Below are 60,950 nucleotides of genomic sequence, written 5' to 3' on the forward strand. Positions count from 1 at the left end.
CCATCCAGCCTCTTGGAGGACTTGCGCCTGAGTTTGAACTTTGCACCTAACCCCATCTTGCCATCGATGTTTGTAACGCTACTGCCACTGGTGAGTTCTGCCTCACACAGCTCCTGTCCCTGCTGATCCTGCTCTTGGTACTGCCGATGCCCCTGCTGCTGCTGGTGGTCAGTTTCAAGCTTTGAAACTGATGACCGCGTAGCGTTAACGACGTTGACAGCTGAGCTGTCTCCCGAAATGTCATGCCCTGTTTTTTGTTGTAGTTGTTGTTGTTGCTGTTGACTTGTGGCAATGGCCGCGGTGGCTGCTGCTGTCGCTGGTGGCGGGTCATTCCAGCGCTGAAGTTGACTATCGGTGTTACTGCGGCCGAAACGGGGCAATGATGCCTTCTTCGTTTCTAGCGTGACATCTGCATCATAATACCGACCGCGTAGACCCGTCAGATCACCTTGCTGACGGTCCGGCTGCTGCTGCTGCTCATGCAGCTGAGAGTGGCGTCTGCTGCCGCTCAGGAACGCCACGAAACGATCTTTTCTGCTGCGTCTGCGGACTGCGGGGAAGTTAGTGGCCTGCTGCAACCCTGACAAGCCAAAACCTTTGCTTGGCGAAGTCGGGGCGGACAATGTGGCCATATTGTTTCAAGTTCAACTGCTAAATCACTTGCCCTGGTGAAATGTAATCACTTGCCCTGGTGAAATGTAATCACGACTGACCCGACTCGGGTAAACACTGTGCTACAGACTACGGTACTGCGTCTGACATGGAAATGTTTAGCTTCATACTCCCCGAATAGACACATGCATGCGCGGGTACATGGCCGGGATTGGTCAGAAAACATCCAAGTAACACACTGACAGGGTCTTCTTGCATTGGCAGACGCAGTCAGACTCAGGCCAGGGCGAAAGCAAGGAGGTCACTATTGTACGCACCTCACCCACTGCTCCCACACGCACTTTCTGCCACAATGACAATGAAATCGCCAGGCCTTGGCTTAGGGCTTATGCCTAACTGGTGAAAGATGAATCCAAGTCTTTGCTGATCTACTTGCGGCACCGTAACAGCTGCTGTATGCAAAGAATGAAAGATTTCGAAAGGAAGTGCACGGCCACCACTACATGATTGTAGTGACCAGCACCACCACGGCACCAGATAGCGTATCAGCGCCGTTACCTGGAATGTTAGTACATGATGCCTAGTAATAATACTAGTACTAGTATAGATCTACACCATGGTATACACTGCTGGCTGTCTCAGTGTCTGTACTGTAGTATTTGGGACAGCCCCCCCCCCGGGCTATATCCGTTCTCTACGAACTCGCACAGCCCGTCACTGTGACTCAGTCAGTATCACCACTGTGGTTAGTTATAGATTGCAGTGCAGGCATGCAGCAGGTACCATCAGGTCCACCACCATCACCGACGATTCTTCCTTTCTGCAGGTAGGAGGAGTAGATGCTACGTTCAGTGTTTGTATGGATGGTAGCCTTGAACTTTGAAGGAAAACTAAGCACCGACCATGGCAGAGCTAGGGATGTGCTACTGCAACCGTGCAACCGTGCTTGCTGCTGGCAACACTGCCAACACTCAACAGTGTGGAAACAGAGTCGGAGACGAGAAGCTATCCACAGCACACTAAGAACATCATGTCAGTTGTTATTGGTGATTTGTATGGTGTAAGTCACTTGCATCAGTAACACTGCATTGAACATACATGTACATGTATACGCATCGCTCACGCTAACACACTTGCAAGTGCAGCACTAACACTTAAAGTAACGTTAGTTGTGAATCCTTGGCTGGTACTGCATTGGCATTCGCGCCCTGCCACTGAGTCTGTCCTCTTTGACTTTGGACACGAATGATGTATTTTAGCGGTAGGACATGCAACAGCAGTCACTGGCGTGTACAGATAAAGAGTTGTCCCCAGTCATGGCGTGACTGCAAGCAACGGCTTACTAGATCCTAGGCTTCCATTGGACGCACTAGTCGTGCTTTTCTAGTCTAGTAGGTACTGGCAGCGGATGTGCATACGATGAAATGGTCACCTCTCTCCCGTCTAATAGCCTCCAGTCATGTGGCGGAAGTGTACAAATCGTCGCACACAGTGCAGTCGGCCAGTAGGCGCGCCGTCGCCTGTAACAGGTCACAGCGTCGCCTTTCCACCACCTCCACCACCAGCAGCAGAAGCAGCAGCACCGGTCACGTCCTTCCAGTAGCAATACTAACCAGTTACCAGGTCCTCCATACTGCACACTTAGCTCACTAGTGCTGGTCAGTGATCTACGGAGACGGGAGAGTACTGCGGGCGACTGTGTGCTTGTGCCAACCACAGAGCTAGAGTTACTGCTGCATGCCTACATTTGGTAGGCTATGCACTGAACCAGACACGCAGCTACTGCCTCCTCTCTGCTCAGTCAAGTAGAAAGTGCAATATGTATGTGCGTTCGTGTGTTGGACAGTATTAATTAATGTACATTATTGACTGTAATGTGTCACCAAGACTAGTAGATCTACTCGAACTCTTGATGTCACCTCTGCCGCTGGTGTGAATACTCGCTACATGCACTGAGTAGTGAGTACGACGTAGATCTACTGAGGACTCGTTGAACAAGCATCTGAGCTGAGCCTGTAGCTACTACACTGTAGCTAGCCTTGTACTAGTTGTAGCCTGCTGTAGTACTAGTAGCTGGAGAGGATTACTACGGCTGCTAAAGCTGGTGATGCAATTGCCGGTATCCGCTTTAAAAAGCCTGTCGATCGTCTTCGAGATCGGCGCTGGATTCACTTGCTCACTTCCGTTGTTAGGTGGACGCATAAGAACTTAGGTAACTTAGGTTAGGTATGAACTGTTGCAGTGTTGGCAGCATACACACGCCAGCCTACTCCGCGTAGACTTTGTTTTCCAACGCGCGAGCCAAATAACACGAGCTGAACTTTCTCTTTTATTCATACACACACGCACGCGAGCGAGCGCGCGCACACACACACATACACCACACACACACACACACTCTCTCTCTCTCTCTCTCTCCTCCTCCCCTGTATGTAGGCTACGTCTGTATCCACGTACGTACATGTATACACGTCCTCGCTGCCGCTACCAGAGTACTAGCACTAAAGTAGCAGTTGTGCTTGTTCTCTCTGAGCAGCATGGAGTTCATGGTTAAGAAGGAGCTGAGAGCAAAGGTGATGAGGGTTTGGAGGAGTGCCGTGTTTTCTGATAGGTTTGACCACAACAGGAACAAATTACAACGAATTACACACACTTAAGCTACACGGCACTGCCACTCAGCTCTATCAGAGAGACGTATTGAATCATGTGGCTGGCCACCGCCTCACAACTTCACAAGTGTAGCCTGGGGCTATTCCCATTGTAAGGCCAGCAGCTGCCTATGAGACCGGTGATCCTATTGATCGTTCATGTTTTAGACCAATTACATGTACTCAGCCACTACAATGTAGAGTAGTAGAGGAATAGAGAACATTGCAACGTGGAAACGTCTACTGATCCCGTCACTCGTGACATTCAGACCACGATGCTTCATAATACGATACAAGAGCAATGGTTGTAACTTGAAAGACGGAAGAGCATTCATCTTGGGCACCAAGAAGACCTTAATTTAAGGGTCTGTTGGGAATCACGGCCCAAGTAAAATAATAATACAATACAATACAAGAAGATGCATAGACTCAATCTCCGGACAGCTAGCTGTTTCGACCCACTTACGTAGTTATAGTTAACACTATTATTACAAACAAGGCCGGTCCAGGAAGCTCGAGGTAGAGTGCTTAATGTACGAATGTACAGAGCAGTATACACACACAACAGAGGCGAAAGGCTGTGTTAGCGTGAAACTTTAAGTTACAGCTAACACAGCCTTTCGCCTCTGTTGTGTGTGTAACACTATTATTATTATTATTATTATTATGTACTCTTGTTGCCATTGATAGCAACAACTACGTGTACAAGTATTAGTGTACATGTTCAAATTGCCACCTTGCACCTGAGTACGACTTTCCGCGTGATGTACATGAAGGGGGTTTGAAACACCCTTAGCCTGCACATACATGTACATGTAGCACCTCTCAGGCCCCAAATTGGTATTTTGTTCTTGCCTTCCGATCACTGCATCCACCTGTGTGAGTATTCATTTGGGCCAGCTGGGCAAGGTTGTTGTCATTGTATTTATTTTAAATTGGTAAGCCAAACGGGCAGAACTGCCCAATGAAAAGGTGACGAATGCAGTAGTCGGAAGGTAAGAACGAACAGCTATTGGAGTGGTGCAACACAGCTAAAGGTATTTCAAGCCATCTACATTTATATTCATTTGTATAAGCCTGACTTGTTGTCTTGGCGGTAGTCAACACTTCTGATATGGATGTGAATCACACCTTTTCGTAACATTTGGTTGTTTTCCCCTTTCCTTTCTCTCCCCTGTGTTTCACGCATCTTTAGAGTACATGTACTGTTAATTGTTATGAACTGAATTTAGAAGTATCGAGTTCGGTTGTAATAATGTTAGTAGACCGTGATGTTGGTTGCTCCTACATGGAGCTCACGATTCCTGCCTTGTTGAACTTGACACTTGACTGACTCACGGCCGCCATCCGGAGCATACCACGGGACACCGTCCTATGTCGTCATGGTGGCTGTGCCAGTGGGGTGCTCCCAGCTCAGCCGAAAGACCGCCACGCACTGCAGAAAGAGAGAAAAGGGGAGGGGGGGGGGGGGAGAGGAAACAGTGGAGAGACATGAAAAGAAAAGAGGAAAGGAAAAGGTATCATCAACATAGCATGAAAACAAACGTCGAGGAGACAATAAACGTAAAATGGCAATGAATAAAGCAAAATAATTGTTATGAGTCTGACTGCACAATTTGCTTTATTCATAGCCTGTAAAGGGTAGGGATGGGTTTGCTCCCACACTGGAGTTCGCGCTATTCCGCCGACGACTTGACACTTGACTGACTCACGACTGCCATCCAGAGAACACGAGAAGTCCATCGAACCTTCGACTGTCACTCCGCAAGCCTGCAAGAAAGCATCACTCCCTGCTCAATACACAGTGTTTCGGAGAATTCACCCCTCATCAGTTTATTTTTTATTTATTTTTCTAAAAAACACAGCCCTACTAATAATCAGGGAAAGTTGAGGGTCCTCTACGTCTGTTCTCACCGTCCAGGAGCGATAACTGACTCACGCTGCTATCTGGTGTTCACGAGGTGTTTGTCGCGCTAGAAACGGAGTGTCTCTGTAAGTTTGTATCCCTGGTGATGTTTGTGCCTGGACAGCACTATATAAGTGGTGCTCTTCAGGCACAATCTTCCTCAGCCTACTCAAGCTCAACTGATGAGGGGTGAATTCCCCGAAACACTGTGTATTGAGCAGGGAGTGGTGCTTTCTTGCAGGCTTGCCGAGTCGAAGGTTAGATGGACTTCTCGTGTTCTCTGGATGGCAGTCGTGAGTCAGTCAAGTGTCAAGTCGTCGGCGGAATAGCGCGAGCTCCAGTGGGAGCAAACCCATTCCTAAACAAAATCATCGTCGAAGTCGCAACCTCTATTTCGTACTGTAAAGTGTATAGAATATAATCATCCAGTCTAGTATCCGCGTCCAGTATTTACCATAATAAGAATCTGCGGCAATTGAAATTAATTAAATTAAATGAGTTCTCACATGCGATCAACCTGGGCCTCGGCAACAACCAGTTCAGCATACCCTGGACGCGCCGATCGCTCGCAGAAAAGACCTCTTGTCAGTCTTGAACCCCGCAAAAACATAATACATGGTCGCAACGGAGCAAGTGACAGACGGCACCGGATGTAGGATATCACATGGGAGTACTGCTCCTTCCTCCTCTCGGCTCTCAGAGACGCGATTCGGCGACACTATAGTGCTGTAGCTGCTTTTCCCATGCCACCACTCGCCAACAGCACAACCAGCACGAACATCACATACACCACCTCTCTCACACTCTCTCTTCATAGCATCTTCTCTTTTCTTTTTTCACGACGTCGGTAGACAGTGGTGTGTGTTGCAGATCGGTTGGATCGTGCGTGACCGTGAGGATTAAACAACCAAATGTCAAGTAAAGTACGCTCAAACCGACTGCCCCACAAACTACTGACCGCGATATCAAGCCGTGCATGCTCCTCCACAATGGCTGACTTGTATTATCATCCTCTCCCCGGTGAGTGGCTGCAGGAGTGCCGGGCTCAATGGAAACATTGTGACAAGTCTCTTGAAGGAGAGAGGCTGTCACATCCCGGATCTCGTTATGGTGGCCCGATGATAATAGTAAAACCACCAAGGGGGCTTGACAAGGCATGGTCGTCGATACCGTTCTCCCTGAACATATCATTATATCAAGCGGTTGCAGTAAAGTGCTACTCTGGACACTGGGGATCGTACGGTCGGTCACCAGGGCACTGGATATGGCTTGTAGAGTGGAATAGCCTGGGAAGTCGGCTACCAATAATTGTAGATCTTTGTGTCTTAGGATGATGTGAAGTATGTGCTGTGTGGCGAGCCGGGAGGCGTTCAGTTCTGCCAAATGCTCCCATTCTAAGCAGGCACTGTCCTTCTCTGTCTGTCCCGTCTCATCTCAACCGAGCTTCCTTTTGCTGAGAGTTCAAGATGTATGATGTCCACTAGTACAATACATGTACTACGGTAATGATTGTGATTTTTATTATAATAATCAAGAGTACATAGCGGGTTATGTACTCTTGATAATATGAGTATCGAGTGGAAAGGGCGACTAGTATTTACATGTAGTAAGTAGAGGCTTTGACTTCACAGTACACGTGAGACGCAGTCAGATTGAGTTCTCCGCATCCGTAGCAACGCCACCACCCTCGAGGAGCAAGGCGCTGACTCAGTGCAGCTCCTAAAGGGGTGGTAGACCCACCACCAAAGACAAGTGGTCAAACTGAAAATCCCAATTGCTGCATTCATGTTTCCCTCGTTCCAGGCCACAAGTAAGTTCTCAATTAACGCGTTTAGAAAATCCTTATGAATATTTAGGGAATCCTTTCGAGTTTCTATGTCCTGATAAAGAGAGCGTAATACGTCAAACAGATAGGAACAACTGATCTTGTCTGTATAGAATACTGCAATAGTAATATCATTGAGAGAAATACTCGATGGAAGTCGAAGGCTTGCGGACAGAGTCTCAGAACAGTCATAAACCTACCCTAACGGCACTTCCAATGCGGATTACAAAAATGGGAAATTGAAAACATCTAATGTGCATTACAAAAGCATGTCCAGTGTCGGTAAAGTATGCGTGTAGTGTGGTGTTTTCCGCGTGTCACACGGTTGTTGTTTCGTACTGTTGCACTGTTGTCACGTTGCAGCGCAGTGGTGGTAGGGGTGAGAATGTGTTGGAATGAGCATAAATACGTATACTCAGTGACTACATAGAAATCGCCACATCATTCACAGATCTAGCTAGCTACCATTTCAGCAGTACAGAAAGCCCACAATGAGATCTCACAACCGTCCTGCACGCCGGCTGCTGCTTCTTGATGGAGCTGCACTACATACCAGCCAAATAAGGAAATATCACATACTAGGCAGGATCAATGACGTCAATTTGAAGGAAAGTGAGAAAGGAGGCTAGTTCGAAATGAACAGAAGGACGGACAAGACGAAACAGAAATGAACACGTACTCGTACCCCGCACCGCGAGCCACCACTGATCAGATAAGTCTGATTACAAGAAGTTGATCATGAACGCCACAGCGAGCACTGAAAAGACGCTGACCGATAGTCGTGTTGCACTGCTGCGACCATCAATGACCATCTGCAGTTCTTTACAGCAGTTGCTGGCAGTAGCGTTGTAATTGCACGCCTTCCACTGTTGGGCAGCGTACGGCAGAACAAAACAGCAAGCCATACCATCATCGACATGTGCCAGGTGTTCAGCGTTGAGCAGCACTGATCCTTTGTCGATGGTATTCATAGGCTCCTGTCTCTTATTGCGGTTCTTTACAGTGTCCTTGATCTTGTTGAAGATGTTCTTAACAAAGTCGGTAATGGACGAGTCTGCCTTGCACTCCATCAACTCGGTGCTGTCCTCTGACCAAGCGGCCTCGAAGGTATTAGTTCCTCCTTTCGTCATCCAGTTGACCGTGAGCGGCATCATGGAGGAGTTATCGCTGGACACGCACTGCGACATGTTCACTCCACACGGAACGTTCACGTTGTGTTTCTCGGCATGATCGTACATATCATGGTCACCATCCAATTTTTTATCGTGTTGTTGGTCGCCTCCATCTTCGCGTTGATGCGCATTTGATGCATGTGCATTGACAAACGCCAGCTGCAACAGCAGCAAAGAAAGGACTGAGACGGCTAAACGGTTCATTCTCTCTTCGTCTTGGTTTTGCTTACAACTTTCAATTCAGCACAAGAACAAACTAACAAACTGCCCTCGGCTGCAACAACTTGAAACAATGCTGGTCCTCAGTTCTACCCTCTGCTTTTCTCGCAGTCCCTTATCAATATGAGCAGCTTGTTGACCGATGTTGCCTGGACGGGCAGTACTTGACCAGTTCTTAGCTTCCTAACGCCTGAGTGCGTTCGTAGCCGGCAACGCTCGGCTCTCGTAAGCGATGGGTATAGAAGTGGCACCCGGCTTACAACGCGCAAGCGCTTTTGCCAGTGTGCATGATATCACTCCGTTCCAACTTGTGAAGGTGTGTATGATCCGTCCAAGCTTTGCCGCAGTGGCCGCAGTGTGCGCGCGTGTGTGTGTGTGCGCGCGTGCGCGCGCGCGCGCGTGTGTGTGTGTGCATTACTGTCAATGTCACCAGTCCTTCGTCTCTTAGTCCGTACGACCTTAGACGACTTATTCATATAATTCAGTAGGTCTGTTGTATTTGTTTGGCCTTCGGTCACGCGGGGGGATATGGGCCCTGAGTTAGTTATTGATACATCTACATGGCAATTGGGTACTGTAGTACATGGCTACATGGTCACGGGGGTATGTCCAGTGCAAGTAGTTGCGGCGATGCTTGACAGACTCAGAACATCCGACATCACATAATGTACGTGTCATGATTGTGACGCCGATTATCACGGGCACATGGCACCTCCTGTTCTGCGCTCGTGACGTCATGTACTCAACCCTGGTGTATATATACGTATAGCCGTCCGGCTGAGCCTGATTATGTATCTAAACTATTGTTTGCATGACACAATGTCATTATGGACTAGTACTGTACAGTCTGTAGTAGTAGTTCTGATTCTCAGATCTGTGATTGTACATGTATGTAGACATTGTAGTAACTGTGCTGCACATGGCAATAAAATAACGCTTAGCGTCAAGTCTTGTACCGTGACACCGTTCGCGCCTGTCTGTCTGACTCTGAGTGTCTGAGTGTCTGTCTCAGTGTCTGAGCTGTGCTGCAGCAACTCAAAGTAAGGCCACTAAGGGCCTAACTCTAAGACTAAGGGTCAGCAAGAAGTAAGACAAAACTGTTAGTGTAGTTGAACTGCATCACAGTGAGTTGCATGGATGCGATCAGCAGCCTGATGGTCATAACTTACTGACTCACAACCATGGCAGCTCTGGATACGCTTGCCTACTCACGGGTGATGTGCGTTGCGACAAGTCATTACGCTGCCAGAATACCGTAGTCTATGCAGTGGAGAAACCGTTACATGTGCAATACTCAACAGAATCTGAAGCGAACTTTGCGAAGGCACTGAAGCGCTCCTCCTATCCTCGTTGCCCTACCCGCTCGCCTGAACCCTTTGTCTCACAATCACATTCGATCAACGAGTTACGTGTTCAACGCCGCTATGGATCGTCTTGCTGAACTATCCTGTTGACTGTGTCACCATGGCGATCGTATACCATGTGATCGCGTTCACATTTCTGCCAACACCACAACGGCACTGGGCCATAGTCCATATGCATGATGTAGTCAGAGAGAGGGGTTCCGGGGAGTTAACACGGCCTAGCCATGGATCCATGGAAGCATCAAGACGGAGCACATGACCATAACTTCATAAGTGCTTCCTGTCCGCCAGCTCGTGACCGTTGTTGACCTGTGTGCGTGTGTGCGTGCGTGTGTGGTGTGTGTGTCTGTCTGCTCGATCCTAGGATCCTCTTGCCCTGGCCATGGTGGGCCACTGTCATACTAGCAGTAGAATACTGTGCAATGGCCGTCACCAGATGGTAGTACTCATATGCCTACTATTGCCTGGTCATAATCCTATCGATGATCCCTATTCCGCCGATGGGATATGCCATGACGACGACCCCGATGAGGTGCTTATCTAAAGAGTATCCTGACACTGCGTTGAATTGCTGCGAGTCAAAGTGCTGAAACGGCGGCGCACTACCGTGACCTTGGTACGATAGTTGGTTGCTGTGCCTCTTTTAGCCTTTGTTAGTTCGGCGACGTAGGTACAGCTGAGCAGGTGTTGTTGTACGAGCGGCAACGCCACAGCTTAGCGTAGCAAACATCTTAATACTAGTGTCAGATGGTCCTGTTTGATACTGCTGTGCCGCCGCGGAACAGTTGAAGACGAAGAATGCAGCATTATCACAGCAACATAGACCAGAGACGGTCTACGACATAACAATGGCGTATATTAATAATTTAGCCCGAATACGAACTGTCGGAACAGGTGTAGATAATGATTGCTTGATACGGCATCACGTGATAATGTTCCAAAAATGGAGAACTGAAAGGAATTCATACGCTATGCAGATGCCGCTGAGCCCGCCAACAGTGCCTCCCACCCCCTGCATGCATTTTGCCAGAGCAGAGGTTTACAGAGCTAGAGGGTCGCTGCTGTGATTCCTACTACATGTAGTTCGTGTGCGCGTCATGAAAACACAGCATTCGAGGAATGAAAACACAGCATTCGAGGAATGAGAACACGCGGTTAATGTTCCTTTGTGGAAGAGCCAAACCTTAGCTTAGGCTTAGAGAGAGGCTTCCGTCGCTTGTTTGTGGTTCAACTCTCACCTGGTAACCTGATCAGTTTAGTGCTGCTAACAGTGTTGCTCGAGACGCTGCTGCCACTCAGCCGGATGAATCCTGCTGTAGTTATTTCAACTTATTAATTTTGTCAGAAGACTATCGGTCGAAACCGGGTGGTCGGGATGAGCATTTGACGCCTTCACCGCGGCTGCCAAACAATACTGTGAGCTGTAGCGGCCAGCGTCGTAGCTTACTGCAGCCCGCACGTACATGTACATGAACTACTAGGCTAATCTTTCAAGTGACGTTTCCTTTTCTACCTGGACGCCTCCTTGTTTTCCTTTTTCTCTCTGTAGCTCCTCTCTTGTACCTTCTTGCTATTGTTCACTTAAATGTGGGGCTTTGAATAAAACAAGTAATTAGTTGACTACATAAACTACACTAAGCTAGGACGGAGCAAATCATTGAGTACTGCCACTGGTACCTGTGCCCCAATGTCTGGAATAGTGGGAACTGGGAAAGGCAATAAGCGGCCACGGGACATGGTGATGACATAGGTTGCTAGTTATAAAGGAGAATAGGGGTAGCAGAAATTGGCCAGCAGGGGTACTGGGGAAACCATCACAGCATATGTGCATCTGATGTGTATAATGAGATTTGCACGTAGACGGTCTCAGACTGCAGTAATTTATGAACGAAGCATTCAAAAGGCTGTCGCGTTACATGGAGCATGTGCAAGAATAGATTGCCATTGGGAGGAAAAGCCAAAGGTGTATTTCAACTTGTCATTCAAATTTCATGCGGTAAACGTATGCATATTTGAGTGTGGCATGAGTGACTGGTGTGGACATGGGCAGGATATATCCCTGTGTGGCAACAAACACATAACCCTGTTGCATTGCTTTCTGACGCGATGTTTCACTAGCCAGTGTCCATAGATCTTTCCTAGCCTCATTCCAGTAAAGATCCACAGCTGCGAGACCGTTTTGTTTTGTTGGGTATGCATAACACTCGGTACGCACTACCCCATAGCCATGGCTGGTGTAGTTTGACGTGTTATAGACCATAGCACTATCGCCAATGCCACTATTGTAAATTAGAGATAGGGGAATCATGTCAGTGTGGGTGTTGTGAGCGTTGCAAAAACCTTCATGTCCAATGTCGATGAAATGATCAGCGCTGGATGTGTAGATTCGACAGCCTCGCGTTGCACATGGTGCAGTATCATTGATGACACTGCTCCAGTAGCTATCCAGTTGTGCTAGTGTGCTTGGCATGTGGACAGTGATCCATAGGCCACTAGCATTCAGAATATATTCCAAATGACCTGAGTGGCCCAACAGTGTCACACCAACTAGAGTCTTCGCAAGAGTTGTATTCCTGACGAAGGCAAGACAAACACCCATGGCCACTGGATTGCTGGCGTTGACCTCATTCAGTGCGCTGAAGGAGCCGTCACTATCAGCCAGGATTTCACTTGCATACATATATGTGCCATTTGGTGTAGCCATGACAAAATGGCGGCGACTGGTGCCAAACTCCGGTTGACTGGTGAAGTCGTGTGGCCACTGTTCTCTGGTCCCCTCGATAGACTCACCGTTGATTGCCATCCAATCAGCAACTTCGTTTAGCACAGCAATACCGGCATCCGGCCAGAGACCATCAGGACCGGGCCCGAGGTTAAGCAGGTAGTTGCCACCTTTGGCTGTGATAGTGATTAGGTTCTTGATGACATACTGTGCTGTGTGATATGATACTGTAGGGCTGTATGCCCATGGCCCAATGGCCAGGGTATCAGGAACTTCGAAATGCACACCCGCTGTCATCATGGACATGTCCATAATACTGTTGGCCAAGGAAACCTGCTTATCAGGGGTCTCCAGATAATCCTCCCAGCCTCCATGACCCCGTATCTGCATCACTACTTCTGGGTTAACCTCGCGGAATAGACGCCCCACCGACTCCACTCGTGTGTCTAATGAATTGAGCTCCTCCGAACAGTCGATCCATACAATGTCTGGGGAGTATTGTGTGGCAAGTTCGCTCAGTTGACCCAGTAGGTACTTCAGGTAGTTCTTCCACCGCTCTGGGTCACTTGCTGGTAGGTGTGTAGTTGGGCCTACATACTGGCCCAAGAGCAGTCAATGCATTCGGCTGCCAATAGTCATCGCTGTTCCACGTGCTCGGGCAGAAATATGCACCAACTCGCAGACCCTGATCACGGAATGCCTTTACAAGCATACCGAAAATGTCTTTCTTATACGGTGTATTCAGAATGTTATACGTGGATAGGTTGCTATGGAAGTTGGCAAATCCATCACAATGCTCCGTAGTGAACACCAAGTATTTAAATCCTACCGCCTTGGCATACTTGGCCATTGCCTCTGCATCGAATTCACTGGGATTGAAGGATTGGGCAAGATCTGCATATTGCTGACGATGCTGCTGCAGCTCCTCAACTGTTTTGATAGTAACTGTTGACGGACCTTTAGTCTGTACGGTGCATGGTAGTTGCTTGCAGACTAGAGGAAATCCAATCTCTGTGCCCCACTGCGACACAGGCCCCCAGGTGATAAACAAGCCGAACTTGGCTTCCCGAAACCAACTCGTATTGCTAGGAAAGAAGAAGGGAGATTGGCTCGCCGCGCACACGAGGCTTGTATCGGTGTGCAGCAGCAACATCAAGCTAACGAAAGGTAAAATCCCAGCCAATCTAGCCGCAACGCCCACAACTCCATTGCCCGTCGTGTTTCTTCGCATTTTCCTAGTCACAGAATTCCTACTCGCGAGTAACTCTAAAGATAATCTACAGTAATCAGGTGTCGCTTTTAAAAGTAAGTTGAAGTATTAGTTATGGCTTCTGAACACCAATGCCATTGGCCAAGCGATAGCGATGGATTGAATGGAGAAGGACAGAACCAGCGGCACTTTATCAAGTGGTACTGGGTGAGCCTGGGACTTTCGCCAGTTTCGGACAGCAAGAGTGGACAGATCTACCACGGCATGTGTCAGAACGATCCACCCCGCTGTGTCGCTGCTTTGCCTGCCGGCCACACGATCACGGTGTAGATACACAACTCCCCCCGGATCATCATCATAATTATTCTGTACTGTAGGTCTACTACCAGATCGGCGGTGCCGTTGATCGATTCGCGACTCGTACGATCTGATCTGGTGATGCACCTAGCCGGCATCCAAGGAGATTGTAGTGGTTGGTTGGTTGGTTGGTTTTTATTTCACTTCGCACATTCAAACGGGATGACGACCCAATAAAATGACGGCGAAGGCTTAGCCTAGAAGTGGCTATGGAAGAACATAGTAAAAGCTATGGAAGCACATTTAGAAAAGCGATCCTGTCAGCTTTTCTATTATTGTGTTCACATGGCAGAAAAAACGACACCGCTATGCTACGTAAGTTTCTACGTAAGGTGCTCGGTACTTCACTTAGGCTACGTAAGTTTCTACGTAAGGTGCTCGGTATTAGATCTACCAACGCGTGGTAGCCGCATGCTGTGCACGTGCACGGCAGACATTGTGTTGCATGCAGTGCAGTCCGTTTTCGGATGTGCATGCGCGAGGAACTTCCTTCTTTGGAACTGCTTCTTGCATGAGCTGTTTCGGATATTTCGTGTCCTGGCTTATTTCGCTTCGGCTCTGCTGAGACCTCTTTTCACGGAATATTACTCAATGACAGGTGAGTTGACCAGTTCCCTTTGATTCATTTGCTTGTGTTGACTCTTTCATTTACGAAAAGTGGGCTGATTTTAGGTGGAATACAATAAAATTAATAATGGAAAAGCTGACAGGATCTCGTTTCTATACTATTAACTTTTCTGCTGTCGAGGCCTCCTTTTACGGGATACTCAATGACAGGTGATCTCTGAATTGACCAGCTTCCTTCGATTCATTTGCTTATGCTCACCCTTTCATTTACGGAAACGTGTGCTGTTGTTATTCGGATTTAGATCCATTCGTATCTCTTTGCCCTTGCCAACAGTGTGCGAAGAACGCGAGTTCACCTTCTTGACGGTAAGGCTTATGTTGCTGCTGAGGCTTAGATGTGTTGTCGAAATACTCATGTTCATTGTACATTGGTAGTACGTTACAAGTAAGGCACTGGTCATGATTACTTCCGGCATTCCGTGCTCCGATCATAGGGTAGAATCTGAATCAGTGGCATAGCATCGTTGGCAGTTCCCAATCTGGAGGGAAAGGTTCAAGGACGCATTGGCCGAGTATTAGTATGCAAATTAAATTCGCATATCAGGGAAAATCTCCATTATGGAGAGGTTCATGCATTCAGTGACTTGTTTGCTTCATACGAAACAAGCCAATGGGTGCAGTCTCGTGAAAATCTCGTACGATCGGATTTGTTTACTCGAGTCTGGGCTGTTTGATTTGTGAGTAGCGCCGAGATTGCACTGCCCCAAATAAAGTTGCGTGCCGGTAGAGCAAGAATTACGATCTGCAATCTGTTTGTAGTACCTGCAAGAATGTGCTGTACATGTATCGTATTTTCTCTGTTGTTGTTTCAGTTGCCGTCATGATGTTGCTAAAGAAAGGTTCAGTGACTCATTTCTTTCATAAAAGACTAGTCAATGGTTTGGTCTGGCTTCGAATCTTTCGCTGTAGAAGAAATCTATTCGTGTCTCTATTGGAGAAATAATTGTATTCACTCGTTATAAAATAGGGTTAAGACAAACTCACAGAGCAAATGCCATCGGTCCCTTGATGTTCGTCCTAAAGAGGTTTGACTGGATATCATTCATACTCCCCCAAAGTCGTGTAACATATTATTATTATGGAGTGCCTTGTTTATCTCTCAGTACCTCCAACCATATATCCTTGCCCCTTACATTGTATATCCTCAGGATCAGTGTAGTTGTTGGAACGAGGTGTCGAACTCAGCAATGTATATGTTTACATTTTAATACATGTTTATTGTTCCCACTTTGCTGTGTTGTTTTAGACAATCGTGGACTTGTAACACTTTGAAGTCATTGAACCGCTTCCAAAAGTTTTATCGACATCAACAGGATTACGATTTCACTACAATATGATGCTGGATGACCTTATCACGACAACCCATGACTACAATTATAAACACAGAATCAACAAAAACATCTGCGGCACGCACCTTGTTACAATTCTCAAGTAAATCTGATTTAGGGTGTGGACACCTGAATTTTCTGAAAGACAAGACAATTTATGACAGAGTCATGAAATTCTGCAACATCCACAGAATGACCTGCGTATATTAAAGTATCACCGCCACGACCCATATGATTCCCCTGCGGAAGAACATGAATACATGTATGCAAGACTAGTTCCATTTTCTGCAAGAAAAGGCTTGCACATCAATGCGTAATTGCGTATACTACGGTATTGAATTTGATATGATACACGTACATAGGGGCTCCCGTAAGAAGACCAGAGGTCTGTGGGAAACACCCTAGTAAAATAAAATAATAATAACATGTAGAGGCACTACATGTAGGCCATCATTTATTTGGGCATTCCATTGGTGACACAATTATATCCTTTAGCCAAAAAAACAAAAGAAATTATAGCAATAAAAACTGCTTTATGGCAGTTTTCTAAAAAAAGTTATTGTGTTCTAGTCCATGGACCCCGTCTAAAAAGTAAAAAATTAACGAAATGTGATAGCCGAAAATTACAATTTCACACAAAACCTCACAATAATCACACACAGAATGCGAGACGACCTTTTCCCCTCGTGGTCCTCTTTCATATGCATGTACTTGTACAAGTACAAGTGTCGGAATAAACAAGTGTTGAAAGTGTCGTGATTATTGTGAGGTTTTGTGTGAAATTGTAATTTTCGGCTATCACATTTCGTTAATTTTTTACTTTTTAGACGGGGTCCATGGACTAGAACACAATAACTTTTTTTAGAAAACTGCCATAAAGCAGTTTTTATTGCTATAATAGTAAGAGAATAGGATACTAATAACTGCGGGTAAACGGGGGGAGAGAGAGAATACGATGTATCTGTGATACTACGTGCGGGTTACTGAACTGCACGGGGAGGGAGAGCAGAGCAATCAGCAGCAACTCGAACTACTCCCTACAGGCGTATGGTACACATGATTGATTGATTGATTTTATTTTACTTCGCAAGTTCAAACGGGTTCCTGGCCCAGTTATATGAAAGCGAAGGATAGAATTTGCCAAAATCCTAATGAGCAACAGCATAGGCAATATTATCATAGAAGTGGAGTACTATGCGAGCGAGAATACTGAGAAGAAAGGAACATGTCAAAACCTGACGAAACACAACCTATTTCAGGCATACATAAGGAAGGCAGGCTAGCTTAAAATCTTGCAATCTGGATACGGTGCGCACCTCTCTAGGCAAACTGTTCCACAGCAATGCTCCTGCGGTGGCGAATCTCGTTTGGCCACACCGACTGCGAGCTGGCTGGCTGAGCAGACCATTGGCATGCTGATGGCGCGTACTTCTGCCGCTGCATGCTGCTGGTTTGAGAAGCTGGGCTAGAGCAAGGCTAGTGGAGTCATTTAGACAACGCCAGATGAAGATCAGGAGTTTTTGTTTGAAAAGTTCAGTGACGCGGTAAATCGAGTTGGCAGCCAGGAGGGGCTGCATCGCGGAACATGGCGGGCTGCCATCAATGCATCGGATCGCCCGGTTTTGCATGGCTTGCAGACGCTGAAGTTGGGTCACGCGGAGGGCTGCAGAGAAGCTGCAGGCACCATATAGCATATCCGGCATGACAATAGCCTTTACATATACCTTGCGCGAGCTGCGGGAGAGGCATCGACGGGCTCGCCACAAGGCGCCTATCTTCCTCGCAACTTTGGTCACTATGGCGCTGACGTGTACATCCCAACTCAGGCGGTTAGTGCCTACACTACCGGCTTGGCCCACGCAGGATCTACGCAAGATCTACGCAGGATCTACGGAGATGAGCCGCATGATGGTCACGGGATTGCGTGGAGATCCTAGATCCGTCCGGCCCACTGCCACTGGTACATGGTAGATCTACATGACTACAGACTACAACAACAGTACTCAGTCAGTTCGGACTTTTACACCATGCAGGTCTACCGCCGTACCGGTACGCGGTGCCACTAGTACCAGCGAGTCGTGCCATGAAATCCCACGACACCGCGGTTACCATGTTACGGGTTAGTGCGTGTGCAAGTCTACTAGATTTACACAGTAGTCATGGTAGTAGACCGAAACTCTAGATTGCTAGGACCCGTGTCAGCCGGCGGTACCGGTAATGTGGCAGTGGAATCTCGCCCAAAACTCCTTTCTTTCATTACACTTTACACTACAGCCAGTAGATAGTCACAGTTTGTTCTTGTGAGTTTCTAGGTGGATGACTGTAATCCCCGGCGTGTCTTCACGGCCATGCGACTATAATCCCCGATAAAGTAATTGATTGTTACCTCCCTTGACGACCACCACAATGGCTTCGGCCATCTGGCATTTTGTCTTCTTAGCGATTGCCGTAGCACATGTGAGAATTGCAGCGGGAATGGACGACCAGTCTCCATTCTACTTTCCAACAAACATCACCTGGTTCAAGGAGGCTAAATTCGGCTTGTTCATGCACTGGGGACCAGTATCCCAATGGGGAACGGAGATTTCTTTTCCCCTGGTCTGCAAAAAGCTGCCATGCACCGTGCAAACGAAAGGGCCGAACAGCACACAAATAACAACCATTGAAGAGCTGCAGCAGCACCGACAGAGCTACGCCGACCTGGCCAAGACGTTCAATCCGACAAAGTTTGATCCGGTAGCCATGGCCAAGTTGGCCAAGGCCGTGGGTTTCAAGTACCTTGTATTCACCGTGGAACATTGTGATGGCTTCGCTAATTACAATTCTAAAGTGTCGTCGTATAACATTCTCAATACTCCGTATAAACAAGATACGTATGCAATGTTGGTGAAGGCATTCAGAGCCGAAGGTCTGCGTGTGGGTGCATACTATTGTCCCAGCACGTGGAACAATGACGACTACTGGCAACCGAATGCTTTGACGGCACTTGGACCAGTCTGTAGACCCAACTACAAACCAGCTAGCGAGGATCCAGAGCGATGGGAGAACTATCTGAAATACCTCCTTGGTCAGCTGTCGGAAATTGCCTCCCAGTATGCACCAGATATTGTGTGGATTGATTGTTCGGAAGAACTGAATTCGCTGGATACCCGTGTGGAATCTGTTGGTCATCTGTTTCGCGAAGCCAACCCAGAGGTAGTGATGCAGATTCGAGGTGCAGGTGGCTGGGAAGATTACTTGGAAACAGGAGATAAACAAGTCACGCTGGTCGATGCCATTATGTCTGAACAAATGATGACCGCTGGTGTTCATTTCGAAATTCCTGACACATTGGCAAATGGCCCCTGGGCGTTCAGTCCAACAGTGTCTTATCAAACTCCACAGTCTGTAATTGGCAAGCTAGTCACTCTTAACTCCAAAGGCGGCAATTACCTGCTTAACCTCGGACCCGGTCCTGATGGTCTCTGGCCAGATGCCGGTATTGCTGTGCTCAACGAAGTTGCTGATTGGATGGCTATCAACAGTGAGTCTATCCAGGGGACAAGAGAACAATGGCCACACGACTTCACCAGTCTACCAGCCTACCTTCCCAGTCAGCGCCATTTTGTCATGGCAACGCCAAATGGTACGTATATGTACGCCACATCACTCACAGCCAACACCGGTGAGTCAATGTATAAACCGCTTGTCAGTCACGCGCGGGTGGGAAATGACCTAATTCCTTCACGCCAGCTTGATGTCTGCATGGCGTTTGTCCGCAACACCACGTTGAGAAAGAAATTAACGGAGGTAAGACTTCTTGGCAGTCCTTCAGACATTGACTACATTCTCAACGCCAGTGGCCTGTGGTTCTCTGTGGATCTACCAGTAACACTTGCCCAGCTCAATAGCTACTGGAGCTCTGGTCTGCAAGATACGGCACCATGCGCCACACGTGGTTGCCAGATCTACACACAGGACAAGTTTGTGGAGGTCGGTCAGGAGGGCTACTGCTTCGCAGGGCCCAGTGAGGGTATGGTTGCACTGTCGCTGATCTTCAACAGTGCTGCTGAGGATAATGCTATGGTCTATAACACATCTAACTACACCAGCCATGGCTATGGGGTAGTGCGTACCGAGTGTTATGCATACCCAACAAAACAAAACGGTCTCGCAGCTGTGGATCTTTACTGGAATGAGGCTAGGAAAGATCTATGGACACTGGCTAGTGAAACATCGCGTCAGAAAGCAATGCAACAAGGTTATGTGTTTGTTGCCACACAGGGATATATCCTGCCCATGTCCACACCAGTCACTCCTGCCACACTCAAATATGCATACGTTTACCGCATGAAATTTGAATAGCTTTTTAAAACAAAATTCGAATCTTGTTTTGACTTTGCCAGTTGCACGACGGAAACTTCAAAATCACATTTTCTGTGGCATGAACATGGTGCGATCACTTGTGCCTTTTTTGCGCTGACAATGGTTATCAGTGGGTCTCACTCAATTTCCCTGTTTGCTATTCCGCAGTTCTTTTTGTTTGATGATATAATTGGCAGGAACTGTGACATGTCTCCAATAAGAGCACTGGTCTGCCACTGGTTCTGCGGCCAAGTTCATCACCGTCTTGATCTTGTAACTTCACTTTGGCTTTTGCTTGATTATACCGTGATGCTCATGTACTGGTTGAATGAATGCGTGAATGCGTGCGTGAATACGGGTACACTGGTTGAGTACATGTATGTGAGAGTGTGTGTGGATAGGATACACTGGTTGAGGGACTGAGGGTGCGTGACTTGGACACTGGTTGCGTGTTTGTGAATACTGGTGTGTTGCAAACAAGCTGAAGCTGAAGCTCAGTACAGGAAATGTAATCATGTACACTCATATCTCTTTTATCCGGACCCGGTCGAAGTGATCACAGCCACCTCGATCTACCATACACCCTGTGCAAGAGTTCATAACCCCCTCTCCTCCCCCCCCCCCCCTGTGGTTACAGCTCACCGCTAGTGCTGCAAGGTCCACGGCTCGGGGGGGGGGGGAAGTCCGCCACCAGCTTTACGTAAGTATTTATTTCGCGGGTTTGGGCACAAATTTTACAGTTCTTTTGCGAGAAATGTGTCTAAATAAAAACCAGGGAGTGGTGAAATACCGGTATTTTACGACTCCTGGTCAAAACTTTTCACACGCACACGCCGCAATACTTGGGCCCGGACCCAGCACCCCCCCCCCCCCCCCCCCCCCCCCCCGAGCCGTGGACCTTGCAGCACTAGCGGTGAGCTGTACCCACAGGGGGGGGTTATGAACTCTTGCACAGGGTGTATGGTAGATCGAGGTGGCTGTGATCACTTCGACCGGGTCCGGATAAAAGACTCGGTGGAAACACCGGCCAATGTTATCGGGTGATTGCCAACTACGGCGATAAATAAAGAATTACAATTACACGTATTATTATTTGCCATGGCGACCCCCCCCCCCCCGGCCCCCCGAAGTTCACGTAACAGTCTCGTAGTTGTAATAAATGGCAGCAGCAGCAGCAGCACTACAATTTGTACAAAGCAGGGAGTAGTACAATACTGTAAAAGCAGAAATTTTCGGTGGTGTAATATGTTCGGTATTCGCCAAAATCGGCGGTTCGGTAGAGGGAAATTTTCGGTAAAACCCGTTCTCCAGGTAGGTGTACTACTACAGTACTAGTACTAAGTACATGCATACAGTATCGGTTGTACCGAAATTTTCGGTGCGTTTTATTATCGGTAAAAATTGTCGGCACCGAAGTTACCGAAAATAAAACACCACCGACAATTATTTCTGCTTTTACAGTACCGGGCCCTGCTACAAAGCAGAAAGCATGCAGGGCATACCCGCGGTACCCGTACCGCCGGCATGCAGGGTTGGGCATTTTTCTTTTTCTTTTTCATTATTATTTGCCATGGCGACCCTCATCCGGTAGCTACGTACATGTAGATATCCTACCGCCGCCGCGTAGACCTACGACTAAAACTCACTAGCCCTGTGTGCACGTTGCCTAGCAACGACATTCGTTGATCCGAATGCCCTAGAGGCCTACCTAGCCTCGAGGCTAATCCCTCTCGACAAACACCCGGGCGTGAGGCCGATCGGCATAGGCGAGGTGCTTCGTCGTGTAGTGGGGAAGGCGATTCTTCACGTCATCAGCGCAGACATCCAGGAAGCTGCTGGTGGTTTGCAGCTGTGTGCCGGGCAGGATTTCGGTATTGAGGCCGCAATACACGCTATGCATGATGTGTACGACCAGGAGGACACCCAGGGCATCATCATGGCTGATGCAACTAATGCGTTCAACAACATCAATCGCGCCGCCTGCCTACGGAATGTGCAGCACCTATGCCCCTCGTTTGCCACGGTTGTAATCAACACCTACCGTCAGCCCAGCAATCTCTACGTGGATGGTGAATGTATTCATTCCAATGAGGGCACAACACAGGGCGACCCCATTGCGATGCCGTTATATGCGATCGGCGTAGTCCCTCTCATCCGGGAGATCGTAACACCCGGCGCCTGCCAGCTATGGTATGCGGACGATTCGTCCGCAGGTGGCCGACTCGTTCCTCTCCGAACCTGGTGGGACAAACTGCACGACAGAGGGCCTGATTTCGGATACTTCCTCAACCCAGCAAAGTCCGTGCTCGTGGTGAAGCCTGACGACTACGATGAAGCTGTCCAGCTGTTCGACGGCACAGGCATCCACATCACTGCCACAGGCAACCGCTACCTGGGTTCAGCCATAGGCACACCTGTGTTTGTCGAAGACTACGTACACGAGAAAGCCCGGGACTGGTGTGGGCAGGTCGAATCACTGACATCAACCGCCCTGCCTCAGCCACAAGCAGCCTATTCTGCTTTCACCCGAGGCCTCTCCAGCCACTGGTCTTTCCTCTGCCGGGTACTTGAAAGTGCGTCTGCTGGCCTTGCTTCACTGGAGCGGGTCATTGCCACGAAGCTCCTCCCAGCTCTCACAGGCCAGGAAATCAGCTCTGAGCTCCGCACCCTTTTCTCCTTCCCCTGCTGGAACAGTGGTCTAGGAATATTGGATCCCACCTCTCTGTCGGCCCAGTACCAATCCTCGCGTGCCATCACTGCTCCTATGCCGGTTGCCAACATCCTCACCCAGAGTTTCAACCTGGGAGACTCTTTGGCAGAGGTCGCCAGCCTGAAGGCCTCTAACCGCAAGGATGTGAAGGCAGCTACCACGGAAGCCCTTCGCCAATTCACCGCTCGAGCCTCCTCTGCCCTCCAGCACTCCATCAACCTTGGCAGTGAGGTGGGTGCGTCCAGCTGGCTCACGTGTCGCCCCCTCAGTCGGCATGGGTTCAGCTTGTCGAAGTGTGAATTTCGCGATGGTTTGGCATTGCGGTATGGCTGGCACCCGGCACGGCTCCCTTCTACTTGTGTCTGTGATGCCACCTTCTCTGTTGAGCATGCTCTCTCTTGCCCCACTGGTGGTTTCCCGACGCTTCGCCACAATGAGGTACGGGACATCATCGCTGGCCAACTGAAGAAGGTGGTACACAGCGTAGAAGTAGAGCCTCATCTCCAACCGGGCCCTCACCGGCGAGCTTTTCCGCTATCGGACGGCGTCCACCGAGGATCAGGCCCGTCTGGATGTGGCGGCGAGTGGTGTGTGGGGAGGACGGTTTGAACGCGTTAATCTTGATGTACGGGTGTTTAACCCATTCGCTCCTTCAAAACCGGCCGTTCCTCTTCTCTCGCTGCTCACTACCAGAGCCATGAGCGCGAGAAGCGTCGCAGGTATGGTCAGAGGGTGCAAGAAGTTGAGCGAGCCTCCTTCGTACCTGTTGTATTCTCAGCCACAGGTGGAGCCGGTCGAGCTGCTTCCGCTCTTCTCAAGCGAATTGCTGCTCTGTCTGCAGAGAAATCCGGAGAGCCATACGCAATGGTGATGGCGTTGCTGCGTTGTCGTCTTGGTTTTGGTCTCCTGCGTGCCAGTGTTGCCTGCCTTCGCGGTGCCCGGCGGATGCGCCGCGTCAATGATCAGTCTGCTGTCCTCGCAAACGCGGAGGCTGCATTGATTTAACTAATTACTTTCTTTGCAACTCCTGCAGTCTAAGTACTGAGTATCATTGTTTTTTTGTTTTTTTTATTTTTTTTTTTACGGATGCCGGATTTGAGCCGCAGTCTCACTCGGACCTGGTTTCTGGCGCCCCGTTCGCAACTCACCCTGGCCTGATGCAGAGTAGCCAGTGTTGCCGGTGCAACGGCAACGGCACCTGCGTCAGGTGTGACTGCACCAAGGCTGGAAATGCTGGAGCTGCCTTCCGTCAAAGAAGGATCGTTGTAAAAATTCCGCCATCCCTTCTGCTCCCCAGCCGGAGCTAGCTGTCAACGGCCATCGACAACCTACGGTGCAGGACAATGCTACGGGAACAGTTCTAACCGTACAATGCGATGATGCCAGCTTGGGTGCCAGTGCAGCCACAGCTCTCACCGCCACCCTGCTGGCAGCAGGGAGCCCTACACAAAGGGCTCAATGTCGAGATCCCGTACCCGTAGATCTACCGTGCAGCGGTGAGGTGGCGGCTTACCATGAGGACAATCATTCCACTCGATTTACTGGCGATCAGACCGCTAGCGACGCCTCAGACTCCCAACAGTTTGCTTGGAGAGCACTGGATCAGCTGCAACCAACCACCGTGGTTACGGAGGGCGGAGCGGACGAGCCTCCTGCCGGCGCTCAGTCGGACTCCCAGCAGTATGCGTGGAGGACACTGGACCAGCATCAAGCACGCACAAGTGCGTCCCAGGAAAGCCCTGTGCCCACCCCAGAAGAGGTCGACCTCGTAGCCAATCTGGATCAGAGCCAGCTGCAACAGACCCCGACACACTCAGATCAGGAGCTGGAGGAAGGCCCACGGGATCTCCCGAATTTCCCTACTGCCCCCACTACAGGATTCCTTCTGGGCGAGCGTACCAACTTGGATTCTGTGCAGGCTGTGCAAGACGTGTACGAAGAAGTGGTACACTGTAGACCGAATGCAATGCAGGTACCCCGAGGAGCCACTGGCAAGCTCTTTGTATCCCAACTCGCCAATTACATTGTATGCTTTGGAACCAGTGGGCCATATGAAGGCATAGCTCTGAAAGTAGCCATGGTCTTCCAAATGCTGATGCTGCAGAAGCCGCCAGGTCCTCCAGAGAAATCCGCAGATATCCTGCAGCGCCGCCTAGCAGCATGGCACAGAGGGGACCTACACGACCTGCTGCACGAATGCCAAACGATTCAAGAGGAGCTCGCAGCACCTAGCCGGCCCCACCGCGGGGGTAACAAGTAGAAGGATGATGCACGCCACTTTGCAAACCTGGTGACAAGTGGGAAGCTATCCAACGCCCTACGATCGCTAGCCCCCAACGGAAATGCTGGAGCCCTGGCGCTGGATGACAGCATCGGTGACAAGTCAGTGCAAGAGGTCCTGCAAGACAAACACCCTGACCCTGCGCCCCTAGCCACGGAGGCCCTGATACAAGGTGTTCCCCCTCCTCAGCCTCATCCGGTCAGGTTCTCTGGTCTCAATCGTGACTTGGTGAGAAAGGCGGTACTCAACATGCATGGCGCAGCCGGCCCGTCAGGTGTAGACGCTGAGGCATGGAGGTGGATGTGCACAATGTTCTCCGATGCGTCTGACTCGCTATGCGATGCGCTGGCAAGCTCTGCTCGACGCGTGGCGACCGAATTTGTCGACCCCCGATCGCTGGAAGCGTACCTGGCATCCCGACTCATCCCCCTCAACAAGAACCCGGGGGTTAGACCCATTGGGATTGGCGAGGTGATGCGGAGAGTGGTGGGCAAGGTCATCCTGTACGTAATTGGTCAGGATATTCAAGAGGCAGCTGGCACCCTTCAACTCTGTGCAGGCCAGGACTGCGGGATCGAGGCGGCAATACATGCCATGCAGCAAGCGTTCGACCAGGAGGATACCGAAGCGGTCCTAATGGCAGATGCCACGAATGCATTTAACACGCTGAACAGGGAAGCATGCCTGCGCAACATGCGTCACCTATGCCCATCCCTGGCGACAGTCGTTATTAACAGCTACCGACAACCCGCAAAACTGTTTGTTGGGGGCAGCGTCATCATGTCGGCAGAGGGCACCACCCAAGGCGATCCCATCGCGATGCCGATGTATGCGCTGGGCATTCTACCCCTCATTCGTGCTCTCTCGGCTGAGGGAACGATCCAGATGTGGTTTGCAGACGACTCCTCCGCGGGCGGCAGAGTCCAACGACTACGCGCTTGGTGGATATTCTGCGACAGAAAGGACCGGCATATGGGTACGCAGCAAATGCTGAGAAATCAGTCCTGGTTGTCAAGGCCGGTCACCTGAGGGACGCTGAGGACGCCTTTGCAGGGACCGGTGTGCACATTACCACCGACGGCCACCGGTTTCTAGGTGCTGCACTCGGATCGACGGAGTTCGTCCAGAGCTATGTTTCCCGGAAGGTAAACGAGTGGAAAGACGAGATCGTGTCCTTGGCCAAGATTGCCGAAACCCAGCCACAGGCTGCCTATGCAGCATTCACGCAGGGCCTGAAGCATCGCTGGTCCTTCCTGTGCAGAGTCATGGAGTGTGCTGCTGAAAATCTTGGCCCGCTGGAAGACACCATCACCAATGTCCTTACTCCTGTGCTGTGCGGTAAGCCAGTAAACCCACGTGAGCGAAGGGTCCTTGCTTTCCCATGCCGCGAAGGAGGCCTCGGCTTAGTCGACCCCACCACCTTGGGCGACCAGTTCCGGGCATCGGCAGCGATAACCTCGGCGCTCGTCCGCAAGATTCTGGACCAGGACACCCAGATTGGCCATGTGCTGGACCTGGTACGGTCCACTAAGAGGGAGGTGGCAAGTCGTACCCGCACTTCAACGGCCCAAGCAGCCAAAGAGTTCATCCTGACGCAGAACACTGATATCCAGCTCTGTGTCGGTCTGGCGGCGGAGAAGGGTGCGTCGGCTTGGCTGACCTGTAGACCCCTGAAGGCCCATGGCTTTGTCCTCTCGAAGGGTGAGTTCCGGGATGGCCTTGCGCTCCGCTATGGCTGGCTGCCAGCCCACCTTCCATCGATTTGCCCGTGTGGTGCATCGTTCACCGTCGCCTACGCCTTGTCGTGCTCTCTGGGTGGGTTTCCCTCACTGAGGCACAACGAGGTACGGGATGTTACGGCTGGTCTCCTCAAACGGGTCGCCAACAACGTCACCACTGAACCACACCTGCAGCCGGTAACTGGGGAAGCATTCCGCTACCGCTCTGCCATAACGGACCCCCAGGCTAGGCTGGATATAGCAGCGAGTGGTGTCTGGGGTCGGCGTTTTGACAGCACTTTCTTCGACGTACGGGTTTTTAACCCTTTTGCGGCTTCAAATCGCTCCACCTCAGTACCCTCCTGCTACCAGCGCCACGAACGGGAGAAACGTCGCTGCTATGAGGAGCGTGTTCGAGAGATCGAACATTCAACTTTTTCACCTCTCGTTCTCTCCTCAACAGGCGGCATGGGCAAGTCGGCAACAGCCTGCTATAAGCGGATTGCCGGGCTCCTGTCCGACAAGACGAAGGAGCCGTACAACCGAGTAATGGCGTGGATTCGCTGCCGACTTGGCTTTGCTCTGGTTCGCTCCAGCATGGTTTGTTTGCGTGGTGCTCGGCGACGCCCCATGCGCGTCAGCGATGTGGCGGATGCATCTGCTACCTTGGCCGTTGCCGAGGCCCGCTGCCCTGTATAACGTTAACTGACTGCAAGTGGTTCCTAAATCAGTTCCTATTCCTCATTGTTGCTTCTTTTTTCCCTTCTAGTTTTCTTTTTACGGTATTATAATTTCACGGAGAAGGCGGAGAGCCCGAACGTGTGCAGTTTTATTTTTATTATTTGCCATGGCGACCCCCGTAAGTCCAAATAACTGGCAGGCCGGCAGGGTTGGGCCTTTTTCTTTCTCAGTCTCGGATTTGTATGATGTCAATAAACTGTTGAGAGCTAGTATCATTGTTATCTTGTGTGTCAGTGTGTGTGTGTGTGTGTGTGTGTGTGTGTGTGTGTGTGTGTGTGTGTGTGTGTGTGTGTGTGTGTGTGTGTGTCTGTGTGTGTGTGTGTGTGTGTGTGTATGTGTGTATGCGTGAGTCAACAGCTTTGATAAAGTTATCATCGTGTTTACCCCTCCGTTGTTTTCTCATCACTTGTTGTGTTGCGTTTAATTTTAATCTTGCCCGTAAAATTTAAAAGAGGCTGTTGGACCGTTGAAAAAAAAACTTAAGCGGGATTCACAGAAGCTTTTTTGCGACACGACGAGTCGTCGTAGATCTACCGCGTAAAAGTCCGTAACTTTTTACTGGCAGGGTTGGGCCAAAGAAGTGACTTCGTTTGAATCAAAATAATTAGCACACTCTCTCGACTGGTTCTCTGGCACTTGTGACTTCGCCCTGTGACCAGGCAGAGGATCTTGGCAACAGGACATTCTTGCTCTTGTTGCTAACACTGAGTCTGTGCTTCGCGTAGCTGCAGTCCGGTGGTAGCCGGAGTCATGGCTGTGTCCCTTGCGGAGACTCTGACGACGTGGAGCGATGCTATCAAGGCATTTGAAGGTGGTGATGCCAGAAAAGCTCTAGGTCTTTTCAAACAGTGCCAGGACGCGTCCGCAATTATGTTGTTCAACATTGCAGTAGCTCACCTCAAACTGAAAAGTTACCGCGAGGCAATTACGGTAAGTGTATTTTGTTGTTGTATTTATTTTACATCGATATCAAACGGGCATGGCTGCCCGATATTATGGTCCGATTGCTGCAATCTGAATCAGTGCAAAGCAGAAGAGCACTGAATTGAAGGAAGGGGGACAAAAATATATAGAATTAAAAATAAATAAAACAGGCCGTAAAGAGAGGCAGAAAGCCGTGCAACAAGAAAATAATAAAGATCAGTATGGCAGCCTGTACAGGCACAGTTGAGGTTCCCGTTCTTTGATAAGACGTTTGAATTGTCGGAACGCGTCTGCTGCTTTCAGCTCAACAGGCAGGCTGTTCCATAAGCGGCAAGCCACAGAAATTGGTCGACACGACCCTGAACTATGGCGAATGATGGGCAGCGGCACATTGCCTATCACACAGCCCCTTATTGTGAGGGCACCATGGTCGGGCCAGACCTGGAGGCGGGATTCCAGGAGACTATTGGCGCTGCCGTGGTGGAGACGGTAGACGAGGAGTCAGAGTTTGCACTCTGCTCGCTCGATCACAGGGCAGATGCCGAGTTGCAGATAGAGTGGCATCGTGTGCACCAGTGGATGCTGGCTGGTAATACACCGAATACACCTCTTATCCAGTCTCAGTGAAACTTGCCGCTGTTCTTCCGAAAGACCCGGGAGAAAAGCATTGGTTGCATCAGGTGTGCCCGCTTGATGTTGAGGTGTCCCTGAATGTGGCGAAGAACTCTCAGTTTCTGTGACACCTTTTTCACCACCATTGCAATCTGAGGGCCCCAACGAAGGCGTTCGTCCAGCTGAATCCCCAGGTACTTACCGACAAAATCTACGTCAATGCGACTGATATGGATCAGTATATCGTCTGTAAACGTCATAGTGTAAGCAGGCTTTGCAGCAATGACGACATCACGCAAACTAGTACTTCTATCACTGAGATACGTTCACTGACATTCACTCGGTACTACAGCCACTATTAAAAGTCAGGTATCATGCTTGACATATGCACGTATTCACGTGACATCCCAATGCGAGTATGCTTGTTCGTAAAATTCATATACCGTAAAACCGGAAACAAACCGAAACGAAGCCAAGATTAAGGATGCATCGATGGTTATGTTTCACGTACACGCGTACTACTCGGTATATTCCTATCTCAGGGCCAGAAGAGTTTGCGAGTGGTCCGGCCGAAGTCCGAGGGGGGTCCAGAGGATCTCCCGCGGGGAATTTTTTTGAGAATTTACGTGAAAATGAGCGTATTTGGGCATCTCGTGAGAGAGGCAGACAAATGTGACAGATGAAACTATATACATGTACAATTAGGCATCAGGATTGGTAAATCATTTTGAGAATTTATGTGAAAATGAGCGAATCTGGGAATCTCGTGAGAGAGACAGACAGATGTGACAGATGAAACTATAATATTATAATTAGGCATCAGGATTTGTCTGGAAAGATATCTATTTTAAACATCCCAAGGATGTTTAACCGATGCTAATTGGCGGCACCAAAATCATTGCCACATTGCCGCAAGCTGAGCAAATCTGCTTTGTCCTTGTGGACATACAGCAGAAGCAATGCATGAAGGCGTGCCTGGGCCATTGTGGTTCGGAGATAGGTTTTCAGTCGTTGAAGAGCTGAAAATGACCTCTCGCTGATGGCATTGCTTGCAGGCATGACGAGGATACACTTCATGATGGTAAATATCTCCGACAGTAGTTCCCTACCTCGACCAAGGTTGAGGAGGGCTGTCTTAATTGTGCCAATTGAGATGTTTCCACCTCCTATGCGCAAGGACTTGAGCAGCGGCAGTTGTGTTTGCAACAGTGGGACGTTGATGTCCGTTGCGTACATGTCCTCAACCCGTGCCAGCTCCGCACTGTAATCGTCTCCATTGGCAGCTTTCAGGACAACTCCCTCCAGGCAGCTGTAAACTTTGTATCCTGGCTGATCAAATCGCTCTTTGATGCATGCCATCACAGTATCAGTAGCGGCAAAGTAGATAGGCTTGTAATGGTCAGCAGGGCATTCAGCATAGTGACCCTGGCCTGTACCGACAGCAAAGCGAGCTGGTGTCTTCCACTTCCTCGCTAGAACTGGCTCATCTACGTCATTGGCTGACTGCACTTTGACAACATCCGCCCGAAAATGTTTCAAAAGATGTATCATTCCGGAGGCTTGTAAGGGATCGCAGAGTGATGGTTGCTGCTGCCCGCCCCTCAGCAGCAGAATTATCCTTCTTCTGCAACGTCTTGCTCAGGTTCTCGGCAAGGCCAAGAATTTTGCGTCCCAGCATCACTCCCAACAGGAAACGGTACAGCGAGAACTGGTGCGCAATTCCACTGACTCGAGCTGATATCTCAGCATCGTACTTAGCCATTGACTCAAACTCGGTAAGGCTGGCTTGCGGGACCGAGTAGTTGCTTACAATGCTAGCAAGGGAGACTGAGCGAGTGGTCCATCTTGTGGGGCATAGAGTGCGAAATCCTGCTTGGTCAGGAGCCACATCATCCTTGAGCCTTTGATATGTGGCATTGCGCTTCGCGGAATACTTCAGAAGTTTTGACAACTCAAACACGACGTATCCTGTGAGCCATTACCTGCAGGATCTCATTTTGCATATCATGGCCAGTGTATTTGCTGCTTTTCCGTTGCAACCACTCTGCAAAAGCTGGGTCACTGGAGCTGGTGAGCTTTAGAAGCTGACTGAAATTGCCATCTTCTTCCTGCGGACCATCACCACGCATGGGAAGTCCCTGTCTAGCGAGGAATCGAAAAGCAGACAGGATCTTCAGGAAGGACTCCTGGGCAGCCCTTTTGTCCTCCGCTAGTTTGGACGACAAGAGTTCACCCACATCTTTCATGGTGGCAGGCCTGTTTGCAATCGTTCTACAGCTTCGCGGTGGCACTCGGATGACTCGTGCCTCCTGAAACTTGTTGTCGCATCCTTCCAGTTCTGGAACCCCTTCGTCAGAAACGCCCCATCAGCGCAGCTAGCGATCGAACGTTTCTTCGAAACAGCCAAGCAGCAGGTGTGGCAAAACGCACGCTCACTCTTTGAACCCCAATGTAGCCATTCCCAAGAGGAGAACCAACTCGGCTGAAAGGAGCGGCACACAACATTCTTCACATCGAATGCGACAAGAGGGAACGTAAGGTCACACGGTTGAAAGGGCTTGTCCTCCACATCCAGAACCCGCTCAAGCTCGGTCCGGTATGTTTTGACAACGCCATCACGCCATCAGGATAATGGAACACGAACTGTAAATAACTAATTGTAACTACTCGTAATACTGGAACGACTGGAGTCAGATTTATCGTACAAGTGTCATGTAGATCAACTACAAGAAGTTGCCCCGCAGGGCTGTAAACTATGCTACAATACAAGAAGTTACATTTCAATTGCCCTGTGTACACGCTACACGTGCGAAAGGCTAGTCTTCCGGGCCCAACGCGATCGAGAGTTGACCGCGGATCACATAGGACCGCCAAATCTGGAGTCAAGACGCACATCGTTTTGGTGGTGCGTAGATCTACTTATGACCTCGGGTTGACTCCTGTACTGCTGTAGTGTAAATCCTCATGAGCTCAGTGTACGTGCATGCTACGCTTGACGGCCTGATGCGGCCAGGGTGTACATGTACCATGCATGCAGTGTACGTGTGTGCTTACTCTACGTGCCCTTTATCGAAAGACCGGTCATTTTTTTCCCAGCTTCCTCGATCTACATTGTACAGTATTCACGTAGATGTCTCTCAATCGAGTCTCTCGTGCTTTCGCTCGTTTCCATTGTTGACTCGCGTATGTATTTTTGATAGGATCTAGGAGAGACCGATGCTGCTTTGGTGGAAGGTGAGGTCGTGCATTGAACGATCTTTGTCACAAGTCCAAGTCCTGGCCCTCTGAAATTTTTTACACCGGTTTTGCATGAATCACGTGGACCATCCAGCTGGAAAAAGTGGTCCGACGATGGCCGGACTAGCCGGACCGGTTTCGGCGGCCCTGTATCTTATGCTGACCTTTCGCTCAAACATCCAGTCAACTTTCCTATCATGCAGGTGGTTTACATTGGGCATATATTAAGCCTCACTTATACCTCGAATAAGCCTCGCATAAACTCAATAATTATATACCTCATAGTTATTAATACAGGTGGAATCCTGATAATTCGAATATGGCTTAATTCGAACATACCGCTTAATTAGAAGTTTTTCCAGGACCGATTTCTATCAATACGATTCCCACATAAAATTTTCTGATAATTCGAACCTCGAACTGGACATGTCCGGATAATTAGAAGTCCCACAGATTCCACTTACGTAGAAAATGTGTGGGGTTTGTGCTGATAATTCGAAGTTCACCGTACACTGTACTGGTCAGTTCAGTTTGCACGAGCAGGCTGTGCCGGTCAGTCAGTTCAGTGTCCGTAAAATCTGTGTCTAAGGTTCATAGCGTAACTCTGCGTGACTATGAGAGCATTTCGACATACATATTGTGTTGTGGGTTCATGTTCGGATAATTAGAATGTCCGGATAATTAGAAGTTTTTTCCTGGCATTTTGAGGTTCGAATTATCAGGATTTCACCTGTAATATTATGTTGTGGTCCGATGGGTGGAGACGCATTTATCCATGGACATCCCCACCCACATCAAGGGGGAGTCGGCACAGCATGGCCAAGAATTGTCCGCAGAGCTCGCTTGACGAGAGCAATCATTCTCTCGTAGGTGCCACCCATGCACGTAGCATGACTTTAAACTACAAAGCATGCTCAACACTTTTAAATGTCCCGTCTGTGCCTCGGGAGGCAATAGAGCACACGACTTTCGGATCTCCACGATGACTTCACTCCACGCTTGGCCAATAGCCATCTTGGTAGTCTGGAACTGGGCCTGGGGCGCGTTATTCAACCACATTGCTTGTAGTAAGCCATCCCTGTGGCGACGAATCTTCAAAAGGCAAGAAGGAACAGTTGTGTGGTCATGTCTTAGACGAGTTCGAGATAATTATATTGCTTGTATTGTTAGACAGGTGATATATTGCTTGTATTGTTAGACAGGTGAACGGCACAGTCCACCCCTTCACTGGAGCTTCTCGGTTTCACCAGCAATTGACCAAAGTAGTCGTTCCCGGTATGCTTCAGCCACATTTACTCTCTCAGGCAGCAAGGGTGCCATGGCTGGCATGCGTAAGAGTTTGATGATGTTCTTTGATGATGTGAGGTTTGGTGATGAGTTGCTCGGAAGTAAGATAAGAAACTTTGTGTTATTTGCTTTCGTGCGTGCATGTGTGACCGCAACATAATATTGTCTGCACAGGGCTTTGATGCAGCAGTGAAGAAAGACCAGCATCTGGCTGTGGCGTATTTCCAGCGTGGCATAGCCCATCACTATCTCAACAGGTTGGTTCCAGTATTTTGTTTGCTGATTATTTATCTCGATTGTCAGTTGCACTGTGAATGCGCATAATCATATTCTGTTTCGAATGTTCTTCTAAAATTGAATACCCAAGCACAGTGCTAGCAAGTGAAGTCTGGAACGCTGTCTACTTTATTAGAGCCACAGACCTTGTGTATGTCTGCTGGGAAAAGTGCCCGGGATGATGCATGGGTCGAATGTCTTTCCGGGCTCTAAGTCAACATCAACCTGGATTTCATTTGCCACAACTGTAGTGTAGCAGATCAAATTTCATGGATCTCTCTCTCTGTCTCTCTCTCTCTCTCTCACGCACACACACACACACACACACACACACACACACACACACACACACACACACACACACACACACACACACACACACACACGCTCTCTCTCCCTCTCTCTCTCTCTCTCTCTCTCTCTCTCTCTCTCTCTCTCTCTCTCTCTCTCTCTCTCTCTCTCTCTCTCTCTCTCTCTCTCTCTCTCTCTCTCTATCCACCACCCCCATCCATCCCCCTCATACACAGCGATATGGATGCCGTGTCGGACTTCGATGAGGCACACCATCGAATGCGTGGTACGCGGGTGATTGACTACCGTCAGCTAGGAATGCCGTGCAAGCTTTATGAATGTGATGTAAGTCAGAGCTGGATCAGGTGGCGTTGCTTACTCTGGGGGGTTATGTACTCTTGATATTACCATACATGTAGGGAAGGTACAGCATATTACCATTCATTAGGGGAGGGTGCTGAGCCATAGAAGCTAATGGTCATGTTCATGATAGGCACACTGCATGTACCTGTATTTGCTACCGGCGTGTCTGATACTCCGACAACCACACCAATCTACCAGTACATGTATCATCTACCCTTTTGTTGTTGGTGAGCACACAGGTAGTTTGTATGGATAGATTACTATAGTTGCCTGGGTGTCTATCTATCTATCTATCTATTTATCCATCCATCCATCTATCTATTTATCCATCCATCCATCTATCTATTTATCCATCCATCCATCTATCTATTTATCTATTTATCCATCCATCCATCTATCTATCTATCCTTCTTTCTACGCGTATGTGCAGGTCCTATTGAATTCTGCTGTGACATATGCCAAGCTTGGTCGATCATCTGAAGCACAAGACCGGGTCAGTGATGCACAAGATGCACAGATTGAGAAACGGCACGAGCAGCAATGTCGAGACGTGTCATCAGCAATCCGGGTGGGTACTGCTGCTGCTGCTGCTGCTGCTGCTGCTGGACACAATATTTTTTATTTCTTCTGCTGCTGGATAAATCATCTAGCCTGGCCGGATACAACCCCTCGTGCCTTGGTATCAGAGTAGAACTTTTCTTCTCAAGTTTTTCTTTTCAACAGGTTATCCTTTCTGATTGGTTTCTGTTTGACTTATTGTTTTTAAATTATTTTATTCTTACGATGGCCCATGGCCAATAAGATAAGTTGTTGTTGTTGTTCCTTATTCTAAAAGAACTCAGATGGTGAGCCAAGGAAAAAATTGTAACATGGAGAAATGTGTTTTCCTCGGCTCGATGGCGCTTACGGAGCCCTCTTTGGAATTAGCACATATCCATGAACCTTCCAAGTTGTAAGGCCGTTGGTTAGCGCTATCGAGCAGTCCTCAAGCTGACTTTCATACCGTGGAATGTCTCAGTACTCCTTGTCAGTTTTGTGCTAGATTGTGCACGTCTGACTGTTCAAAATCTGGTGTAGTTGGTGGACTCGATCGCATACTAGTAACTTGTGCCCACATTTTTCCATGTTACGAAATTCTTTATTCTCGTTGTTTTTGAAATATGTTTTTATTCTCACGATGGCCTGTGGCCAATAAGAGAATGTTGTTGTTGTTGTTGTTGTTGTCGTTGTCGTTGTCGTTGTCGTCGTCGTCGTTGTTGTTGTTTGAATTCTTTATTCTCACGATGGCACCATCGCCAATAAGAGTTGTTGTTGTTGTTGTCGTTGTTATGTTTCTAGCAAGGTGGAAGGGGTTGTAGTATCATAACTATGCCCGATGCTGCTCTCTTCCGCCCAGCCAAGCAAAAAGTGGCAAATATCAAGAAAAAGAATCATCTTGGTGATGCGAAGGTGAGTTTCCAGTTGCGCCTTTAAATTGAGTGTGCACTGATACCTCAGTTGTCCGGACATCGAAGTTTCAAGCCAGGATAGAAAGAAAGAGATACGAATAGACATGTACACATAGGCTGAGAGAAATGAATGCTTGTGACAATCATCATGTGCTAGTACAAGAGTAGTATGTATACAGCTGGTTCTACAGTTGGCACATACCCTGCCCCCAAAAAGGGGGTGTTATTGATAATACCGTAAAAGTCCGTAAATAAGTACGTATTTACTTTCGAATTTAGTGACCACACCCGTACTAACTTTCGGGCGGGTACTGACTTTCGGGCACGAACTAACTTTCGGACCTGACTTGTGTGTAGTGGAGAAGTCATTTGTCATGTTGATGTACATGCTACGTGCTGCATGTGCGCACCGTACCGGTACTTATTTCGGGCAGTATGTTTATCGGGCTTGACTTGACTTCAACAGACAGAGCCAAAAGAATGAAGGGGGTATTTCTTTCGGGCAGGTACTTATTTACGGACTTTTACGGTACTGTAAAACCGGGCATTTTCGGTGGTGTACTATTTTCGGTATTTCCCAAACTCAACGGTTTGGTAGCGCGAAAATTTTGGTAAACCAGTTTTCCAGATCCAAAAATGCATTTTGCACACTGTGTGGCATGGCATGGTTGAATTTTAGGTCCTGTTTTATTTTAGATAAAAAATTACCTGTACCGAAGTTGTGAAAAGAAGAAGGACAAAATGTTACCAGTTATGACTAACTGTCCACCAACGTAACCAGATCTTATACAGTCAGCGAGTGCGACAAAACATTTTGTCCTTCTTCTTTTCACAATTATTTAATTGGCTCACCATCCGAGTTACATTTTGTACCGAAGTTACCGAAAATAAATCTCCACCGACATTTTCTGGTTTTACAGTAACCCATTTTTTGTCTATTTTCCGGGCGTCCGGTTCTTTTACGTAAAAATGATTTTGGTGGGGTTGGATGTGATCTTAGTTGGCTCTGAAAAACTCCTATTGAAAACTCATTGTTTTCATCATTTTTAACTGCATTTTCAATTTTTTTGGCTCATAGTTTCCTGAGTGATAGGACCTGTGGCATGTCACCGATACGACTAATCCTCCACTTTCGTCGTCGACTCAAGCAGGTTCTCTTGCCATTTCTTTTCGTCTGCACGGTGGCAATGGTTTTGTTAGGTCTGTCAGGAAGACCTTACAAGTAGTGCAGCTCTCTTGTTTGACGACTCCCTGGATCATGGAGTGTTTATCCTGAAAAATTCGCCGATAACCGAACTATGCTGAACACGCCGAGATAAAGCGCTGGAGCTAGGGTCCAGCTGATAATGCTCTGAAATCTTTTGTATAATGCTAACCACAATGCTCCAAACCTATCTTATAATGCTATTATAATGCTTCAGTATTAAAGGTTTATAACGCTCTTGATCTGGGACAAAAAGGGAGAAAGGCTGCACATTGTCAAACTTCCAGGAAGGGATGCACATAGTCAATCTGCCTCTGAAGCTGCCACAATATCTCTGACCAGCTCCAACACCTCTTAGTACTATAAGACATGATCACTTCTCTAGTGGCTGCTCTCCATTGCAACTTTGATGCAGGGCTGTGGCTGAATAGTGTGTGTATCAAATCTTTTCCCCTCATTATCCAGGTAGTGAGAGGTGAAAGCGATTATTGCTGGTGATCGTTGGGATGAAGTTAATCTTGGCCAGTGGTATTCCTACCTTCAGTCAAGCTGCCCCTGGTTCCACTGCTTCCACTCTGTGAACAGTCTCTTCATCGGAAACAGTAGACGTTAGGCCAGTTCCTCAGAGCCAATTTCGGATCGAGATCCCTCCTATTTGCGGAAAGCCTGAAAACATGTAGTCAGAAGTTATTTTGCCGCTCTACATCCTTTGCTTGTGCTGTCTTCTTCTCCTTGTGGTGTTGTGCAGACAAATGGTTGGCCACAATACTCTTCTTTTTTGATAGCACTTGACTGCAGGCTTGGCATTACAACCACTAACTTTACGTGCTTCGCCAAGAAAGTCAGACACGCGGTGCTGAGTGCTCGCATGGACTTGGTACTGAGTCCATGAGTAATTCTAGTTCTTTTCGAGCTTGCTGGGCGAGTGGACTCGGTAAAGGCAGTTCTTTGGAATGAGCTCTTTCTGTTTATAGCCGCGTCTTCACCCTGGTTCAAATTTATCAATGAATCAGTGCCTACTTCAATATCGCTAGAGACGCTATCACCAGAGCCTGAGGCATATCGAGAAAACTCCTCTTCGTCTGTTTGATATTCACTTCGCGTACGTCTCTGCCATGGCTCTCCATGATTTCTAAAATACCTGCTTGTAAACCATCGTTTCGGATTTGTGTAACAACTTTGTTTGGGCATGCTATAATCTACATGAATACCTGACTGCATTGCTGCTAAAAGTGTTATGTATCTACACAAAGTCATGCACATGTACCGTAAAGTACCGTTGATCCACCCCCTCTCTAATTCCCGCCCCCTGTCGATTTTTCTACTTGTGAAGCGACTTCGGCGTATACAACGAAAAACGATGTTGAACCGACGCATGCACTGCTATACACAATGCGTGCCAATCCAAGATGAAAATGTGCACAATTCAGCACATCGAGTTTGATCCTTAACGTTGTTGTACATCGTACTGTACTTGACAGCCTTGATCTAATTCCCGCCCCCTGCCGAAAACCCAGCTAGGAAGCGACATGGCGTGGGGGGGGGGGGGGGGATCAACGGTATGTTACGGTACAGGTATAATGCATGGCACGCGCAGCATTCTAACAGACCAGCTGGAAGCATTTCAGACACGATGAGGGTTGCACCTCATGACTGTAGCCGATTGTTGCGAAAAACCTTGGATTTCCCGATATTAGAGAGGTTGCATACAGTGTAATAATTAGTGAGTAAAAAGTACTACAGGTAGACTCCCTTTAATTCGAACCTCAAATTGCCAGGCCCTAACTTCGAATTATCCAGAACTTCTAATTATCCAAATGCAGCCCCATGCACTGATATGTATGTCAAAATGCTTGAAATCGCATGCTGAATATTTTTGCACATTTTTATTTGCATCAACGAAACATAGGTGGTCGTACCGGTCGTGTACAACGGATCATCAACAAACTGGATCGACACAAAATCATTTTGACATCTTCATTTTCTAGTGAAGAAGTTGTCAGTCACTGCAGCTTTCCTGAAACAGTTTCAACGGAAAAGAACTGCGCTGCCTAATCCACGTCATGAAAGGCCGTCGGACAGCAGCATGTCATTCTGAAGAACGGAAGTGGAGCATAGGCATAGACTATATTTACGACAATAGTGTTTTTGTGCCCCAACATCTCCTCGCACGAGCTGGCGCGGCAAGAAAGGCCATCGAGATCCGCGAAGAGAGTCAGCCACCTGGAAGACGTCGTCTTCAATCAAACCTTTGCAATTTGCCTCGCACGGGCTTGAAAGAAATTCCGAGAGAAGGTGGGTTTCTTGAACGCTATAGTCGATCCTGCAGCGGACCATCGATCGATTTTTGAGCTACTCTTGGCTAGAGAAGGAGAAAAGAATGAACTTCGAATTACAAGGATAGCAACTCAATCTCACTTCGAAATAAGCATTCAAAGGACATAGCCAATGTACTGTAAATAGCTCTTCTGTACGAAGACTGGGTTCGAATTATCCAACCGGCGCACTTTTCGTACTTCGAATTATGCATTCGATTTTGACTTGAAGTGACTTGCAGAAGATCGGTACGACGAAAAAGTTCGAATTACACGGAATGTTCGAATTATACCGTGTTCGAATTAGAGGGAGTCTACCTGTACTAAAAACGTAATCGATCTACGGAAAGTCTTGTGTGCACTGCTTGCAGATCCGTGTTTCGCCATACGGAGTTTTCAAATCACGTAGCTGCCGTTGGCAACTCCAAACACGACAGTGTACGGCCTAGGGAGAGAGTCATGAATGTATACTCCAATCCACTTACGGAACACCTCCATTAGTAGAGCTCCATTCACCTACTCTACGTAGGCAACCTTGCGTAAGTGGAGTGCAAACTCGCGAATTCACGGGTTTCCCTGGCCACTTTACGTAGTGCGGAACCTCTATAGTATCTACTAAGAACCCCGTAATGCCACTCACACCTAATGCCCGTAATGCCACTCACACCTAATGCTCCATAATACTCTGATGCTCTAATAGTCTCAAAATGCCGAATACAATGGCGGCATTATGCGCTGCACCCTAGCCGGAGCCTCGTCGTCGTGTCGTGGGGATTGACAGTTAGGGATTACATGTACTTGGGGCACAAACATTCTAACAATGACATTAGACATAACGAGCTGGTGGTAAGCAATGCTGATGATGATGAACAGCAAGTCAGGGTGCACTATACTCCAGCGAGTACTGTATTCGTTGTTTTTGAATAAGATACTTATCTGCCGGGATATTCTACAGCCCACCCCCTTTCTGCTAGTACCTGGATTGTTTCTATTTTGAATTTTATGGACGGCCCTCATTATAAGGCAAGGTGTGCGACTGGCACCCTCCATCCGTACGGTTCAGTAAAGTATGTGTATGTGAGTGTATGTTCAGGAAAGTATGGGTCAGTTTATGCACAGACAGCTATCAGACTAGTGTACGGGTACATAATGACCTGTGAGATTGAGAAGCACAAGAGCCACTGAAAAGTCTTTTGCACACACACGCACACCACACACATACACACACGCGCACACACATGTGCACGCGCGCGCGCGCGCGCACACACACACACACACACCAAAAACACGCAAAATCAAATAGCTGATCCGCCACAGCGTCGATTGCCATAGAATAGCAAAGCACAGCAGTGAACACAATCAGCCGACATTTGGCTTTTTTTCATTGTTTTGTGTATTTCATATTCAGGTATTATCATCAGTCATCGATCAGGACCAGTTTGCCGGCTTTATGGGCAAAAAGGTGAGTTACCCGAGCAGCCACTGGCATTGTGAACTCTCCGATGTTGTTTATAACCCTTTGAGAGGCACAGATAAGTTGTGGAAGTATTCTGTCGTCGTTTTCTTCTCCACTACGGCAATTTTGTTGTTGTGAAAATTGCATTTCTTTGTGCGAAAAAGCGTATTCCGGGCATTGGTCACAGTGTGGATTTGACTGAATTGTTCAGAAATCTGAATGGTACATGTACCGTAAAGTACCGTTGATCCCCCCCCCCCCCCCCCCCCACGCTATGTCGCTTCCCAGCTGGGTTTTCGGTAGGGGGCGGAAATTAGATCAAGGCTGTTAAGTGCAGTACGATGTACAACAACGTAGAAGTTCAGACTCGATGTGCTGGATTGTGCACATTTTCATCCTGGATTGGCAAGTATTGTGTACAGCAGTGCATGCGTCGGTTCAACATCGTATTTCGTTGTATACGCCGAAGTCGCTTCACGGGTAGAAAATTGACAGGGGGCGGGAATTAGAGAGGGGCGGATCAACGGTACTGGTACTTTACGGTACTTTACGGTACTTGACGGTACTTTACGGTACTTTACGGTACTTTACGGTACTTTACGGTACTTTACGGTACTTTACGGTACTTTACGGTACTTTACGGTACTTTACGGTACTTTACGGTACTTTACGGTACTTTACGGTACTTTACGGTACTTTACGGTACTTTACGGTACTTTACGGTACTTTACGGTACTTTACGGTACTTGACGGTACTTGACGGTACTTTACGGTACTTTACGGTACTTTACGGTACTTTACGGTACTTGACGGTACTTTACGGTACTTTACGGTACTTGACGGTACTTGACGGTACTTTACGGTACTTTACGGTACTTTACGGTACTTTACGGTACTTTACGGTACTTTACGGTACTTTACGGTACTTTACGGTACTTGACGGTACTTTACGGTACTTTACGGTACTTTACGGTACTTTACGGTACTTTACGGTACTTTACGGTACTTTACGGTACTTTACGGTACTTTACGGTACTTTACGGTACTTTACGGTACTTGACGGTACTTTACGGTACTTTACGGTACTTTACGGTACTTTACGGTACTTTACGGTACTTTACGGTACTTGACGGTACTTTACGGTACTTTACGGTACTTTACGGTACTTTACGGTACTTTACGGTACTTTACGGTACTTTACGGTACTTTACGGTACTTTACGGTACTTTACGGTACTTTACGGTACTTTACGGTACTTTACGGTACTTTACGGTACTTTACGGTACTTGACGGTACTTTACGGTACTTTACGGTACTTTACGGTACTTTACGGTACTTGACGGTACTTTACGGTACTTTACGGTACTTTACGGTACTTTACGGTACTTTACGGTACTTTACGGTACTTGTACTTGTACTTGTAAACTGCAGCAGCTACATGTAGTTGGCAGTAGGAGGTAATTGCAAGGACACATGCGAAGCCAGGCTATCAGATTATTTGAGAACTGCGACTCAATGGTTTATGTGTATATGTGTGTTTCTTGTGCTGTGTGTTTTTTCTTCCATTCTGTTGGGACAGGAGCTTGAAGATGGTGGCAGTTCACCACCAGTATCCAGATCGCCACGCATTCGCTCTCCACGTTTTGGACGGCGCAGCGACATTCAGTATCGTGCTATCTACAGCTTTGAGCCCAATACTAATCTTGAGGTGGCACTCCGTGTTGGTGATATCTGTGTGGTCAAAGAGAAGGATGCCGATGGATGGTTTACTGTCACCAACATTTCGACAAGCAAGGTTAGATCTCTCACTTTCTATGTACTTACATCTATCTCAAATATCATGTATGCTCAACCATTTTATTTGAAAGGGGGCGACCAAAACTTGAAGGGAGGAGAGCCACGTTCTGTCGCTTTGTCTACACGCCTGGCAAACCTGCTGTTCTTCTTTTCTGTTGTTTCAGTTGTGATGATGTGTACCAGGGGCGTCACCGGACCCCTTCACAGGGGGGGGGGGGGGGGGGGGGGGGGGGTGCACAGGAAAAAATTTGCACAGGAATTTTGCCCAGCCATGATGGCATCGATAACAAACTCGAAAGCATAATTAATAGCATTGCAAGAAGGGCTGGCCCATTTAGCCTCGCTCCACCCATAGTGCTGCGCATATACGTCTTCAGACGTCGCAGGCCACTGATGCTACGTTCACAGGAGCAGGTCGTCACAGGCAGAGATGCAAGCAGAAGCAATAGCGTTGCTACACCATGGCACAGGCTGTCCGCTGCAAGCTTCGCGGCGTCAACTAGTGCTACTGGACGGCTGCCTGCAGGACAAGCTGTCAGGACAGCATGCCAGTTGTCCAGCTCTGCACGAAAGCTTCTCAAGCTGCATCCATCTGGCAGGTCATCTTCGCTGGATGTGGCAAAATCCATGGCACGCTCCTTGGCTTCATCGGGGTTTGCCAGCAGTAGACTAGGGAGAAGGTGCATTCCATGCGCGATCTTCTGCTGCAGTGGACCAAACCGCTGATCGAACTGGCCCAGAAGCTCATCCAACAGGGAACTGTGACTGCCCGACGGTAATAATCCTCGGGAGTTGCAGCCGGGACGTTGTTTCGGTGCTTCTGGCGGCCACAGGTACGGGGCTTTGATGGAACAACATCAACAGTGGCAGCCATATCAATAGCCTCCTGAAGCCAACGGCGGTGTCGAGCATCAATTTCTGTACACGCTGTGTTGAGGCTGGCTCTGGTTGCGTCAATCTGGCTGTAAGCCTGGCAAACGTCGAGCGCTTTCTCTTGAAGGCTAGAAGACAGACTCTGAACGTAGGCCATGATGTTGGCTGTGATCGTGAACGCACTGATGAACGAGAAATCGGTGATGGCCCTGAGCAGTGAGGAAGCAGCGCTGCAGCTGTCGGCTTTCCACTGTGCACGGTCATTTGCGATGTCCTCGAGCGTGGTCACGACAGCTGGGTACAGGTTGCTAAAGCTGACCGGTGCTGTGTGGCGTTGGACCCAGCGGGTTTTGCATAGGCTGACCAACTTCAACTTGCGGGAGTCATGGATGGCGTCACTGGGTGTAGTCTGGATGACTGCCGTCAACTTTTGCTGTCGCTTCGGGCTGTTCTCAAAGAAGAACGACACTTGCTGAAGCATTGTCCACATGTTGGACACCAGCGCAATCGCTGAGATTGCCATTACGCACAAATTCAGGGCATGAGAGTTACAGTGGCAGTACAGTGCCTTCAGGTATTCCCGCTGGATCACTGCAGCGCACCCATTGAGCATGCCAGCCATATCGGCCGCGCCATCGTATCCTTGGCCGCGGCACTTGCTGAGGTCTACATTCCAATGCCACAGACAATCAAGGATCTTGTTCGTGAGAGCAACTCCAGTAGTTCCGTGTCACAGGTCACAAATCCCATGAACTCTTCATGGACCTCGTAATTCTCAACAAATCGGAGAACCGCAGGCATCTGTACAAGATTGGACGTATCTGTTCCCTCATCGGCCAATAAGCTGAAGAATGGTGCTGCGCGAACTCTATCCAGGACTGAGTCACGTATGAATTGACCACAGCAGTCGATCAGCTCATTCTGGGACGTTGCGGAGCAGTAATGCACTCTGTTCCCTCCAGTTCCACTGGCATGCAGGTGGAAGTCTCGGAGAATAGCAGGATCTCCAGCTTTAGCACGGAACTCCAACAGCGCAACGAAGTTGCCAGGATTGCCACCTTCGTCACTGAATAGCAAGACATCATTGTTGGACTGCTGAACATGAATAGTTTCATTGCAATGGCCACGTAACGGAATATTCTGTTTGCCACAGAAGATTACGCAATCCAAGATACTCCTCAGTTTCTCCTCATTGTCTTTGGCTTGTAGAAGATGATCGTCAACCATCTGATCTGCCACATCAGCCCCGCCAGCTGCGACAACGGTCTGGAAATTTCCATACTTTGCCATCGCATATAAATGTGACTTCTGCTTCTCATGCTTCTCCAGGAGAGTGGTGGCTTTCTTGAAATTGACCAAGGGCTTCGGTGTCAGCTGCCCATGATCAGCACCAGATGGAAACAGCAAGCATGGTAGACAGAATCCTCCATCGCACCTCGGGGAGTACACGAGTCAAGCGTGGTCGGTAAGCCACTGGATACGAAAGCGTCGTGGTCGGTAAGCCAGGGACTGGGTGACATGGGAAAGCGTACTTGGGCCCAGGGACAAAGTGAAAATTAATCAGATCAATCTTCCTCTCCTGAGAAGTCGACGATGGATGTGTGGACCATTTGGAATTCTCCTAATCAAAATCCTCAGCAGCGGCAATGTCGTTGTCAACCTGGACAACCGGTTCCTCTTCAACCTGGACAACAGGTTCCGCTTCAACAGGACTGCGTGCCGGTTCTTCGTCAGGTCCCTCATCGTCCGATTCCCCTGGCCCAGTTGCAACAGGAATGGCTTCGTCGCCTCGCCTCGCTCCAGGGTTCGCATTCCTCCGAAAAAGTCCGCTGATAGTGAGCTGGCCAGACGCTTTCCTTTTCGAGAAGACGACATTTTGAGAGGAAACAGCTCCAAAGACTCTTCAAGTGTGGTGACCTGACTAACTTACTTGCGACCACACTGAATTATTTATTTCTTCTGTTTCAAACACCCAGCACGCCGCCGCGCGTGTAGATTCTAGTACAAGGCCAAATGATGCAGTGCTGCACACACGTGCACGCGTACGCGCGTAGTAGGTAAGTACTAAATTAGTAGCAGTAGTACTAGAGTACTAGTACGACCCGTCATGTACATGCACTCGCTACATGCACTCACGCGATCGCGGCAGCGCAGTACAACTAGTTTTAGTGCATGCAGTTTATTAGTAGATTCTACCAGCACTACACTTTTCATAACCAGGAGTTCGCAAAAAACCAAGGTCGAATTTTTTAGGGGGGTGCACGTCCCTGTGTACATCTGTGTGAACCCTCTGTACTTTCTGTACTTCCTGTACTTTCTGTACAGTCTGGCCTGGCACCTGGCTCATATCTAGAACCTATTGAGGGAAGTCTCAGTCCCAGTACTTCACAGGTACGGTGTGTGTGTGCGTGTTCGTGTGTGTGCGTGTGTGTGTGTGCGTGTGTGTGACTCTGTGTGTGTGTGCGTGTGTGTGTGCATGTGTGTGTGTGCGTGTGTGCATATGTGTGTGTGTGTGTGTGTGTGTGTGTGTGTGTGTGTGTGCGTGTGCATGTGTGCGTGCATGTCACGAAAGCACGTACCGGTACATTCTTGTAGCAATAATGTCCATGACCTGTATGTCCTCTCACTGACAGGGTGCTTGAGTTGCAACTATTTGTTGGCTTCTGGCAATGTTCTGGCTATGGCAATGGTCAAACGGATGTTCCGGGTACGTGCATGTAAGCCACGGGTATTGTTAACAAATGGCGCGTGTGAGTGTTGATTACCAGTTTGTTCAGTGAAGGTACGCCAGTTTGTCTACTAGCTTCTTAAGTTGTGTTTGTGTGCTCTCTACTCTTGTCATGTCTCTATTCTGACTGTCAACCATGTGACCGATGTCGATGGGCCACCAGAAACGGAAGAAGTCAGACCAGTTGAAATTTCTTGGCGTTGGAAAGAAATCAGCCGGTGACGACGCACATCCTGTAGCTGAGAAGAAGGCTGCACCAATGAAAGCGGTTGGTACATCTACCTCTGCATCTACACTCATGTCTCTCTTGTGTGAGCGCTAGATGACCGGACACTGTCCATAACTTTGAAATGTCCCTAACTCTGAATCACATTGTCTTTCAATGGGAACGACCAGACATCTGGCATATGACATCACTATTTCCGCAATTTTTTTACAAAATAGTAGTAAAATTTTCACTAAACCTCACCCACAGGGTGCCTGGTAGACTGAGGTGCCCATCACTACGAAGTCCAGATAAGAGAGATATGTGTGGACTGGTATCTCTATATATTATACATGTGTTAGAACACACCCATCTGCACGCACACATCTGCACGACATCAAGAGCATTGAGTTGTGGGGACGTGCGTGGTTTGTCAATCGCTGTTTGTCAGGCTCGCAGTGAATATTAGTGTTACTAGTGGCAGTATGAGTGACCCTGCCACATACTTTGAGAGCCCAGTGTGCTGGGTGAGTGAGCCACACTACACTGTAGCAACATGAGCCTGGTCCGAATCTCACCTTGCTGTGCTGGAGGCAGTGCACATTGCCAAGCTGAAGCCTGAACTGTGTGTGCAAAGGAAGTATGTGCGAAAGTTGTCACTGTTTTGAAATTGTCGTACCGTGGTCCCCACTGTTGTTTGATACTAGTAATATTCATTGTAGTACCATGGTCCCCACTGTTGTTTGATACTAGTAATATTCATTGTAGTACCATGGTCCCCACTGTTGTTTGATACTGGTAATATTCATTGTAGTACCGTGGTCCCCACTGTTGTTTGATACTAGTAATATTCATTGTAGTACCGTGGTCCCCACTGTTGTTTGATACTGGTAATATTCATTGTAGTACCGTGGTCCCCACTGTTGTTTGATACTAGTAATATTCATTGTAGTACCGTGGTCCCCACTGTTGTTTGATACTGGTAATATTCATTGTAGTACCGTGGTCCCCACTGTTGTTTGATACTAGTAATATTCATTGTAGTACCGTGGTCCCCACTGTTGTTTGATACTGGTAATATTCATTGTAGTACCGTGGTCCCCACTGTTGTTTGATACTAGTAATATTCATTGTAGTACCGTGATCCCCCACTGTTGTTTGATACTAGTAATATTCATTGTAGTACCGTGATCCCCCACTGTTGTCTGATACTGGTAATATTCATTGTAGTACCGTGATCCCCCACTGTTGTCTGATACTGGTAATATTCATTGTTTCACCATGTAGTTGGCGCCACTAGCGCTATCTTTTAAAGTGCTAATTTGTCAATGCTCTGACCGCCAAAGTGCCGGTTATAAGGACTTGCTTGATACCTTGTTAATCACCATTGTATTCGACTTGAAAAGTAATGGTACGAAAGGCCTAGTCGAAACGATATGGCTTCTGTGCTTCGTGTGCTGAATACCAATATTGTATTGGTAATGAATTGATCACTCAATCATCTGATGTTATATCTATCCTGCCTACTCTGTACTGTGGTGCCTACTGCAGCTTCCTGTTCCTGGTGGTCCCAAGCGTCCAGCTGGTGGACCGCCACCTAAAGTTCAGCCTCCCAAATCTCCTGGCCCAACAGTAGCTGTGAAGCCTAAACCTCCAACAGCTGCAAAGGTACTAGCCGGTGTAATGTGTGGGTGTGGGTGTGTGTACATGTGTGTGTGTACATGTGTGTGGGTGTGTACATGTGTGTGTACATGTGTGTGTACATGTGTGTGGGTGTGTACATGTGTGTGGGTGTGTACATGTGTGTGGGTGTGTACATGTGTGTGGGTGTGTACATGTGTGTGGGTGTGTACATGTGTGTGGGTGTGTACATGTGTGTGGGTGTGTGGGTGTGTGGGTGTGTACATGTGTGTGGGTGTGTGTGGGTGTGTGGGTGTGTACATGTGTGTGGGTGTGTACATGTGTGTGGGTGTGTACATGTGTGTGGGACGTCCGTGCGTATGTGCTGGTGCTCTTTTAACCCTTTCCGTGCTAATGACGTCTATAGACGTCATGCGCACTGTACGCCAAACGACTAATGACGTCTATAGACGTCATGAGATTTGCGCAGTATATCGCTGTGCATAGATCAGTGTACAAACTTTCGTAACTCTGTCAAAAATCAGTCTATCGCGACAATCGATACATCGTTGGAAAGGTATTGAGCTCAGCTTTCCAGCAATATAAAGTTCTTCACGATAGGAGAAAGATTGACGGAGCGGCGACGGTGTGAACACAAAATTCACGGCACTGAGCGATCGTGAGTTTTTTTTGTTCGGGCGTTCGCAGTTTTCTGTTGCGTGCCAGGGGATTTCCCTTTAGTGCAGCGCATGCGTAATGGACACCAGCAAAAGCACGTGGATCTCAGCTTTGCAGCGCAGTTTGAATAGTGAAAATCGGCTGACCTGGAACAAGAAACCGAAAAAGAATGTGAGATCGAGTTGCTGTGCCTTTCCGAGGCATCGTGAAGTAGTTTCAACAGGACATAGAAGTTGCACCGCCATGCATATTGAGTTGAGAGCTACCAGGATGGATTCGCTTGGTCCTGATCTTTCCAACAAGCCCAGGATGATGAAAATCCATCCAGGCAAACTGAACTGAGAGAAAAATTCGTTCGGACATGTGAGCGAAAACGACACCAGGAGAGTCAGTGCGCTGGAAAGTCAGTTTGCTGGAGTAAAAGGGGCCAGCACGGAAAGGGTTAAGTTATACGCCTTATGCACATTGAACAGATGTATGAAATCCTGTTGAATCAGGTAAACCCGGCTGGCTGTTGAATGTACAGACTCCATAGGGTTTACTGCTATTTCCAATACGAAACATGCCCTGAAGGTGGAATAATTCAATGATGAAATTCGCATTGACTACACACATTGAATGAACACCTGGCCGGGAATGTGCACCCGTACGGGATTTCGTACACCTACATGTATACAATGTGTATAAGGCACTATTGCTAATGTACTACATGTCATGCTCACTCAATCTGGCGGCTAATTTGATTTTTTAGCAATCAGGGGGTACTTGAAAAAGAACACCGGATCACTATTGACCCGGTTGGGAGTATGCATGTGGGGTACTTTGTTTGTGCTTCAAGGCCCAAGGGCCTACATACAGTGACAGGCTGCAGGCGCGTGCAGACACCGGTGTGCGGATAGAGTGCCCAGGCCAGTACACATTGTTCATACTCAAGTACACCAGGGAGTCGTATACATATTTACGACTCCCTGGTGTACATGCAGTAGCTGCACTTGAACGTACCCGCCTCTGACCCGGTTGCAAGAGCTGCGACATGTACACGTGTACCCAGTTGGTTTGAAATCCTAGAGCGAATACTGCATAATTCTATTGACTGATTAGGAATGCTTATTGACTCCTTATATTGACTCGTTTTGGGGAATCAAGAAGTCGCGTGCAAGACACACACAGCCACAAAAAGCAACAGCACGAAAACCAGTAGTTGTGTCAGTAAAAAGAATACACACTACAAGTACAGAGACTAGAAAGCAAATCTAGGCAGCCAGAAGGCAGCCGAAAGAAAACTCAAAAACTCAGAAGCTTAAAAAAAGTTGCAAATTCATTGCCTGTTTGGTCGAACGACTATAAATAAAAGCACAACAAACAACAACAACATTTCTTGGTTTCTTGTTCAACTTTAGGGAGAAAGGGAAACTAGCAAACTACGCTTCTGTGGATGCAGCCATGAATTGATGTTGACTACATTGAAAGTTACATTGGTGCAATCTTTCTGAACACGACCCTTTTTACATCAGCAAAAGAGGTAGTGTCATCTTCATTGCCTTCATTGGCAGCAACAGAATCCGAGTTACAGAGTCTGAGCGAACACTTTCACAAGCATCATTGCAATCAGGAGCAGATTTACAACTAGCACTCTTATCATGGATGATCGCCTTCTTCATCCGAACGGCTTCTGAATGCTGAGTCCGGTCGTAAGACTGGAGGATGGCAATGGTCTTATAGCCAGAGACTGCACAGATCTTACGATCAGCCAAACTTGCTGCCAGTGCCTTTATGCGACATATGGTACTTGCTCGTACACAGTGGTTGCCCTACACCTTTGACAAGGCCGCTTGCTCACTGGTTCTACCCGCCGTTGTGGCTTAGTGGCATGTTCACTGGCATGTAGCGCACACCTGTTGATTCACTGAAAGGCTGAGCTTGCTGAAACAAGCGTAGGCAGGACAGGTGGAGATGAGGCAGATACAGCTTGATGACAGCTGAGACGCTTCCCCTTGAAAGAACGCAGCCCTATTGGAGCCACCGAGGGCTCGCAGAGGCGCATGTGGCATCGTAACGGATCCCGGACCACGGAAGCAGAAACTCACCGGGAAGAAGCTGAAGGCTTGTCGGAGCCCCAGTGAGACGATTCCAAACGGTCTGCGAGCAGAGTAGAGAGAGTGACCTAGCTAGAGACTGAACAACTAACGCCAACACTTGATACTTCGTGGCAAACGGAACTCGCCACACAAACGAATGGAAGATCACGGTAAACAGATTCTGCTTCTTGTTCTCTCTGCAACTACAGGTAAAGGTAGGTAGAGCGGAGCTGCCGATGATTGTTGATTAGGCCAGCAGTTCTGAACGAGGATCCAACCAGATCATCTTGATGATTTTTGCTCATGAAATCTTTCGACAGTCTGATATATACTCACAGCCTACATCCTCGTTCGTCTTGAATACCAGGTCATCCTTTCGTACCTGGGCTTGAATCTCGCGACCTCGTAGGCAGAAGTGAGATGAGATTGTGAACCAGGCGAATCTGCACAATTTCACTGGATTGTCCTCAGACTCAGCGTTGTCAAAGAATGCAGAGACTTTGTCACAGTCTTGGTAGCTCAATGGGTCCTTGTGCTGCACACTCACTTCTGTTCCGTCAGACTTGTTCCGCTTCAGAACAGCATTCAGGACAGGATTTGCACGAGTGAATTCCTTGTCTGAGTAGATACTGGATATTCAACGTTTTGCCAAACATTCTAAATATACTGTTGGAGATCTGCTTGACAAGTGATGTAGCTATTCCTTTTATAGACAGTGGCCATCTCGTTTCTTCAAAACAGTATGACAGTTCTCTAGTTTAGTCGCCCAACCGGTTGAGGAACAGGCTTTGATATTTGTACGGTTGATTCTTATGACTGCTAGTATGTGGAATACCGCATCTGGAGGCGTGCATGTGCGTATAGATATTTTACGACTCCCGTACTTCTCAACATCCCATTGATCCCACCAGCAACTTGTAGTTGTTATTTTTCAACTCCTGGGCACTCCTAAAAATTCGAAAACTCACCCATCGACTTTACAAAGAAGTCGAAGCATCGACTTACAAAGAAGTCGAAGTATCGACTTTACAAAGAAGTCGAAAGGATTCGGGAAATGCCAAGGAGAACGGTTCAAGTAAAATAAGTCTTGATAAATCTATTATTAGCCTATTCTATTGGTAAGGTTGAGGTAGTTGGAACCTCATAACCGGTCAATAACGTATATGAAATAGTAGAAATAGTCAGAAATACACAGAACAACAAAGCTAGCTGGTCACTCCTCTGAGTTTCATGCTTACGCAATCATCACCTACAGTCCATTTCAAAACTATAGACGCGTACCTAGGCAAAAACCGTTATGCCAGCATCTATACCACATAAAATCTGTGATCACTTTGTGCATAAATTTTTCCAAATTGGGCGTCTGTTATCCAATCGTTTAGAAACTATAATATAATATTATGAGAGTAATTGTGGAGCGGACCTGAGCAATATTCCGAAAACTATTCTCAAAAAGCTCCAGCCAAATTTGAAATATTTCAAAAACCCTACGCGTCTAGGTTTGAAATGGACTGTAGGACTGCTCCTCCAGTCAATAGAGAGGTTGCGCACAACGAAAACTCGTAGCACCGTAACGAAAAAAGCTAACGAATATTCGTAAACCGTGAGGTTGCGCACAATGCGTGAACCTTTTCGTAGTGGGTCGACGTGGCGGCCGCGTGGGTGCAAAGGGTCAATACAGGGAGTTGTAAAATATCAGAATTTTAGTACTCCAACGGACGAAAAATATTTTCGTTGATCTGCTGTGTTTCGGTCGCGTTTGGACGGATCTTCGTAGCAACTTTTGTTACTCGAACCCGGACTGTCAAAATCTTACTTGTACGCATTTTTGTTGTGCACAACCTCTCCATTAAAAAAACTCACAGTTTGCATGAGGCTTGGCTAGAAGCCGCCTTTTCCACATCCGTAGGAACGCCGCCACCCTCTAGGATCACCTCTCCATTATATGAAAGAAAAACCTTTTAAAAGATGTTTGCTTCGTCTCGGTCTTTTACTTGGTTTGTATTTTTATATTGATGTCTTTGTTGGTAAATAATGGATACGTACTACTGCAGTGCACTGCACTGCACTGTACTGCAGTGTGGTGATTGGTATGTGTGTACGGTGTGTACTTGTACCCTGTTTTCATTATTACTAATGTTGTAGAAACACAGTGACAAGGTCGTAATCAAGCTGCATATGGATCACACGAGAGTACTGCAAGTCTCCAACAAGATCACCTTCGACAAGCTGCTCTCTGCTGTCTGCAAAAAGTTCCATCAGGATGACAAGTCTCTATCGCTGTGGTGAGTAGAGTGTAGTTACTGGTTGTGTTCACAGCATGGTCTTGCATGCTGCAATGTCTTGCACAACAAGCTGTTCTAATTTGGCCACACAACAGCCCTTTCTGCCTGCCACAACTGCCTGAGCATGAAGTGAGTAGTGTTTGCAAAGAGTGATTTCTTGTAGTGATTGCGAGTAGTGTTTGCAAAGTTCACACCCCCCCCCCCAAATTCGAAGCATTTTTGGCATAGGAACTAAAGCTGAAGGTGCTGAGACGTGGCCGTATCTGAGGCGTCCGGATAAGAGACGTTTGAGTGTAGTTGATTGAGAGTAGTGATTGTGAGTAGGGATTTAGCCAGTGCTCTCGTTTCACCCTACTTGAAGGGTGTACACAGTGTTACATCATCATAAACCTTCAAACTAGCAGGCAAGTGTAGCAATGTCGTGAAGTGATGATGTCTAAAAGCGGATGTTTCATGTACATGCTCATGTGACTCTCTCTCTCTCTCTCTGTCTCTCTCTGTCTGTCTGTCTCTCTCTCTCTCTCATTCACTCCCTCCCCCCCCCCCCTCCCTTCCTCCAATTGAGGGGTTGCCAGAATGGAAATCAAAAATAGGGATTCACTGGCCAAAACAAAAAGAAAGAAAAAACACTGGTGGAGACCAAGCTAAAATTAGTGGTGGTCACTTCATCAGCTTTGCTCGCTATCATCGATTCGGCGATGGGTGTGTCTGTGTGTGTGCGTGTCCATGCGTGTCTGTGCGTGTGCACGCGCGTGCAGTGTGCATTATATGTGTGTGTATGTGCATGCACGCATGTGTGTATTCGTGTTCGTAGAGTCTTCTACTGATGAGGTCATCGTACCATTTTCCATTTTCTCCGCCGGTCCTATTGCTGTGTATACATGTGTGTGTGGTGCGTGCGTGTGTGTGTAGGTATATGGTTGGTGGTGAGCTGTCACAGGTGGAGAGGGCCACAGATCTATGCGAGTGCTGGAAACAAGCCACTGTCAATAAGCAACACCTGACTCTGTGGGTGTATGCTGCACCAGTAAGTAACATACCCTGTATTATCTCCATCACAAGCCACGGGCTGATAGTTTTCCAACCAATCCGCACCCCGGGCTTATATGAGAGACTGGGCTTATAATATTTTCAATCACCGGGTACATGTACATTTGTTACTATTATTAATTAATTATTTTGTATTATAACAGTAGGTCAACGTTTTCCAGCATGTATTGTGACTGCAGTTTTTGTACTTCCTGGTACACTGGGTCTGTACTTTGTTTATCTGAGGGATCACAGACTTGTGTATATGTGACACTGTGTGATACCAAACATGCATGGATATGATCCGTACAGTTCTCCATTATAAGCCCTGCTAATTGGTGACCACCCTGCGCTTTCGAAGTCCTCTTGGAGTGCGCTTGTAATAGAAACTGGGTATCTACAAGAGATTGCGCGTGTAATAGAAATAGTACGGTACTGGTCACTGCTTAGTTTCGGTTTGCTGACATGAGGTGAGAATAGAGAATTTTTGTTACATTTCCTGTAAATCCTGGACTAGTAAGAAGCTCAGGAAAAAAGCTATATTTATGCCATGGTCCTTGTTGTTGGTGCACCTCTAGCTTTTCTAGCTTTTGTATCACAATAATACCTTCACTAATTGGTGACCACACCCTGGTTCTGAACTTCACACCTGAAATGTTTGGTAACTGTAGCCAATCAGAATTCAGCAAGTATTTGGGTGATAAGCCATCAGCAAGCCAAGAAGAGGCAGAGAAAATCTAAAAGTCAGCAAGTGTTTGGTTGTCAACAAGTATTTGGTTGATAACCCATCAGCAAGCCAAACAGAAGCAGAGAAATTCTAAAAATATTGCTTCGCGATCAACAGAACGAACCGACATTTCACAAAGGCTTTATTGTATTCAAAAACTTTTTTCTTCTTCCCTGTTCTTCACCGCCTTTAGTATCAACTCGGTTTTGAAATGTTCTGTTGATCACAGTTCTAAAACTATTGTCGCCTCGATGCTTATTTAAATATTGCTTCGGTTCAATAATTAATACTGCTTAATTCAAATGGAATGAATAGATTTCAGAGCTTACCGCTTATCATCATTGCCTATTAAGAAGTGGCTCACCTGCCCTTCGCCTCTTGAGAGAAAGAGCTTTCGCTTCCTGACGACTGTGATGTTGACATTTTGTAGCGCGTTGAATGTCAGAGCATTTGCAAGAACATCTGTCTTCTTGGCTGGCAGATCGCTGTCTCTGTCATGACAGCGCTTGCTCGGGGCGAGTGTAGCCTTGCCGTCAATCTTTGCAGATAGGCTCTTCATTTCGGTCGTCGTCGTTTGGTCGTATGATTCAAGGGACTGAATGTTACGGTGTCCAGATACGGCGCAGATTTTCCGATCCTCCACGCCTGCTTTTTTGAGCTTCACAATTATTGTACTGGCAATTGTACTGGCTCTGACAGAGTGGTTGGCATAGGCAGTACTTAGCTTGGCCTCTTGAGAGATCTTGCGCATCATTGTGGACAACATATTATGAGACAGTGGACTTTTCATAAACCGCTCGGAATCACTCTCTAGCGATACACCAAACGGCACTCTGGCACATTGGAATATGCGGTCTATGTCGGGATGGAGCTTCGACAGATAGTGCATGAACACTGCAACTTGCTGAGGATCGGAAATACAGCCAGCAGAATTGAAGCTCGAGCCCTTCAAACCACCTTGATAGTTTTTGGTAGAGAACTCCGTCCTGAGTGTAACAATTTCACATCCGCCATCAGGTGCTGATATCAGGAAATCCTGCTTCCTAAGGCGAGCGAGCAACCACGGAGGCAGACGTGGGAACTCACTTGATACCATACATACAATGTGTATTTCCGCGGATCATTGCATGTGGCGATGTCAGCGAAGAACTCCGCGATCCTCTCAGAGTCGGCATCTGAAATAGGCGGTTTGTGCGCAACAGGGGCTTCTCCGACTGTTTTCTTGTTTGCCTGGAGCGATGCACTCAGAACAGCGTTGCTTTTCTTGAAAGCGGCATGTTTGAATAAATTGATCTCGCGTTCTGGAACTAACATACGATGGAAGGCACTTCTGGCTGCAAGGGGAGAGTTTCGCTTGTAGGGTTGGTCATTCTTGGTTTTGGCGTCCATATAGAAACTGCCAAATTCCAGGGCAATCTCCTCTTCCGAAGCAGTTTTCAGTTCCAAAAGAGCACCATTCTTCGTTCGGCAATACTTCTGAAACTGATCGATCCAAAATTTGTTCGCTGTCACAGTGCTTTTCGGAACGGCATCTTCAAGCTATTTCTTTTGATCGTCAGCAGAAGAAAATACACGACTCCTTCACCATTTTCGGAAACTGCTGCAGGACAGCATCGGAAACTGCTTCTTGTCCAGACATATTTGCAACACACTGAAGGGAACCACCACGTGAAAGTGAGTGCGCATGCTCTGCAGTGCCAAAAAAGCACGTGGAACAAAGTGTGCATGCTCTCTGACAGCCATTTTGGTACCTTTCTGGACCTTTTTTGCAACAAAAGCTCTCTCACTTGGACCCTCTTGTACGCGCAGACATTTCTGCACCACATTGTATGCGTAGCGCGGTACGATACCAAAGTACCAAAGTTTGAACTACACCAATCACCATACTCTACATCTGGTTTCCATGGCGCTGATGGAGGACGTTCCGAAACTTCCTTTCAGTGTTTGTTTCTTTATTGGTGAAGAAATAGGTCCCCAGTGTCGCAAAGGTACTTATGAAGGTCAATATATGAATAATAAATGTAGTAGCCGAAGGATTTATTGCTATTACATACCACTTATATAAAAAAACCTCGGGGGACCTCGGTTTTTATACTGGTATGTGATTGCAATAAATCCTTCGGCTCACAGAGCTAGCAGTGTGATATTAGCGCAATGTACATGTATATGGCTGGTGTGGGCTGGTGTTATGAGCAAGCTGTGTGAACGTGAATGGTGTAGGCAGGAGGCTGTGGAGACATATTCAGGTGACACCTAGGTATTTTGGGAGATACTTGTTCTCGTGTCGGCACTTGGACACCATTTCCGAGCGCTTGTTGAGGCTGGATGGCGACCCTAGCGTGTTCAGGATGTGGTACTTTTCTCTGGTACAGAGGGAACACCGCTTTGTGATGTTGGAGTATGCTCGGGCGCGATCAGCCTAAAGATGTCTCTTTTCAGGGATGAGCTAATATGGAATACGAAATTCTAGAACAGTGTTTAATTCCAGCTCAAGCAGAACAATGCTACAACAAAACAAATCTAAGCATAAGTAGCAAGCAGATAACTGCACGTCCATATCTACAAAATGGGATGAACATTCAGTGAATCTTCAAATTCTGATTGCATATTTTAAGAAGTGGCTCACCTGACCTACGCGCTCTTGGGAGAAAACTGAACGTTGGCTTCCTGATGACGGTGACATTCTACATTTTGGATGGTAGCCCCTTGCGCGCGTTTTCAGCGTTAAGTATCTGAAAGAACATCTCTTGGCCTGCACATCGCTCTCTTCGCCGTTACAGTGCTCGCTGGCGATCAGTGTCGGCTTGCCGTCAATCTTTGTGGACATGTCCTTCATTTCGGCTGTTGTGTGTTTGGTTATATTATTCAAGCGACTAAATTTTACGACACAACACAAATCGTTCAATCCTCCACACACCTTCTTGAGCTTCCCAATTGTACTGGCTGCTGCAGCGCACTGATTGCTATACAGTATGTTCAGAGATCTTACACATCATTGTAGGCAACATGGACAGTCCACTCTTCCATCACTCACTCTCTACTGATGCACATCATTGTAGGCAACATGGACAGTCCACTCTTCCATCACTCTCTACTGATGCACATCATTGTAGGCAACATGGACAGTCCACTCTTCCATCACTCTCTACTGATGCACATCATTGTAGGCAACATGGACAGTCCACTCTTCCATCACTCTCTACTGATGCACATCATTGTAGGCAACATGGACAGTCCACTCTTCCATCACTCTCTACTGATGCACATCATTGTAGGCAACATGGACAGTCCACTCTTCCATCACTCTCTACTGATGCACATCATTGTAGGCAACATGGACAGTCCACTCTTCCATCACTCTCTACTGATGCACATCATTGTAGGCAACATGGACAGTCCACTCTTCCATCACTCTCTACTGATGCACATCATTGTAGGCAACATGGACAGTCCACTCTTCCATCACTCTCTACTGATGCACCAGGCGGCAATCTTGCGCGTTGGAAGATTTGGTCCACGTCTGGACGCGCCTTAGGCTGTGTTCGTTTTTAACTACTTGGTAGAGTAGAGTCACTGTACTGATAGAGGTAGATGGTAGAGGTAAGTGCACGAACGCTGTTCTACCGGATTTAGTAGTTTACACATATGTACGTGAAATGTTTCTCTTCTGTATGGAGTTGTGTACAAATCCTTGATCTTGCTGGAAATCCCGTAGCTCTACCAACTTCTACCGGCTTCTACCCACTTTTTTCCTGGTAGAGCCGCCGGTAGAGCAGCCGGTAGAGCAGCCGGTAGAGGAAAGTAGAATCTACTAGGGTGAAACGAGTATATTGAATACTCGAGCTCGCGCTCGAAAATTTGAAACGAGCGAGTACTCTTTTCGCAAAATACTCAAAGTATCCTATGTGCAGTGTATTGTATGTATGTACATCAAGCATTTCTGTTACTCTGACTGGTACTGGTGACCCATTCAAGTGCGAAATTATTGCTTGTCCATACTTACCAGCTAAAGACAGTAAGACTATTTCCTTAACTAGGCTGTTCGGTGTTGCGAGAGTGTCACGGTGCAGTGCATTGTTTTATGTTGTCAGTACTCGTACTCGCTCGAATACTCGCTCCTTTTTTTAAAGAGTACTCGAGTCCCCTACTTTGGCACTCGTTTCACCCCTAGGACTCAATCTACCCTTTTGAGTAGTTTTTTCTTCTTCAAAAAACAAACACCTCTACAGAAAGAAGTAGTTTCAACCCAAACCTGTAGATCACCCACAGGGTGCCCCTCCTAGGCCGAGGTCATGGTCCGCGATTGTACGGAGACTTTGTATTTCGCTTTCACAGAACGTTTTCGTAATATTTTTCAAGCCTGAGGACTTGAATCAGGGACATTCGCTATAGTATAGGCCAGCGATGCTCTAACCACTTTTTAAAGCTAGTAGAATTATGTGAATGTGTCTTTTTCCTTTTTCTGCCATATGCAGTGTCCATAGTAGACGGTTGGTACACTTCTGTCTCCATCTCAGCCGACCGGATCATTCTGTGAAAATACCTGCTATCCGAAATGTCCTAGACACAGCCAGATATCTGTCTTTTGGGATAGGTCTCGTTGGAAAGACGAACACGAATCTTCGATAGGCGGCATACACTGAAAAAGAAGGTGAAATATATCTTCCCTCGACTGATTCTACTCTCTCTCTATGTATATTATATATTTTCTAGTACAAACTTAGAACAACTTCTATTTATAGCACAGTTACATATTTTTGGAAGTGTGTGTATGTGTGCACATGCATGTGTTTGTGTGGGTGTGCGTGTGTGTTATGGATGGGTGTATTTCCCTGCGACTAGAAGCCATACTTGTTAGTGTTCAGTAGGATTTCCTGTGCACTTGTGTTATTTTGAAGACTTTTACTCCTAGGATTGAATTTTGATTAGCAATCTAAGAATTCCAGCACATCCACTTTTCTATTTTCATCACATTTTCCTTTTCTATTGGAGCACGCAGCTCAGATTTTCAAGACTTTCATATTCGATTTTTAATATTTTTTATTTATTGATTTTATTTATACCGTATGTCAGCGCACCTTTAAAGCCATGCATGGCCTTATATTCGAAACACCGCTGCTTTCCTAGCTATTTTAGATGCAAAATGAGTTAAATGACCCACCCATACGCCATGCCATAAAAGTCATTCCACACAGAAATTTCAATCTAAATCCACTTGTTCACCCTTCCTGCTGGGCTGTAAGTTTGTTATCATACTACTTATTCCTTCTTGCAAATTTTATGGCTTGGGGCTCCCCGCTTGCTAGTTTGTACGTGAAGTGTGTGGGTTACAGTGAGGGCTGCGTCCCACCCGCCTGTGTAGATTCACAGGAAGTGCGAGTTACAAAGTCTGAGGAAGGTATTGAACGGTCTCTGCTGGGATGACGACTACACCATAGCTCAGAGGTTAGAGCATCGCTGCATGGCTACAAGCGAGGGTCCCTGGTTCGAGTCCTGGTGGTGACAGTCAATTTTTTCTTCAGACTTTTCCCGTTGGCGTCTTTCCCTCAAACCAGTGATAAACGTATTCCTTCATTTTTACAAAACATACTTCAAATGTCATTTCATTTATGAAGCACATGAGTTTATAGTTCAGGACTCAACCGGTAGCGAAGCCGTTCCAATGCCCGGTATGCCACCGTAGTTTTCGTCGACGGCAGGATGAGAGTCGCCACAAATGTAACGCGATAAGAC

At 47.6% G+C, this 60,950-nt stretch overlaps 2 protein-coding genes across 2 annotated transcripts in view; one reads left to right on the forward strand and one right to left on the reverse strand.

Annotated features, from left to right (window-relative positions):
* The window catches only part of LOC135820983 (uncharacterized), a 4,694-nt gene extending 3,538 nt beyond the window's left edge, over positions 1-1,156 (reverse strand). The window contains exon 1 of the mRNA XM_065334044.1: positions 1-1,156. This exon is cut by the window's left edge and continues 3,538 nt beyond it. Within this exon, the coding sequence (XP_065190116.1) occupies positions 1-632 (632 nt within the window). The 5' untranslated portion in view covers positions 633-1,156.
* A 27,203-nt stretch (positions 1,157-28,359) lies between these two features.
* LOC135820999 (neutrophil cytosol factor 2-like) lies at positions 28,360-60,519 on the forward strand. Its single transcript, XM_065334054.1, has 13 exons — positions 28,360-28,714; positions 34,019-34,101; positions 34,648-34,756; positions 35,205-35,342; positions 36,113-36,223; positions 41,150-41,203; positions 42,777-42,992; positions 46,193-46,258; positions 46,759-46,863; positions 48,352-48,468; positions 53,322-53,461; positions 54,374-54,488; positions 59,693-60,519. Exons 1-13 carry the CDS (start codon positions 28,535-28,537, stop codon positions 59,699-59,701), a joined length of 1,443 nt encoding a protein of 480 aa, XP_065190126.1. The 5' UTR covers positions 28,360-28,534; the 3' UTR covers positions 59,702-60,519.
* Positions 60,520-60,950: the final 431 nt, after the last annotated feature.

The sequence above is a fragment of the Sycon ciliatum genome, chromosome 1, assembly GCF_964019385.1.
Source record: "Sycon ciliatum chromosome 1, ocSycCili1.1, whole genome shotgun sequence".
NCBI classification, from domain to species: domain Eukaryota; kingdom Metazoa; phylum Porifera; class Calcarea; order Leucosolenida; family Sycettidae; genus Sycon; species Sycon ciliatum.

Excerpts from the sequence above, each read along its gene's own strand:
- LOC135820999 (XM_065334054.1), top strand. The coding sequence starts at position 28,535 with ATGGCTGTGTCCCTTGCGGAGACTCTGACGACGTGGAGCGATGCTATC. Across the intron at positions 28,715-34,018 it reads GTTACCGCGAGGCAATTACG|GGCTTTGATGCAGCAGTGAA; the intron begins GTAAGTGTATTT and ends TTGTCTGCACAG. Across the intron at positions 34,102-34,647 it reads GCCCATCACTATCTCAACAG|CGATATGGATGCCGTGTCGG; the intron begins GTTGGTTCCAGT and ends CCTCATACACAG.